Below are 60948 nucleotides of genomic sequence, written 5' to 3' on the forward strand. Positions count from 1 at the left end.
GCTGCAGCAGAACCAGAGTGGTGGTATCGGGCAGCAGCGGCGGAGGTAGTGGGAAGCTGCATTTCTTCATTCAGTTCGGTTCTCCTTCGATCTGAGTTGGGTGAAAACAGCCAGAAACTGCACGAGCCAGCACCGCCACTAGGAAAGCTACCGCCATTTAGTGTGTGTGCACTGTGCACATATAGCGTATGTGCATCTGTATTGCTATGACATTTGCGATGATAGGGATGGCGCTGTTGCGTGTGTATGGCTAGCTATAGCGTGTGTAAGACACTAGCATGTGTAGCATATTATGGCTATTGCGTGTATATCTTCAGCGTGTGTACGGATAGTTATAGCGTGTGTGTGGATAGCTGCTGCGTGTGTAATGATTAGTTATAGCGTATGTATGGATAGTAATAGCACATGGTTGGATAGCTTATGCGTGTGTATAGATAGTTGTATCGAATGTATGGAAAGGAATAGCGTGTGTATGGATAGCTATAGCTACAGCGTGTGTATGAATAGTTTTAACGCGTGTTTAGATAGTAATAGCATGTGTGTGAATAACTATAGCGGGAGTTTATCGAAGATTATTATTGTCATTGAAAATATTAAAACGTCTTAACGAACACAGTTGTGAATTTGATTTTACAGCAGCGATTTTAACTTCTTCAGCCAGTCTTTATTCATCGAGGAAAAATTACTACCTATGAATGATCAACACTTATTTACTAGAAATTTGATTTAGATCAAAACGGGTTCTTTTGAGTATCATAAATTATTGGTAAAAAGAGTTGCAAGTTTTCTCAATGAGCATTCATTAAATTTTCGTTTTTGTTTCTCGGTGCGCGGTTTTGATTTTGTTTCTCGCACACAGAGAAAGAAACAAACTTGTCGCTATCGTGAAAAATAACAAAACAATTAGAAATGCTCTAAATCACAACTGAAGAAGTTAAGATATTTTCCTGTCACTCGCCCAAACCTTGATAACAACTACCGAAAAACGTGTGATTGAGCTCTTGCTATATTGAGTTATTGAACCAAACGTTTTTTTTTTTCAAATACATGAAGTTATATGCTGGGCTGGAACTAACCTAGCATGAGTTTTATCGATTAAATGTCAAAAAATTTTCGGTTGAATCGTTCTGGGCTCCAATTTCAGATAGTTTCGTAAAGTTTGCTTTTTGCTTAGATAGGAAAATTTTACCAATTCGCTCAATTAAATGATTGTCTTGGTAGTGCAGCAAACAAAGGGTTGATTCGAATATGTATGAAATGACAGCGATTAAATAAAAGATATCCATTCTTTTAGTATATATTATTATTTATAACGTTTTAACGTCTCAGCATCCAGAAATGCACTGTTAGATAAAATTGCAGCAAATACTAGAGTTGCAATTCTCTCTATTATTTGTTTTAATGGAATATAAGAATACCGTAGTCCAACGTCATGCGGTCGTGTCTTGAATACCACCCTCCTACTTTTCCACTTTTTCTGTATTCATTTAAACTTGAACTTAATACTACTCGAATTTTTTTTTCAGAGTTTCTGATGCAAAAAACTCACAGAGATTACAGTTTATATTATTATTATTCATTACAACCTATATTATTAATCATCATTACAACCTAAAACGAGCTTCTGAGCAGAAGTTCTATGGTGTATGGTTATTCGAATATCAACACAGCGTCCTCAACCATATGAAAATCTCTACCATATTCAGTCTCCTCAAATGACTGTCCAAAAAGCCTTAAAAATCGAAACAAAATCAAACCACACGAGGGCCAGTTGCATACGTATGAGCTCGAATGCGCTGCTTTACAGTTTGGCTATCTCAAGTCAAAATGTGTCCAGCCACAGGCGAACTTTATGATTATGACCGGTCTCGAAAGCTGCCCTTTCGAAAAACAGTATCTCCTATGACACCACCGCGGTACGAAACGGGCAAAATCTGTGTGTGAAAGTGCATACACAGTAGGTAATGTGAGAGCCACTTTCCGTCAGGGCTGATAGGCTGAGGCAGTATGCTGTTTACGAGGTCATCAATTTTGACCGCTTATGGTACCGAGCTGGTCGTATGCGAATTGGTGTCTGAAAGTGAACGTTTATCTGGATTGAACATACCGGAGAGCAGGTCACAAGACTTCGAGAGCAACGGACTGTGGTTAGTATACTCACCGTTGCCAATCAATGAAATTGTTCAATCTCTTTCATGATTTGATGTAACGTGTGGTATTAAAGACATTGAAACGACTCTATTTTGCTCAAAATACCTCTCATGATGCATATTGTAAAATATAATTAACCACGAAATTTTAAATTTGGTTTTCCAGTACAAAAGTACCCAAAGCTAATTTTTTTCGTGGAAATTTAACAGAAACGTTTCAGAAGCTAATTAAAACACACCAACAGGAAGCTTTGTGTATTCTGGTCTTTAGTGTGCAGTTAAAATAAAATTCTCATACAAGAAATTCACTAACCCGGTTTTCTCACTTTCCTAATTAATTTTAGCACCAGCTTCGCTTAAACTCAAGTTCATCTATTGTGCCAGAACAAAAAAGTTCTCGAACCTGGGTTGCAGGTTTCACTTCGCGTCAAGAACAAGATAATTGAAAGTTGCGGCAATTTCAGCCAGCGGAGAACGAATGGGTTCTGCGCGTGCCAAGTCATTGTGAGTCAAAGTCTGAATGTACCCTAGCCGAAAGCCGTCCATCTAAGCGTTCCAGACGCAGAGTCCTGCCATCGCCGCGCCGGGTAGGGCAGGGAGTATACTAATTAAAACTTTTCTCACTTTCGCAACCTGACCGAAACTGTAACCGTCGTATCGTTTTATGGAGTTGATGCGATGCTTCCATGCTGCGTCAGCTCGAGTAGATGACTTTTGTGTACACTTTCGTCGTCATCGTCGTGGTTATTGTTGACGCCTGCAACACCGCAGACCACTGCCGGAAGCTTGGAGCAAGTGAGGAATAAAGGCTGGAATCAAGGAACGGCACCAGATGGAGGAACACTTTAAGTGGAAACGTTTTACCGAAAGAGAGGTAGCGAAACAGTGTCTCCAAAGGCCAAAACTACCGCAAAAGCACTTGTTTTTTAGTTCCGCGTGTTGATATGAGTTCAAATTTTGCTTTTTTTCATGTTTTGCTATCGTAAAAAAAAACAAGAAATTCATTGAAATAGGGCAAAACCTGCCGAAGAAACCACTGCCAAAAACGTTCGATATCCTAAATAAATTTTGAAACATTATTTAGCGAGTAATTTTGGAGTAAGTTTCTCAACCGATTTATATCATCTCTATTTAAGCTTCATGAAAAATAAAAAAGGTAATTAGTTTCTGCAGCATTCTTCCATTTATTCAACCTTTCTTACAAGTAGTAAAATCAACAGATCACCAGCGCGGTGGTACATCAACGAATGAAATCATTTGTGAAATAAGTATGCACTATCCGATGCATTTTGCAGACGGCTCCGTAGTTTTGCTGCACTGCTTTCCGTGAATGGTGTCTCATAAAACAGCACTGAAAGGTAATTTTTTATATTGCAAATTCTGTTGAGCATCTGAATCGAGTTTATTTCAAACTAGAAACATACACCTATTTTTATTTCAAGCAGTAAATGTGTGGGTGACGATTGAAAAATGTACTAACTGGGGAGATAGTTAATTAGAAATTTTCGAAAAATATAGTCCAGCAGAATCTGTAGGTTCGTGTCCCACCTGCTGGACTATATTTTCGAAAATTTTTAATTAACTATTTCCTCAGTTAGTATATTTTTTCCATCGTCAACCCACCATTAACAGCTTGAAATAAAAATGAAAATATCTTAACTTACGAAAAAAAAAACAAAGCGTTGGTGCTGCATTCCGATTCGGAACTTGACCTTCTGTTTGTTATACACAGACTTCGCAGCCAACTGTTTAGTGTACAGGACAATTGCTGGGCTAGCGCTACGATCCTACTGACACTAACAGTCTCTTCCGAGCCGAGACTCGAACCTACGACGACTGGCTTGTTAGGCCAGCATTGTTCCTCGAGACCATCTGGGAGATCTTGACTCTTGATTATCTTGACTTACATTATAGTCAATGAAAACAAGAAAGAAACAAACACATATATTTGAGCAATTCCACAAAAAAGATAGATGTTTGTATAGGCAAAAGATGCAATTTTGTGCTACTGGTTTAATTTTTTGGAGCACGACTCATTTTTGAGAAGCTATTCGAAAAAGCTATTTTGGAAAGGTATTGATGATTTCAAATACTTTTAGAGCCAAAACGGTTTGTTCGACCGGTATGACGTCTTCGGCCAATATGTAGATAACAGTTATGTCTTACCGAAAATAATATACACTGTAAAAAAATTATTCATTTTTTGGAAGAAAGTAAAAACGAAAATTCAGAATTCAATATCTAAAAAAGCTCATTTAAAAAAAATATATTTTTGTTATAAAACTACGAAGTATTACCTTAGCAAAAATTCCAATATTCAAACTGCTCATCAAGTAGGCTGTTTCAAATTTATTTTTTGCCAATCTATATATTTTATTTCATTAGACTTTATGTTACAAGCAAAGCATAAGTGCTAACATTCGATGCTGCTCTCCCTCCAGCCATGATTGAAACGTACGATAAATTTTCTCAATTCTTTTGTTGAGTTACCGAGTTTTTTGTTTTGTTTTTGAGCATCGTTTTGTCCTCTACTTTTTTTGTGGGACTCAATTTCTAACCGAATTTCATTTCTTTAAAATCATCTGATATGTAAAATTTTTGTATCACAAGCTCTTTTTTTCTGTTTTCTGTTTTCTGTTTCCTGTTTTCTGTTTTATGTTCTCTGTTTTCTGTTTTCTGTTTTCTGTTTTCTGTTTTCTTATTTCTGTTTTCTGTTTTCTGTTTTCTGTTTTCTGTTTTCTGTTTTCTGTTTCCTGTTTTCTGTTTTCTGTTTTCTGTTTTCTGTTTTCTGTTTTCTGTTTTCTGTTTTCTGTTTTCTGTTTTCTGTTTTCTGTTTTCTGTTTTCTGTTCTCTGTTTTCTGTTTTCTGTTTTCTGTTTTCTGTTTTCTGTTTTCTGTTTTCTGTTTTCTGTTTTCTGTTTTCTGTTTTCTGTTTTCTGTTTTCTGTTTTCTGTTTTCTGTTTTCTGTTTTCTGTTTTCTGTTTTCTGTTTTCTGTTTTCTGTTTTCTGTTTTCTGTTTTCTGTTTTCTGTTTTCTGTTTTCTGTTTGTTGTTTTCTGTTTTCTGTTTTCTGTTTTCTGTTTTCTGTTTTCTGTTTTCTGTTTTCTGTTTTCTGTTTTCTGTTTTCTGTTTTCTGTTTTCTGTTTTCTGTTTTCTGTTTTCTGTTTTCTGTTTTCTGTTTTCTGTTTTCTGTTTTCTGTTTTCTGTTTTCTGTTTTCTGTTTTCTGTTTTCTGTTTTCTGTTTTCTGTTTTCTGTTTTCTGTTTTCTGTTTTCTGTTTTCTGTTTTCTGTTTTCTGTTTTCTGTTTTCTGTTTTCTGTTTTCTGTTTTCTGTTTTCTGTTTTCTGTTTTCTGTTTTCTGTTTTCTGTTTTCTGTTTTCTGTTTTCTGTTTTCTGTTTTCTGTTTTCTGTTTTCTGTTTTCTGTTTTCAGTTTTTTGTTTTCTGTTTTCTGTTGTCTGTTTTTTTATTTTCTGTTTTCTGCTTTTTGTTTTCTGTTTTCTGTTTTTGTTCTGTGTTCTCTAGTTTATGCCTTTTACCAATATGGAATTGGTATAAGTACAAAATGCAATCACAGAGCAAAATATTTTTCAATTGCATTCGATTCGTCAGTGGTAGGGTTATTAAAAATACACAATCGGATCACGAATTTCACCACATACCCATTGATATTGTGTAAGTGTACTTTGGTTGCTACCGAAACGACTGGATAATTGAAGCAATTTGTTACATTCATTTTCCGCAACAAAGACCTCTTTGGGCCTTCAATTTAGTTCGAATCTACAAAAAGACATTTTCGCAAATAATAGGTTCAAAGCAGTTTCAGTGCAGTATCGAGACTCCGGTTGGTAGCCTGATGGGAATCAAATACCAAGAAATTGAACAAACTGATGTCTTTGCTTTCGTCGGTTTATTTCGCGACAAACTTCCTTAGCCTTCGGCAGTTACTTGAACTTACTATAGTTGAAGCTACAAGCACAAAAGAAAAAAAAAGCCAATTTAACAACTGCTCACTTGTGAAGTGGACCAACATGTTTGAGAATAAAACTTCGTCATAATCCACTTCGAGAAAGAATACACTGTTTGCTTGTGAGGAATACACTTTTCAATTATAAGATAATCTGTGGCCTCATCAATTTTGATAAAAGGACTCATAACGGTGCTGAAAGTCTATGAAAAATGTACGGTTTCGAAAAAGAACAAAGGCCGTTAGTTATTTTGATCGACTATAAAAAACGGTTTTTCACATAACCGCACCGTTCCGGGGAACAAGTTTTTCCGACAATCGCTGGCACACCAACATCTCATCCGAAACTCCTAAAGGACCACCGCCAGTGTGGAAAATATTGGCCAGCCGGCTCTTAATGGTTCTTTTTCGTATACCTTTCGAATCTCATTTGAATGTTTATCTCCCTGTCCACTTGCATATTTTATGAAACGTTTCACCAAATGGATAAAAGGCCACAAAGATTTGGGTAACTCACCCATTTCGGGAAATATATACTTGATTCCGAAATACGTGCTGCCGAGAATGGCGATCAAGATTCCATACAATATATGGCATAGGAAAAGTGCAATAAAAAGTTTCTTTGTTTGGTCAGTGCTTGAATTCAACTGATTCCGAGCCTGAAACCAGAACAACTGTGCTTATTTTAAATAGCAAAATTAAAAGCATCACCTTAGTTGAAAGACTCTCAGAATGGTTGTAAAAGCTTTTCACTGTTGCAACACTCCTGTTTTCATTAAAGTTCTCGGTAAGCCAACACGAATGTCCCCTGGGTAACAGTTTACGTACGATGGTTTTAGTTGATGCTGGGCTTTCTGTCGTTTCGTATTTTTTGGTTTCTCTATTCATTTCTCATTATATGCGGTGTGCACTGCACAAAAGTCTTTGACTCTAACGAGATAAAAAACGAGTGCTGCAAAGAGAGAACGCAGTGCCACCAGCAGCAGCAGCAGCAGGGAGGAACAAAGTACACTTTCTACATCTATATTGTGAAACCATGTGTGCGAAAGGATAATGCAGGATATATACGTCACGGTCTTGGCAGTAGTATTTAGGTTAAAAATTTAGGAACGCTTTCCGAACGTTCACCTCAGAAGCTGTGAGCTTTTAAAGCTGATGAAGACATCTTTATCGTGCTTGAAGTTAGAGTAAAATAGCTAGAATGAACACTGATTTGCCATTAATAATTAATTCGACTCTCATCCTGATTCATAGAGGTTTGCACAAAAGCTGGTGCGCTCGTTGCTTTACCTAGTAAGCTTCATAATACCCACGAGAATCTCTAATTAAAAAGACACTATCTCCCAGTTGTAATTTACGATTTAACCTGGAAAAATACCACATCCTAGACCACATATAAAATGAACGTGTGGATGATAAACGAAAAGTGTAAGCCTCGCTGATGACAGCGTATAAGCTTCACTGTACCAGTTCATGATTTACATTCGATATCGCACGGGGTGTGGAAATAAATTTCGGGAAATAATTTCCGCCAGTGTCACCTTTTCTCTTGCAATTTCCTTTCGTTTTCGCGTTCGCGAAATTGGAAGAATGCACGATTCGTCCAATGCACCCGCGTGAGAGTGATATAATTGAATCGTCGTTTCCTTTAATTTCATTTGTTTTCTGATTAGTTTTCGCAGGTTCAAAACTTAGTTGGAAATTTTTTTTAGAAAGGTTAGTTGTCTAATAATAATAATAACAATTATAATTAAAAAATCCATCCAACATTCGTGTTGTATTAATCGTTTTCTAAAAACCTGCATCTACAAATAATATCAAAGCAGGGACAAAAATGTCTAGTCACTTTTTGTTTGGAGCAGTTCACGTTGATAAACACACACCCCCGTAGGCACTAAATTTTTCCCAATCGAAAACAACCGGCGGATGTCATTGCGAACGGATGTGTGGCAAGCGTAAAATGATTAATTGCCAAGTAGCTCGAATCCTCTGTCGACTATCCTGTGCAGAGTAGTACTGCAGTTTATCATTTACTAGAACAAAATGGCATGAGGATCCCATAAATCTTTCCTAGTAAGAATAATGTATTGCTTAACAGCAGATTACCCGATCCAAATTTGATCGTTTTCAATTGAATAATACTAAGTTGTGAATGAAGGAAAACACATTGTAGTTTTGTCGCTTATCCTTTTTTGAATAATCCTTGCGTTGGGAGAGAATGTTTTTTTATTGTAATTGGTTCGAATAATTCTGTTTAAAAACCAGTTTCAAGTTAAAATTATGGGTGATATCTCTATGTCTCTCCTTCGGACCCACTAAAACCAATCTCCATCCCTGATCTGCCCGGACGACGGTTTAGTGTCACGTCGGGGAGTGTCACACCCTCACGTGTAATTTAAGACCCTAAGGAATGTTCATTTTATAAAACGGACATTTTGAATAGACGATAAAAACTAAACATTAACTCCAAATTTGATGAATCTTCCTTTATCGTGTAGTTGAGTTTGTTGACATTGTGCCGGTGTTTTGGTTTTGGTGTCGGAACGGTTAAGTTTCGGAAAATGGCACGAATCGATCAAGATACTCGTTTTTTGATTGTTCAAAAGTACTGTTCCGAGGGACTATCCTGTAGAAATATTGCAAAACTTGTGAAAAGGTCTAAGTCTACTGTGTACCAGATCATCAGAAAGTTTGGAGAACACGATTCTCTTGAAGATTTGCCAAGATCCAAAACCAGAAAAGGTGCGGCTATTCCACAAATCGAGCAGAAGTGTGTGAAGCTTTTACTGTCCAATGAATGTGACTCTGTGCGAAAAATTGCTCAAAAACTCAGAGTTAGTATAGGAACGGTTCAAAATATCAAACGAAGAAATAATATCAGAACCTACAAAAAACAGAAGACACCGAAACGGACCGAGGAACAGCATGAACGGGCAAAGGAACGATGTCAGAGGTTTGATAGGATACTGAAAAAGCAATGAAACTGTTGCATTTTAATGGATGACGAGACTTACTGAAAACTGGACGCAACAACACTTCCGGGGCCACAATTTTTCAATTCTATTGTAGGTAGGGAAGTACCAGATGTAAAACGATCGATTAGAATGGACAAGTTTGGTAAGAAAGTGCTTGTATGGCAAGCTTTTTGTTCTTGTGGAAAAAAAAGTTTGCCATATTTCACAATAGGAACCATAAGCGCTGAGAATTACCGGAAGGAGTGCATTCAAAAACGTCTTGTTGCTGTGTATCGTCAACACAAGACCCCACCAATGTTCTGGCCAGACCTTGCATCCGCCCACTACGCTGCTGCCACTCTTGAAATGCTGAAGAAATATACGATTAAATTAGTCGAAGAGGCGAATAATCCACCAAATTGTCCAGAGCTACGTCCGGTTGAACGCTATTGGGTAATTATCAAGCGGTATCTTCGAAAGGATGGTAGAGAAGCACAGTCAATTGATGAGTTCAAGAAAATGTGGTCATCTGCAAGCCGAAAAGTTAAGCCAGAAACTGTAAAGAGGCTTATGAGTGGAGTTCGAGGGAAAGTTCACCAGTTTTATAGTTAGATGAACTGAGTTAGGTTTTACATTTTGTACTTTTTGTTGAAAAATAAACCTTCATTTTGCAAAAAACCGTCTGGAAATTGCTTGAAAAATAATAAAGATATCACCAAAACAAAGTGTCCGTTTGATAAAATGAACAGTCCTTAATATGGTCATTCACCTCTGTCCAGCAACTCCCAACCTCCGCGATGTCCGTCCGGGATACGAGTAACCTTTGCGGAGATCGGGTAACCAACCCCCGGTGGAAACTATGGTCTCGTGCTGACTGGGAAGGGGGTCGTACGCGGCTCTGTTCCCTCTTTAGGGGCGGCGTACAACAGCGTCTGACCCGGAGCGGGTGGCTGAATTATGGAATGCTGTATTCCGCCAGCTACACCTAAGATGGCTACACGGAGGATGTACACGGTCTGGCAAGTAATCAATTCGGCTTCCGGAAGGGCTGGTCCACGCTGGATGCCATCTCTTTCGTCACCAAGACGGAGGAGGTAGCACTCCAGCGCAATAGAAAGGGAATACGCTATTGCGCAATCGCCACGCTCGACGTAAAGAATGCGTTTAATAGCGCCAGTTGGGACTCCATAACGCTCGCGCTCAGGATGTACCGGTGTCGCTGTACTAGATTCTGAAAATTACTTCCAGAATCGAGTACTTGTTTACAACACGGAGGAGGGTCAGAAGTGCGTCCTTATCACCGCAGGAGTTCTGCAACGTTATATCATGGTTCCGGTGTTGTGGAATGTCATGTATGACGGAGTGTTGAAACTCAGGATCCCTGTAGGGGTTGTGATCGTCGGCTTTGCAGACGACATAGTTCCAATCATAGTAGTCCCATGATTTACACAAGCCTTATGCACGCTGGGACAACTATGCTTGGAACGGCAGTGAAGCTCTTGGGGGTTAAGGTGGACGATAAGCTCACGTTCGGGAGTCACGTCGACTATGCCTATAGGAGGGTCTTATCGGTTATTGCAGCACTATCTCGTATGATGTCCAATAACTCAGCTAACTTCTTACCAGCGGGTTTCGTCCATACTTAGATCAGTGTGTGTCAGAAAGCACCTGTGGGACTAGAAAGCACCTACAGGCTTATGTGCCTGAGAGTTGCAAGTGCGTATCGTACGGTGTCATACGATGCAATTTGTGTCTTGTCCGGTATGATGCCTATCAGCATCGCCATCAAGGAGAACAGAGAGTGTTTCGACCAACGGGACACAAAGAGCATACGAGGTACCAGAAGGTCATTCTCGATGCTCCGCTGGCAGCGGAAATTGTCTAACTCTACAAAGGGCAGATGCACGCGCCGACTTATACCGGAGATATCCGACTGGGTCGAGGCACCGTGGTGAAGTGAACTTCCACCTGACACAGATCCTCTCAGGCCATGGTTGCTTCAGGCAATACCTTCACAGGTTCGGACACGCGGGGTCCCCCATATGTCCCAAGTACGTGGAGGAGGATGAGACTGCTGAGCATGTCTTCTTCGTATGCCCCCCTTTCGTAAGAGAGAGGAGCGACATGATGGCTGTGAGCGGGCCTGGCACTACTAGAAATTTCTCTCTCGCTCGTAGAATTTCCATGTATGTGCGACAAGACTAGACACGTCACATACAATTTGCAGGTTGCTCTTTCGCTTCTCTTTCGGTTCGGATTGCGACGCGCAAGGCGATATCTCGTTGCTTCACGAAATGAGCGAGACACCCGTGCTGTACATACTTGATACCAGTGCTGTTAGTCTCACTCATACTGTCGGTGCGTGCTTGCTGCTATTCAGAGGAATGCATGAAGAAGAAAAAGTATCTCGAAAGCGTGTGTGAAAAAGACTTGAAAAGCGTAGCATATGTTTCGTCCTCAAGCAGAAAGAAGAATCGTTTTGCTTCTCGCTCGCTTTGCAACGCTGCTTGATACCAGTTGAAACTGTTTAGGTGTAGTAGTTTGGAGCTGCCAAATACATTGGAGAAACGCTAGAGCAATAATTGCGTTATGCCCAACACGCAATCATTGTACTGGTTCCGAATTACATCAACAATTGCGCTGAAAACGCACAATTTTGTACTGGTTTCGCACCATCCAACTTTTGCGTGCAGGGAGTAGAAATCACAGCGATTTAGGAGGTTCGGTGGTCAAATTCCGGAGAAAGGTAATTCCGTGTAGAACCTATTGCACGCACTTCCTTCAAGTACCACATCTACTACAGTGGCACAGAAAAACAGAATGGGGTGACGGTTTTGCAGTGCTGCAAAACCAGAAAACAAGAGTCATCCGGTGGAGACCCGTAGATGACCGTGTATGTGTGTTAATTCTTCATCTACAGTCTAATCAACACCTAGCACCGACAAACGACAAATCCGATGAAGTCAAAGACGAGTTTTATGACAAGCTTGAGCGAATATATGACGAGTGCCCGAAACACGAAGTAAAAGTCGTCATCGGAGATGCAAACGGTTGGGAGGGAGGAATTCTTCCGTGCGGTCATTGGAAGGCAATGAAAACGGCCTGAGATATATTCGACGTTTTAATATTCGGAACCACACCTGGAGGTATCCAAATGAAGAAGCCAGCTCCCAGATCGATCACGTACTGATTGACGGCCGGCACTTTTCGGATGTTACTGATGTTTTTTTCGGGGACCAAACATTGACTCTGACCGTTATCTCGTCGATTGTAAGATCCGGACGGTTGTCGAACGTGCTGAAATCTCGCACAGAGAGGACGACGCATTCCAACATTCAGCGGTCAAAATCTAACGGCGTGGCAACAGAATACGCCAGAGAGCTGGATCAACGGATCGCAGAACTGTAGAAGGAACGAATGGAAGACATAAATGGGCTGTGGAGCAGTATCGACGGTGCCATCGAAACGACTGCGAGAGGTGGTAGGTACGACGCGTAGAAGACAGCGTAACAGCCGATTTGAAGAGAGAGAGAGCGACAGAAGAGAAGAACCACGCCAGGAGCCGCATGCTCACTGCGGCCACGCGTCAGAACAGAGAGAAATACTGGGAGGCATGAGCTGCCGAAAATACAGCCCACCGTCGGGAGAAGCGCGAGTACGAGAAACAGGTGCCAGCACACATACTATAGAGCAGTCAACAAATTCAGAAGCAGGAATTTCCCTGTGCCGGTCATGTGTAATGACAAGGACGGCAACCTGCTTACTAATAAACTGACGGTTGCAGTCAGGAGGAAGGAGCATTGACGGTGAACGTTGAGGAACCGGATGAGCAGAGCACAAACAGGATGACGATTATGAGTGAGGAACAAGCTGCGCAGCCACCAATACAAGAGGAGATGAAAAAGACGATTAGTGAAGTGAAAAACGGCAAGGCCGCTACGAAGGAAGGTATTCCAGCCGAACTTCTGAAGCGGGAAGCGAGCGGCTGTACTATGCGATCCACCAGATAATACTAAGGATCTGGGCGAATGAACAAATGCCGAACGACTGGTTAGAAGGCCTCAAATGCTCTCTCTATAAGAAGGGTCATCGATTGGGTTGTTGCAACTATCGAGGCATTAAGTTGTTCAATTCCGCATAAAAAGTGCTCTCCCGTATCCTGTTCTGCAGATTGAGACTGTTAACAAAATCCTTCGTTGGCTGGTTTTGGACAGGAGCGTTCCACGACGGATCAAATTTTCATCCTGCGACAGATTCTGGATACATTCCGGGAATAAAACTAGCAGACCCAGCATCTATTTATAAGGTGACATACGATTCAGTGAAAATAAACGAGCTGTGGCAGATAATGCTGGAACACGGTTTCCCACCGAAACTAATTAGGCTGGTTCGTATGACGCTGGAAAGATCAAAATCATGCGTACGGATAGCTGGCGAGACATCAGCCGCGTTCGTAACGTTAGATGGACTGAAATAGGGGGATGATCTCTCTAACTTACTGTTCAGGATCGCCCTGAAAGGTGTACGAAGTAGCAAACGAGCTAAGAAACAGTATGATCATAACGAAATCTCACTCTCCTTGGTTTTGCGGACAACACTGATATCATCGGTACAGACCGTAGGGACGTAGAGGAGGCCTTTTAAGAGAGAAGCAACGAGATTGGGACTTGCCATCAACTCTACCAAAACACAGTACATGGTAGCTGGTAGAGATCTTGGGAGTTCCCGTGGTGTTGGGGCTGAGGGGGAAATAGATAGGGAACGATTTGAAGTGGTTGATGAATTCGTTTATCTTGGTACGCTTGTGACATGTGACAACGATATGAGCCGTGAAGTGAAACAATTAGTTGCAGCTGCAAACAGGGCTTCTACAGACTACGTAACCAGCTAAGGCCCCGTAGTTTGCAAACTCGCACAAAACTAGCGCTGTAGAGGACGCTGATACTCCCGGTTGCCCTTTACGGACATGAACCATGGACGCTGAAGGTAGCTGAGCGTAAATTTCTGCGATCCATACTTGGCGGAAACTAGAAGATGGAGTGTGGCGCAGACGTATGAGTCACGAGTGGTGCCAGGTATTCAAATATGCTGATATAGTAAGGCAGGTTTCAGTGGTCTGAACATGTAGCCAGAATGCCTGACAAGAGAACCGCCAAAACTATCATCAGTAGAGAACCATGGAGAGGCCATCTACCACGTGTTAGGTTTCGCACGCGGTGGATGTGCGCGATGGAAGAAAATGCACGATCTGCTGGTGTACGAGAAGACTAGAGAACGGCTGCCCAAGACAGAAGAAGCTGGACATCTCTAATTCGTTCGGCCTTAAACCGGTAAATGGTCCGTTAGCCAACAAATTGAAGTAAAGTAAAGTAAGTACACTCTCTATACTCTTATAACCCCCTAGCTAACTAACTGGAGACTGGCAATTAGCTACCACTGGCAGTTAGTGGTTGACTCACTCCACACGTTGCAGTTTGAGGACAATATGAGAAGCAGCTGCACTACCGCGCTCCAGATGTCCGGGTCGTCGCACATCCTCCGCACTAGGTTGTCCGGAGATGTGTCTGGCCCGCTCACTGCCATCATGTCACTCCTCTTACATACGCAAGAAGGGTGTACGAAAAAGACATGCTCAACATTCTCTTCCGTATCCACGCACTCAGGAGATATTTGAGACCCCGCAAGTCCGAACCAGTGTATATATTGTCTGGAGCAACCATGATCTGACAGGATCTGTGTCAGGTGAAAGTGCTTCCCGATTCAACCAAATACCTTTGTAATTAGTCGGTGCGTCTATCCACCTTTCGTGGGATTGGACCATTCCTGCTGCCATCGGGACATCGAGAATGACCTTCTGGTTTCCCGTATGTTCCTTGTGTCACGTAGCTCGAAGTTTTCTCTGTCCTCCTTGATGGCGATGCTGATAGGCATCATGCCGAACAAGACACAAATTGCGTCGTATGACACTGTTTGATACGCACTTGCATGAGCCTGTAGGTACTTTATAGTTTGCCTCGGTAACTGTTAGTTCTTAGAGCTCTGGACCATACCGGCCCACCATACCTTTAGATGGACGAAACCACGCTGGCAAGAAGTTTTCGACATATATCGCTGAGCTTTCGGATATCATACGACATAGTGCCGTGTTCCAGAAAAACACCTTGCACGCAGTGTCCAGCAGGCAGAAAGGCCCGTATGCTGATGGTTTCCCTGGCAGTTTCTAAACCTTCGGCAGTAAGACCAATCTCTACCGCTTCCACCTCACCGGGAAGAGGCAGTCATCCAGGCACCTCTGCATGACTACCCGAAACAACCCGGGGCCGTTTTTATTGCCAGGTTAGGGATTCCATCCGGTGTAGCTGCCTTACTTACCTTTAGGGAGTTGGCGACCACGATGACTTCCTCATTCGTAACCCTAACCTCTCCCTCGATCTCGACAAGGCTGTCGTTACTCACGGATTGGATGTTCGGTAGGCTGTCCGACCATCTCTGACCATGTCCGACCAGTCTGAGATACTGGAACGTCAGCCGTGAGACTCGACTGCCGGAGGCCAAGGGCTCGTGGTGTGTAAAAAGTCGCTGGTCGCTGGGGATCGCTCTGCAAGTGCCTGCGCGCCTTTGGTCTTGGCCATTATTATCCTGTAAGCGTTACCTCACGGGTTCGTATTAGCACTCGCGCATAGCCTATCGAAGCAGGCCCCCTTGCTTGTCTCAATCGCACTCATTAGCATCGATCTCGCAGAACCGAATGCTGCGCGGCACTCTGTCCTTCGTTTTGCGCACGCTGCATCCTCCGTCTTGCACGGAGGCACGCATTGCGAAAGTTATCGCGTCAGTCGACCAGTAAACCGGAGGTTTCCGTTCTTTGGTTGGTGATACCTAGGTATGGTAGCGTCGCAGGCCCGTGATAGCACAGTAACTAGTTGGACGGCAGTCGGGCGGAGCCAACTCTTGTTGTTGTCAACACTACAGCAAACCGGCTGATGGTAGCTATTAGTATAGCGTCTATCTTCCAGTTCTTGATTTGTCCTGGGCCGGAGAACGTCACGTCTATGATCGAATCCGCACCATTTCTGCTGCATGTATATTTGTTCCCAATGTGGATCTAGGTTGAGCTTTGCCAAAGCCTCCAACAAGATTTGACCCCTCTGGTTCGAAAAGCGGATTCCTCACTCAACAGCCCAAGCGTTGAAGTCGCCCGCCACCACCAATGACTTTGGGCCCGTCAGCTCCATGGTTAACAAGTCGACCATCTGGGTGAACCTTTCGGTAGACCAACGTGGCGGAGCAAAGCAACTGCAGTAGAACACTTCGTTCACCTTGGCAACCACTTACCCTTCTCATAAGGTTGAAACAACCTCCTGAACCTAGAACTTGCTCGTCCTCCCTATGGCCATCGTACTGGACTTATCTGCAACCCAGTTACCGTTCCGGGAGGGATGCGGTAGGGATCGGATACGATGGCGATGTCCGACAACGACTCAGTGGTTGCTTGTTGGAGTATACCCAGAGGGTATACTGACCAGCCGACCTCTAGCTTGCCTTCCTTTAGTGCTAAGTTCGCATCTGCCGATGCTAGGCGGAAGGACCCTTTCGGAAGCGAATTGCCTCAGTGGCCATCTCCACCCCGCACTTCTCTTTGAGGGCTTGTGCAACATCGCACCCCTTGGGGATTTCATCCAGGTTTTTAAGCTGGAGAGTCACCTCCGAGGTGAGTGTCCGAACCTTCACCTGCAGTTCCGGTCTATAATGGGCTAAGAAATACCTGCACCGCTTCGGTCAAGCAGCTCCCATGTAACCGGAGTACCTTGCGGTGGAAAGAACGGCGGGCACGTGGTCTTCGAATGCCCGATCTAGCTTATTATGCCAAGCAGTCTGGTCCTCTTTACAATGCAATATATACGGCCAAGCTCGAACCAGTTAAAATGAGAGAGTTACTGTCAAACCAACATGATGAAAAATTATATTGCACCAGTGAATCCTCAGAACAACATTGATAAGAAAAATCATCAGATATGCCTGTCTCCAACCTTTCAAGCGTCCCACACTGCGCTTCTTTGCATCTTGTTCCGATTGAATCCGTGGTGAAAACCATTTTTGCAGGGCATTCTCACCACATTCCCCGCTTATTGTCCGGTTTAGCCACTCTCTTGATACTTGGTCAACTGCCGGTAACCGCAAGTAATTTTGTCAATTTTGAGTAAATATCGGATCGGATCTTTGAATGTGTTTTCAGATGTACCGATAAAAAATAGTGGTTTGTTCAACAAAAGTTGAAATCAATAGCAAGTTAAACCGTCCCATAATGAAAAGGAACCGCAAGTCAGTCCTAAAGGAAAAATCATTGAATGGTAGTCGCAAATAAATACTACAAGATATATAGCCCTAGGGTTGTATGAAATGGTGACGTGGGACTAAACACTGATTTATAGTAATTACAGACACAATAAATTATTTGCTCAGTGATTTGCGTATTTTATTTCTCAGCCTCTCCTGCATTTCAGAAATATATTTAATTACACTCGAAAGAACTTTATACACTTGGTGATGTTGTGCCTGTAGTGTTTTTTTTTGTGCAAACAACATTTAACAATTACAACGAAGTAAAAGTTTAAATAGATTCAATTTTGATTTTTGCTTCACAAATTTATTTCATTTGCCAACAATTACATTTACTGTATTAGGTAAGAAAACAGCTAATGTAAGCATATTATTTTATTTGTAAAGGTAAAGTAAAAAATATCTAATAATGTTGAAATGTAAAAAAAGATTCTGAATAGATCTTAGTAAATTGACAAAAAATTCATAAGCATTCCCCGGTTCTTACTCTTCTATAAATTAGTATTCTTGGAACTTACTCGTTCAATATTATGTCGGTCACGATTATTTGGTGAATATCGAAGATAAAAAATAAATAAAAATAACTTATAACCGTTGCAAAAATGTTCAATTCTTGTTGAGTAATTCATGGTTTTTATGGTAATCATATTCATGAGATAAACTTTCAATCACCATCAGTAGCAGAATTACTGTTTTGATTGCACGTGAATAGAAGTCGTGCCCACTGCAATGATGGACTACGAAAAACTAGCGGCTCTCTGCTCCACATATACTCTACGGTACTGTTGCTTTTACCAGCATGTTTTCTTTCAAGACATCAGTTTCTGTTACGCTTTAACAGCAGGCTTAGAAAATGTTCAAGAGAAAGGGTTGTTTCGAACTTTTCGAAAAACCTTTACCTTCGAGACATCAAATTAGTCTAGGTTCATGGAAGCAAACATAAATTAACCTATTGGGACGGGGAGACTCTGTGAATTTTGTTTCTGATATTGAAACAGAGAATATCACGGAATGGTTGGTGTCTATTCATGTCGTCTGTGCTAGGAATGCTCGCGTGTGATTGGTTCATTGTACGCGTAAATTTGTCCTTGACACTTTTTATCGATTTTTACCGCTTTGCAATGAAAAAATAATGATAACTAGCGTATTACAAAATTGTCCAACATTTTATCTATCCAACAACATATTGGTTATTGTTATCCATCATGTTGCTATGCTGTTATTAGCGTTTGAAATCTGACGCAGCATTTGCCAGTTTTATGTCCAATTTTACAGAATGCATACCAGTATAGAAAACAAATACGTAGTCCCACGTCAAAATAATCATGCGTAATACAATAAAATGCATGGGGAGTGGAGAAGAGAAGTTTGATATGACTGTTTATAGAACTTCCGGCATACCCTCAGAGATTCGATTTTATTGGCCATTAAGTGGAATCTGTGCTTCTTCCGCTTCTTACCCAAGTAACAATTTAAGTCGTATTGCATTCTTTGAAAGGTTTTCATGACCAATTTCGCAAAACTGTTGTTAAAACTAGAAATACTATCAGAACCTTCTGATAACCGCTATAAGTTTGTTTTACAGCCAGGTGGCCCACCCTTGCCAAGCTTATTAAAGCAATTATAAGAATGGCAATAAAACTGCTTTAAGCGCAATAAGTTTGGTTGCATTATTGCGCTCTGATACTTGCCACAATAAGTCCAAATAAACTTTTCATTGCTTGACAGCAACCGTAATAAGTTGATTTGTTGTGCCGTTCCTGCACACACACCAGAACATCACGCCACTTTTTTTAATAAGGAAATCTCTCGTCGCGGGAGAAATGTTTCACCTGTGTTGGTTATCATCGTGCAATCAATTTTATTTGATGGTGATATTGTAGAAAGATAAGCAATAAAGAGGGGTTTTTGGTAGGTTTTGTAGCTCTCAAGCATATGCGCATGAAATTTTGTCGTGGATTTTTAAAACAAAGGCGCTCAAAATTTATGCGTCATCAAAATAGTACGGGCTTACAAAAATGATCTCATTGTTAGCAAAAATGAATTGGATTGTTTCAGCTCAGTTTTTTAGAAAAAAATCTAGCCGTGTTCTTCAATACAGAGATAGATCAAAATCAACTTTGGATGTTCAATTTATTTGTTAGTCAGACGACGATTCGCTTTTCGTTTCAAGATCATAAAAAGTTTCAAAAATATCAAAGATATTTTATTCACGCTCAGTTATCACTTATTTGAGATGTATTATTTTGGCAATATTCATGCTAAAATATAGTTTGCATACTAGCCTGCACTAATTACGTTGTAAAAACCACTAAAATCATTGATTTTATGATAAAAACCTTGTGTGTGACTGACTTGCCGTTACATTCTACACCGAAGAGAAAAGAACCGCAAGTCAGTCACATTGCCATGTTGAAACTATAGTGCGTGTTGACGAATTGTTATTCGTTGCCGTGGAAGACTGTCAATTCTTCGCTATTAGGAAGTGTATGTCCATGAGAACCGTTTAAAAAATGTCGACGTTGGAAAATCTCATGATGTACGGAACCGATGAAAGCTTATCCGGTGGGAACTCGGATAAAGAAACTGAAGCCGGGACTGCAGTTGGTTCATCCGACAATAAATTTCAAGATGATCCAAATCCATTTGAGGTTCGAGCATAACCTTTGGAGATTTCTTGAATTCTAATGGAAGTTTTTTCGATACTCAAGATTTTCCGGATAGAGCCACGAAGAAGCGAACCAAGAAAAAAAATTGACCTGAATTCGTATAAGCAGAAAATTGCTCTGCATAAATTCATCACCAATTCAAACTAAAAAATAATCCCAATAATTGATAATTGTTACTAGATAACTTATTTTTATCTAAACGGTCATATCGAATTTCTCTTCTTCACTCCCCATCCATTTTACTGTTGTATTATGCATGTTTTTATAAATCGGGACTGACTTTCGGTTATTTTTCTTCTAGGACTGACTTGCGGTTACTTTGCATAATGAGACAATTCGACTTGGTATTGATTTCCATTTTTGTTGAACAAACCATTGTTTTTTATCGGTACATCTGAAAATATACTCAAAGTTAGGCCAAAATCCGATGCTAACTCAAAATTGACAAAATTACAGATGGGACTGACTTGCGGTTACCGGCAGTATAGCCCTAGGGTTGTATGACATGGTGACGTGGGACTAAACACTGATTTATAGTAATTACAGACACAATAAATTATTTGTTCAGTGATTTGCGTATTTTATTTCTCAGCCTCCCCTGCATTTCAGAAATATATTTAATTACACTCGAAAGAACTTTATACACTTGGTGATGTTGTGCCTGGAGTGTTTTTTTGTGCAAACAACATTTAACAATTACAACGAAGTAAAAGTTTAAATAGATTCAATTTTGATTTTTGCTTCACAAATTTGTTTCATTTGCCAACAGTTACATTTACTGTATTAGGTAAGAAAACAGCTAATGTAAGCATATCATTTTATTTGTAAAGGTAAAGTAAAAAATATCTAACAATGTTGAGATGTAGAAAAAGATTCTGAATAGATCTTAGTAAATGGACAAAAAATTCATAAGCATTCCCCGGCTCTTACTCTTCTATAAATTAGTATTCTAGGAACTTCTAGCAAAAATGAATTGGATTGTTTCAGCTCAGTTTTTCAGAAAAAAATCTAGCCGTGTTCTTCAATACAGAGATAGATCAAAATCAACTTTGGATGTTCAATTTATTTTTTAGTCAGACGACGATTCGCTTTTCGTTTCAAGATCATAAAAAGTTTCAAAAATATCAATATGGCGTGGTTGGTAATTACAGGTCGGACTCGATTATCCGGAACATCAAAAAAATTTTCATTCCGGATAATCGAGCTTTGCGGATAATCGAATCACACAAAAAATACTGAAGTTTTGCGATTAACGAACATAGAATATATATTTCTTTTCTTTATTTTACTTGTATGATGCAGTGGCGTAACCAGAAGTTATTTCTGAGGCGAAAGGGGATGAAATCTAAAGAAGCAAAAAAAAAAAAATTGAACATTTGATTATTTTCACTTAATTCGAACATGTCCCAAAAATGCCGGAAGTGACTTAAATGATAACAAATATGCCTGAAGGGATGGTAAAGGCAAAGTTTCGGAATGAAAATTGAAAACGGACACCAAAAAAATAAAATTCCAGATAATCGAGTCTAAAATTCCGGATAGTCGAATTCCGGATAATTGAGTTTCCGGATAATCGAGTCTCCGGATAATCGAGTCCGACCTGTAGTTGGTATCAATCGTACCCGCAATAAGTATTGGGAAAGTTATCGATATTTATCGCTAATATCGATAGCTGCTTCATATCGATAATATCGTTTAATCTTAGCGCTAACGATAATTATCGATAAGTCGCAGGCGGCAATTCAGGTGGCACAAAGTATGCGAATTATTTCTTGTACTTTCAAAATATCATACAGTAGTGCTCCGAAATAGCCAATTATTGTTCCCAATTCTCTACTAGCCGAAAGACTTTAGTAAAATTTAAAAGTGAACAAACATTATCCTTGCTTTTGCGACCTCGCAACCCTGCAAAAATTATCGATACAAGCCAGGAAACTATCGATGTTATCGTTAACGATTTTGCTCGATATTTCCCATCACTAGCCGCAATAAGCCTAGTTCAATAATATATATGTTGTAAGGTGCGGCAAAGGTTGGATGCCTGTATTATTAGAGAAAAATATGGTAAATCCCTGGGGCCTAGACAACTTCATTGTTATGAAAAATCTGACATCACACCGACGATAATGAGGAAACAACGAGCTTTGATATAAATAGAGAGGTGCACAAAAAATGCAACGATACATACTTAGTTTAATTGAATATTGAATATATTTCGAAATATATCAATAGTGTCTTGCCCCTACCTTATTTTTAAGGACGCATAATTTAACGACACAGGAAATTATTTTCAACCAAAACAAGACAAACTGGCGATAAAATTTAAAAAAAACTACCGAACAGCACTAAGTTTGCCGTGTTAGTTTATTAGATTTTTAGAGTTCTACGTCATCAATGTTCACAAATGCGCTGCAAGATGCTTTAAAGCTTTTTACACACATCTTACGAAGACTGCGACAGAATTCTGTATCACACTAAACCAACTAAGCCGCTTTCGTCTCACCTGTATGTATATCATTGCCTGCATATATTTGTTTACAAGTTTGACAGGTTAAAACTGAGCACTTATTACAATTTTATGAGATATTTTTCATAGCCAACTGGTAGTTTTTAGTAGAGATGCACCGAAAAGCACTATTCGACCTTCGGCCAAATACCGAATAACCTTTTATCCATTATTCGGTGAGACGAATATTCGGCCGAATATTCGGCTGAATACAACGTTGATCATATGATAACAAAATAACCAAATGGGCATTGTTTGAAGTTTAAATTGTTTCTTTCGCTGTCCAATTGTTCATGTACGAAAACGATTGAAAACTGTCCGAACTATTGCACAAGAAATAATCAATTTTGCGCCTATGGAATAAGGCACGCTAATCCGTAGCGCACCTACTTTTGTTCTTATTTGAGTTGTCGTTCAAAAATAATGTTTATGAGGATTATGGTTAACACAATTTAGAAGTTTGTGTTACAACTATATTTTGAGTGTTTTTGATAAAAATAAATAAATAAAATGCGAGAAATGAACGAGAACTGAGGATGTGACTTTGGCTCCGAAAAAATATACCTCATCCAGATAAGACATGAAATATTGTGTGGAGATTGCGGTTCGTGTTCCGTTTTAATGAGATATATTCCTTTCTAAGCCCAAGTTACATCTTCAGTTTTCGTTTACCCCCGTTCATAAAACTTTGCACTATACTTTTATATTATTTTCTGATAATCATTGGCCACTATTCGGCTTATTCGGTATATTCGGCTGGATAATAAACTTACTATTCGGCGAGCCGAATATTCGGCAAAATCCAATTTTTGCTGATATTCGGCCCGAATATTCGGCGACCGAATATTCGGTGCATCTTTAGTTTTTAGATTTTGAATGATCGCAATAAAACTGGTTTCTATGTTATATGACAGCAAGCTGGAGTGGTTTTATGGGGCAATAGATGGTTATAATAAAACCAATAATAAAGCAAAATCGCATTGACTCTTGCCGGTTTTATTGTAAGTTTTATTAGAGTTCTATTGACAGCTATCAGTGTTCATTACGACTTGCTATTTTCGGCAACGGGTTTAACCGCCATAAAACCGTTGGTAATATTTATTGCTGTGATAAAACCGTTAGAAAACCAAATAGCTATAGAATTGTTGCTTGGGTAGGTACCTCTAAAATTAATTGATCTTTGACATCTTTGGTTTGCTTCTTCGTGGATCTAGCCGGAAAATCTTCAGTATCGAAAAACTTCCATCAGAATCCAGGGAATCGTCCCAAGATACCTGCGAAAGTGATGCTCGAGCCTAGAACGGATTTTGAGCATCTTGACATTTGTTGTGGGATAAACCAACTGCAGTTCCGGCATCAGTTTCTTCATCCGAATGCTCACCGGATGAGCTTCCATCGGTTCCGTACATCATGAGACTTTCCAACGCTGGTTTTTTGTAAACTGTTCTCATGGACTGGAACTGGAAAGGGCTGACAGCTTTCTACGACAACGAAAAACAACACGTCAACACGCACTATTGCATCACCGTGGCAATGTGACTGACTTGCAGTTTTTTCTTCGGTGTAGAGTGTAACGGCAAATCAGTCCCACTCAATCATGAAATCAAAGATTTTAGTGGTTTTAACAACGTAATTTGTGCAGGCTAGTATGCAAACTATTTTATAGTATGAATATTGTCGAAATAATTCACCTTAAATACCTAGGTGAAAACTGAGCGTGAATAAAATACCTTTCGAAGCTGTTTTCTCAGTTTCGTAATTTTACAAATGAGACAGACTTGTGGTTACCGGCAGCCAAGCTCTCTTAAGTCCTCCTCGACTCCTGCCGGTTTGATAGGCGTCCTACTCAAGGTATACGTAGTACGGGAGTTAAATCTACCAGATCGTAGGGTCTTGTGAAATCTATAGTAAGCACAACTGCCGGCAACGTCATCCAAGGTGCAAAAAATTCAGTGGCGACTTCGGCCAGTTAAAATTCTTTCAGATTACACCACGGTGGGTCTCGGTAAAGGGTTTCGTTCGCAGCAAAAAGTCTTTGGCGTCCGTTCATCATAGCGAGGCAGTGGTTCGGGGCGATTATATCCGAGCAATGCCGTCCATCAATCAAACGTCAGTTTTTGACTCAATCTTGTGAAGTAGAAGAGTCTCAGTGCCTCTTAGAGTAGTGAGGTGCAAAAGTACGCACTTAATTGTTTTTGCAACAGAACTATTGCAAACAATTATCATAAAATTCGGTTTTGTTTCCCAGTGGTACATAAACCTTTCGCCTTCAAAACGTATTACCAGAGTTTTTCGAATTTTGTTTGTAGAATGTAGAATGTAGAATTTTGTTTGTTTTGTTTGAGAATTTACGCAGTTTACGGGGCAAAAGTTCGCACTGTATGAACAGTGTATTTATTACACTAGGTATGCTTAATAAAGTTGATTGTTTTTCGCTGGTTTTGCACTGATTCTGCCTTAGAGTGGTGTCCCGAAATAATTTTCTTACTACCGGAAACTCGGTTAGCTGTGGATATGCTTGGGTGACATATCCTAAAAATGGACCTTCCAGACGAGATTCCACTGGGGATTCTAGAGGCCAGAGAAAAAAGTTAATAAAGTTTATTTTCGGAACCGGGGTGATACACAGAGACCCGAAAACGACTCTATATGCCATATTAGATTCCAAAAAAGCGACTTCCGGTTTCCGAAAAACAACCAGAAATGGTTGAATACCACCCAATACTGATATTTTCGGAATCGAATTGATGTTCTGAGATCAAAAAGTTTCCGGAAGACAACCTAAAATGGCCGAATACCAATATGAGTATTTTAGGGATCGAGATGATACGCAGACACCAGAAATAAACTCCAAACGCGATTTTTAAATTCAAGATGGTGATTTCCGGTTTCTGGAAAACATCCAAAATTAACCAAATACCATCGCATATGAGTATGGTGCCAAAAGACCTGAATACGACACCAGACGAACCGGAAGTCACCATCTAGAATTTGAAAATGGCGTCTGAAATTGAACTCCGGTCTCAGGGCGTCATTTGATTTAAGGATATACACATATTAGGGGGTACTCGACCATTCTGGGTTGTTTCCGAGAAACCGGAATTCGACATCTTGGGATCCAAAATGGCGTCTGGGGTCATTTAATGGTCTCAGATCATCATCCCGATTTCGAAAATACTCATATTACCTAGTATTTGATCACATTTTGTTGTTTTCCAGAAACCGGAAAACGCCTTTTGGAAACAAAATTGGTGTCAGGGGTCGTTATCCAGTGTCTGGACATCATCTCGATTACGGAAATACACATATTGGAGGGTATTCGACCATCTTAGGCCATTTTCCGATCTGTGGACATCATCCCCGTTGCGAAAATAAATATTGGATGGTATTTGGCCTTATATTTTTCATCTTTTCTTTGGCTTCTAAAAGCCCCTATTCCGCAAGGACCATTTTGAAAGCATATCAACAAAAATATTAAAATGGTTGTAAGATTCCGTTTAAAAAATCATGAAACCATAATATTCCTTAGTTTCGGAGCACATCCGCATATCACTAGTTATTTTTAAGTGATTTCTGTACAAAAACATAATTATTCAACACATTTTTTCATTACGGTTAATGGCACTTAGTGCGTACTTTTGTCCCACAATGAGTTTTCCAACTGGTTTGAGTTTCATGACAAACATCAAAATATTTCCGGCAAAACAAATTCACCCTGCAAACCACAATTATACAAGAGTTTTTTGGACTCTGTTGTTTTCGAGTTTCTATAGTTTCCGAATAGGTCAATCATAGTTCCCAAAACTAAGAAAATTAGATCAAAACAGCTCAAATCACAACTTTCCTTATAGCTTCGCTCCATTTAAATGGAATCTTATGTGTTTACATGTGTGATTAACTGACGTTATAATACTGCATATTCATACAATGTTGCCAGTTTATTTTACTCGTCTGCTTCGAAAAGGCCAATGCGTACTTTTGCCCCTCTCTACTCTATCGTTCATGAGCTGGTGTGTGCTAAACTTTATGGTAATCGGTTTAAATTGCTACTCTTGGCCTGAGCCTTAAAACTTTTCCGATGACGATTCGGACATTAGGGCGTGGGCAGCTGTCGTATTCACGTTCCACTTACGCGCAAGAAGCGTCCCAACCATCCTGCAGCGCTACAATATCGAGCAGGTGAACCCGCACAACAAAATTTAAAAGACTCGGGTACTACTCATGAAGTTGAGAAATTTCTAGTTTCCGTAGGAATACAAGTTCCTGTGCTTCGCGAATAATTAGCGGACCTAAAATTCTTTCTTTACCTAAATTAAGCGGCAAAAAAATATTGTAGGCTAGAACACATGTGACAGAAACCAAATATTCCGGCGCCATTTGTTTTTTTTTTCATTACTTCCAGTTACTCAAATCGTTTCTAAAAATCCGAATTTACTCTTTTGACAAACATATTCCAACCTCAAGATGCCTTTTGCTATTTTACTGGTCACTTTCAAGCGCAACGCAAATGTAAACCTTTCTTCACAAGAAGGATAAAATGATGTGACATCCAGAAAGGTATGACAGCCGTACTTCTATTTTATCAAGTTGCTGTATAAATGGGCTACCTTTTCTATAATTAGATGGGTCATCCCTAAATCTTTTGACTTCGTATATAGGTCACAAGATTTCTTTCGCCCGCTTCGGACCGTAGCAGCTGGAAAAGTAATAAACGATGATGAACATCGACAGACGAAATAATTCAACCTGAAAGGAAGTTTTTTTTTTGCTCGATGCCTCCCGCTATGCCAGCGACTAACTTGGAAGCAGCAAAATTTTAATCCGCTTTCGCCAGTTTCCTTTCCCTACTAAATAGCTCGCACTGATTTTTCCTTTCAAGTAGATTTATTTTCGTGATGCTTTTAAAAGCATCTGTGTGATGTTGGTGCGAATAGAAATGTTACACTACTTAGCTGTGTGAAACTGCGCCGGCAATATATTCATCAAGGGAAAAGCTTTCTTCCCTCTTGCATCCCGGTATATTCCAACCGGCAACTTCGGTAGTAGATCTTCCGTTGTCATGCTTCACTATTCGCCGGATGCCAGGATGCCATAGGAAACAGCAGCAGAAACGCTGTTCGTAGACACGAGCTGACCCTCTCCAGCGCGGACACAGAAAACAAGGATAGCCCGGTTCGTTGTCGCGCGATGTCCCATCGCAAAAAGGGAACGGTGCTGGTGATGAAACGAAATAATTTTAAGCACATTATGTTGTACAAACGAGATGCTAAACACGCGACGCAATTTACGTTTCCGTGTGTACACTGCACTGTTGGATGCAAGCGCATATTGAGGGAAGTTCGTCGGCTGGAAGAGCTGCAAAATATTCGCTTCCTGTCTTAGTCGAAGCGAAAAACGGTGATAAAAATGCAATAGTACAACAATGTCCAAGATTTATGGACGCAATTTTAGATGCAATAAAAAACGACGACGACGCAACTCGTTTGAATATCCCTTGCATCGTAGGACTAGTGCTCAGAATGTATTGTTTCTTTTTTTTTGCATGGACAGCTTTGGTGCTGTATCTTAAACGCCAAAGGCGCGAACTTGAAGATAAAAAAAATTAATTGTTTGTGATTATAAACTATGAACAAGTATTATTTTTAAGAGAAATTAATGGAGAGGTATTGAATAGCGTGCCCCTTTTAGGAGCCGACACCCATGCTGTGTGCTATTTCAAGGCAACGGGGTGCAACAACGGTGGTCCGAAGGGATTCAAGGGATTCAAGTGATAAAAATGTTCCAAATTTCTTGCAACAGCGAATGTAATTGTTATATCTTTGATATAAGCGAAGCTTGAGTTTATGTAAGCTTAAACTACTTTTTTTTTGTTAGGGAATTAGAATTACGTTGTCCATTGATGTGAACTTTTGTAATAGACAACTACTTAAAGCACACATTGTGAATGGTGGATGCATCTCTGTGTTGAGTGGTTTGCTACTGCACATAAGTGGATCTAAGCATAATGATATAGTATTCAATGTTCTCAAGCGATGCTAAACTGTCTGTGAAAAAAGGTCAAAAAATTATCTTCACGTACACCCGCGACCAGAAATCCTGTAAGTCAACACAACACAGTGAATAACTGTGAGTAAAAGAAAGATACTGACATCATTTTCCCAACGTGGTACTTTTTCTGCCCTCGCGCACCCGATCTCCGTTTCTTTCATCACATTTCGCGCTGCTTGTACATTGACACTGACAACTAGAGGGAGGGTGGAAATAATACGCAAAGCAAATTACCCAATTCTCCGAAGACGAATCTTGATATCATGAGCCCGCATTGTCGCTGCAAGAAACAACATGAGTAGGGATTTAAGACTGCGCAAAAGGACACAAAACTGCTGAGCAAACAGCAAGCAGAACTGCTTAGTCTGCTGATTGTCGTGTTTTATGTACCCGGTGGCAGAGAGACATCCTGAAGGATGTCTCGATTTCTTCTGCACACAGTGCCCCTGGAGCTCAAGAGGGAGTTTGCAAAGTAGAACGTGCCGAAAAAAACAGCGAAAAGTTTGTATCAACTCAATTAAGATAATTTTCACAAATTAGAGTGACACGGAGGGGTGTATATGTGTTAAGTAGTAATAATGACTAATGATAGTCTATGCTGAATCAGCAGCTGATACGTCTGCTGGAAGAGAATATTTGTGAATTCACTAAAACGATAACGAAGTGGCTCCATAACCTACATAGGCAATGGAGGCGCGTGGTCACTTACTAATAGACGAGCGCATAGAATTTATGTTGTATTATTTTAGTTCTTTCGTGAAAACCGAAAATTCATATTCATTCACGCTAGAAAAAATCCTCACAGTCCGTTTCAGACGTTAGGAATTTGTTGAATATTTTAAACGCTTCTGTCTGTCGACAAAGGAAACACGCATGGATTGAAAATTTATCAAACCACGATAAATTGTGCAGCAATTTGCTTCTACCAGCACCAGCTAGTTTTTCCCGCCCCCGTGCTGACCTGAGAAGCGACCCAACGGCAAGCTGAAATTGCACCGAGTGCGAATGTTTCCATGAAAACGAATATGAAGTGCGGTAAAAAGTTTTATTTGCTGAAAATCTAGCTGAATAGAGCGCAGCCTTCTCACAGTCGGAAACACAATGTTGGATTGAAAGAATGAAATTAGCTCTAGTGGAACGCACTGAGGATGCGGGTACATGTTGGCAGCCAGCAGCTAGCTAGCAAGCATAATAGAAAGTGGGAAGGCGCATTGAGTAAGCGTTTGAATGTTTTTTTTTTGTGGTTTTGTTTGGTGAAAATTTTGTGCATGCTTTTTTGAGACGAATAGATAGTTTATGATCCGAAAGGTATACGCTTCGGGTTATACAAATTTCTATTATTTCACTAGACTACAATTGATAAGATCGAACTTTAGAATGCAATATGATGTTGAAAAAGAGAGAAGGTCTATCGTGAAATATTTACTTCCTATTGGTCTACCGAATTGCTTCTAATTAGACATACACTCATCGTTTAACAAGTGCACTCTTCGTTCAACTTGAAAGTTAATTCGGGCGTCAATTTGTTCATCATCTCAAAACGGAATCCAACCTTCGTCATACCTATATCTAAGCCATGCACTCTACTGCAAATCAAAACCACGAATGGCTCTGGGCACTAATTCCGGCGCTCTTCCGGGACGATTTAGTGGCGCCATTTGTGGCAGTGCGAAATTGTTAAAACCAAGTTCTATTCAATCTAAACAATTTCTCGTTATCTTCATAATCGACAGCCCGATGCCACGAACATTGCACACCGCCTGAAGTGGTCCCCGAGTACCGTCAGCTAAGTTCTCTATAAACTCTCGAAACTCTCCGTGGTTTAGTGTTGTTAGATTATGGATGTATAAACGTCGAACCATTCGGAGGGTGCAATTTGGGAAGATCATAGTGCATTTCAGAAGAGTGATTAAGATTTAACAAACTGCCATAAATTTTCCAACCAATGTGGACGTGATGGTGCTTGTGGGTAAATTGCTCTCTGCTTCTGACAGTATGAAACTTTGCTAATAATTTAAATTGCTTGATTCCAGCAGCTGTTGTAAGTAAGCTGTTTGTTACAACTTATGTGTCTACGGATTACATACCATATTTGCACGAAATAATTTACTTGAAAATTAAAAAAACGCTTACCTATTTCTCTAAAATAGACCAGCTAAGAAAATATACTAAACTACCCAGCAAATTACATCCGATATTTTGTAAATTGGACCATTTTTCACAACGCTTTCGTATTCCTTTCACTATTGGAATCTTATTTATCTTTCTTTTAATATTCATTCTGCTTTTTTTATCCAAAATAAAAAAAAACATAAGCAAAAAGTTCACACTAAAAAAACTGCAACTTCAATGTTGAATTTCCACAGTCTGCCGCGCGACAGCAGTGGTCTGGGATAACACTGGTCAACAAAATGAAAAAAAAGTGCATTCCAAAAGCTCAAAACGCATCAACTTACGTGAGTGTGTTGTATAGAAATTGTTTGTCGGGTTCGTCACTTTAACGCTATGTTTACGATGAAACTCATTTAAGTCTCTGAAAAAAAAACGGTAATCGTTACGAACATCAACATTCACAGAAATGGTTGTATAGCTATACTGCCGTTCTACGCATAGTTGTCCCATGTTACTTTTGGTCGATTTTCGTTTTTTATCATCAATGAGTCTATTTTCACGTATACAACTTTTAAAAATAACATTATTTGTTCCGAAAATCTTGAAAAACTATACCAAGTCTGTTTGTCCCATCGATGATTTTTTACACATATTTGTCCCACTTGATTTTTTCTATTCTAATTCATTCCACTAACCACTAATTCCCACATTAATAACTGGGGAAAGGCTACAGGGCACTGAAGACTTCTCCTAACAACGTTTGGTACATTACAGGTTTCAGAAATTCGGTACCGAAAATCACTTTGCTTGATTATTTAAATGCGGTATATAACTAAGCCATGTTTGCTGGTTTGTAATCTGAATGCTCTTCCTTTTCGAGCATAAAAAAAGATAAACGCATGAGATTCATACTAATTGGAAGCTGTAAGAATTGTCTTTTGTGTGTAGCCAAAATGGTGAAAGCCCAACAACCTTCAAATATGATAGGAATGGGCAATCTTAAAAAACAATTCCCTTTTATAATGATAAGTCATCTGATACTTATTCAATTAACTAAACTTTCATCTCGACTATCATCGCTTGCGTATAAAGACAACAAGATTAGCGTGATCATTTTCGTGAAAGGTTAAACAGCCTTGTCTCCCCAGTATGAACTTTGTATTGGGAAACATCGAATGCACGTGGTGGGACTGATATGCGTAGAAATCACATACTGGAAGGCAAATTTCTCGGCATTATTGTCCCAGTGGGTATTTTTATGGAAAAGAGTGTTAAATCGAAAAAATCGTTTTTCTCGTTTGCATGATTTGGAACATGGGACAAATATGCGTAGAACGGCAGTGTAAGGACGTGGCCGGCGCCGTTCACCATCTTTGAGGACTCGAATGGGCTTTGAAGGTTTATTAAAAACCTTCGAAAGCTTCCAGAAAGATTTGGAATACGGTTTAAGTTGTTCAACTTCTCCCATGAAGTTCTCATTTCGCAAGAGAGTGAATCTATGTTTAATTTCCTTTTGCAATTCTTGGAAAATAATTTTTAAAGCAGGATCACGAGATCTTTGATATTGACGTCTACGTATGTTCTTCAAACGTATAAGAAGTTGAAGCTCATTGTCAATGATTCGTGTATTGAATTTCACTCAAGTCTTAGGAACTGATAAGTTTTGGGCATTGAGTATTAAACTGCACAAATCATCCAATGCTACGTCAATGTCAGCACTGTTTTGTAAAACAATATCACAATGCAAGCTTTCTTCGATCGTGGTACGATATCGATCCCAATTGGCCTTGTGATAATTAAACACAGACCTAGTGAAATTTAAAACACTTTCAAGGGATATGGAAAAAGTTATAGGAAGATGATCAGAATCGAAATTAGCATGAGTTAACAAATCACTGCATGAATGACTTTGATTTGTTAATACCAAATCAATTGTTGATGGATTCCTAACAGAAGAGAAACAAGTAGGACCATTTGGAAATAAAACTGAATAAAATTAATGGGTGAAAAAACACTTCCAGTGTCTTATCTTAGTTTTTCTTTGTTTACGCTGTCGATTTGTTCGCACGCGTTACTTCTACGATCTGTTTTGTTCACTAGTTGTCAATAATAGCCATGGAAGAACTTAAAAAGAGACTCGATGCTGCGTCGTTTGAGAAGTTGCAAGGTAAACAGTATGTTATATCAAGTATTGAATTTTACAATGTGAGAGTTTTTTATATTAGGTCTAGAATGTCCACTATCTGGCTGCAATACCTTGGTTGCAGAGAATTGCGATTTTGACAATTGATGATAGCAGATAAAATACTCCTGTATTTATTCGTAAATAAGAGTCAAACCGCAAAAGAAGCATCAAGAATTTTCCAAAGATGCTAAGTTTGAATTAGATTTCACAGAGAGTGAAATAAATAATTAACAATAAACATTGCTGTTATGTGTTCATTTTGCTCATGTCGAATGACTGATGGATGCACCTATCAACAACTATATATAACAAAAAAGTGTTCTCACTAATTTTGAAAGTATTGCGAGTTATCTGTTCCATAAATTCACAAATCATCGTTCATTAATCAGGTAGTTGGTGCGTTTTTGTATAGAAAACCCCAGAGTCTGTGCTACACGGTTAATCATGAATAGTCAATATCAAATAATACACTGTTATCTGGTTTAACATTCTCCCCCCAGAGCCGGATGGCTCTACAATTATTCGCTCTTCGAGACTTCATCATCAATCGGCAACACGGCTATCTTCGTCGTCGCTCGTTTATAGGTTCCGCTGCTGGTTCGCACGGTCACTACGCGAACTATTCCGTCCTTGCCAGGATGCGTTTAAACAATGCGCCCTAGCTTCCATGTCTGAGGTGACATATTGTCCTCTTTCAATACCACTAACAATCCATCGCGTAGCAAAGTGGGTTCCTTGAACCACTTACCACGCTTCTGGAGCTCCGTCACGTATTCTGCGGACCAGCGACGCCAAAACGCTTGCTTTCTCCGCTGAATCAATTGGTAACGAGACAATGTCGACTCCTTCAAGTCACCATACAACGGCTCTGCAATCGCTGTTAACTCGCGCCCGATCATAAAATGTCCTGGGCATAAAGCCTGGTAGTCCTTAGAGTCATCACTCTGCTGAACGATTGGGCGCGAATTGAGAATTGCTTCTATTTGATACAGCAAAGTACACAACTCTTCATACGTAAAATGCGATTCATTTAACACCTTACTTAGATTCTTCACAGACTTGACTCCCGCTTCCCAGAGTCCTCCTTGATGCGGGGCCCGTGGTGGAATAAATTTCCAAGTAATACCACGCGACTGACAGAACGCCGAAATCTTGCTCTCTAGCATTTGCGACATTAACAAGGTCTTTAATTCTGTAAGCTGTCGCTCAGCCCCGACAAAGTTTGTGCCGTTATCTGACCTTATGTCCGCTACGTTGCCTCTGCGACTCACGAAACGATGTAGCGCTCCCAAAAATCCAACCGTCGATAAAGAGCCCACCAACTCTAGATGAATCGCCTTAGTGCATAGACAAACGAAGACGCACACGAAGACCTTCTTCTGTGCTTTAAATCGTCCCTCTTTTACGAAAAACGGCCCCGCGTAGTCTACCCCGACTCGCGAGAACGGCTCCGCAGCCGTAACACGTACACTCGGTAAGTCACCTATCTAATTTATTTCGTCAATCAATGTAGACTACAATTCTAATGTATACGTTAATCTTAAGCTATCGAGTTCTAGCACGTAATGCGCTTTTTAATGCGTTCCGGGACATGGTAACGTCTATAATCTCGCAGTGTTTGTTGTATGCGTTCATGATGCTGTTAATTGGTCCATGTTTGGCGTACAGTGACCGGTAATTATTGTTAGTAAAAATATTGCGCGTTCTTAAAGAACGAGAAGGAGCATAAAAGTTAAGAGTTTCCAGCAGATTTGGTGAATTAACACGTTGTGAGATCATATCGTTTACAAAGGTAATCATGGTTGTTTCTCGTCGTTTCTTCAGAGTTTCGATATTAATAAGCATGCAGCGAGATTCGTAAGAAGGGAGAGGATATGATGCCCAACTGAGTTTTCTTAATGCAAAAACCAGAAATTGTTTTTGAACTGATTCAATACGATTGATATGAACTTCTTGATATGGGGACCAAACTATACTGCAGTACTCTAATATTGATCGAACATAGCTCACAAAAAAAATTTTATTGTGTATGGGTCCTTGAAATGATAACTGAAACGTTTGATAAAACCAAGCATACTGTTGGCTTTGTTGATTATTGTGTTATAATGATTCACGAAAGTGAGTTTCGAATCGAGGATCACTCCTAAGTCTCTCATTTTGGTACATCTCTCTACAAGTTGTTGGCCTATGTAATAGTTCATAGTTTGCATTGAAAGTTTTCTTGTATATGATATGACATTACATTTCTTAATATTTATATCAAGTAAGCTTTTCAGACACCAAGTATAGAAGGTATTGATCTGCAACTGAAACAATTCGAGGTCAGGCTGGTTTTTAATCTCCATATACAATTTCATATCGTCGGCATAGATTAAAATTTTGATCTGGTTAAGTAAAAGGGTTACATCATTAACGAACAAAATGAATAGTAAGGGTCCTAAATGTGATCCTTGCGGAGCTCCAGATGTTACCTTCACTGGATCAGAGAGATGGCCTTTGAAACGGACAAATTGTGTTCTGTTCGTCAAATAAGATTCAATCCATTTCACGAGTTGGTTATCTAGTCCAATGCGTTTTAGTTTGAAAATCAGTAATGTTATATCGACTCTATCGAAAGCTTTACTATAATCGGTATATAATGTTTCAACGTAGTTACCTCTATCCATTGCAGCGAGTGTGAAATCATACTGTACGACGTCTCTCGGTTTAACGCGAAAACACTTAACACATTTTCTTTAAACTCGATTTATCGTGCGTTTCGCGTTCACTGGCCAAAATTGTTGTCGAACCTTTGCAAGCAATCCATTTAACCCAACGTGCAATTGCTGTCGGTGAATTGTTTCAATCACCGAATCAGTAAACACATTTCTTTCCGGCAGGATTATGGGATGCTTTTGGTCCATGGGCAAGTCAGACTACCTAGTACGGCCCCCAACTCGGAGTAGCTTCTCCCGTTTGTCGTACATTGGGTTAAGATTTCGGAGTTTCCCCTTCACAAGCTTACCCTTTTCAATATCTTTGATCTCTTCTTCATACACTACATGCTGAACAATCTTGACCATTGCCAATAGCGAATCACGATGGTCGCGACCAGCTAGACTGCCACTTCTACGCACGACACATAAGCGGTTTGCTCTGCAATTATGAATGAACCTGACAACGTACCCGAAAACTCTTTACAATCCCCGAAAGTTACTGCAGTTCTGGATCAAATTATACAACCGACACTCTTGAGCCACTAAAGCTACGGTCTTTTCGGTATTATTCACATCATCACTTTCTTCTTTTTCTTCGAGGTGCTGTATCTCGAATTCTTCCTCCAAGGAACTCAGAAATACTGGCCCGTTCCACCACAGTTCACTCTTCATAAGCTCTACTGGTTGGACGCCTCTAGATACGAGATCTGCAGGGTTGTCCTTCGTGCCTATATACAACCATTTAGCATCTGGAGTAAATTTCTGAATCTCAACTATTCGATTACGCACAAATACCGGGAAATCAGAGTTCTGTTTTTTCAACCAACATAACACTATTTTTGAGTCGGACCTCAAAACTATATGTTTGAATTCTAGTTCTAAGGCTTCGCGCTCTGTTTTCAACTGCTCTGCCAGCAAAGCTGCTGCACACAGCTCCAACCTTGGAATCGTCATTTCACATGGCGATGCTCCTTCATACTCCGGTCGTTTCAACTCCTTCAACGGCGCAACTCTAGATTTACCGCAGATCAGCTTCACGTCAACCATTCCGTTGGCGTTCACTTTTCTTAGATATATACAACATCCGTAAGCCCGTTGGGAGGCATCCGAAAAACCGTGCAACTCGAATGTAACAGGATCATCAATTACGACGCATCTCGGAATCCTCATGTTGTTGATTCCACATAATTCAGCCCTCAGCTTACACCAGACCTCATGTTCCGTGTTGGGGATTGCGTCTCACAATCAAGTTCCTTTCGCCATAATTGTTGCATCACTAGCTTTGCAAGTACCACGATCGGACTTAAGATGCCAAGAGGGTCGAATAATTTCGCTATATCACTCAACACTTGACGCTTCGTAGCTGGACCTGAAATACGTGCTGTCTTCGCAACCCGGAATACAAAATCGTCATTCTTTGGATCCCATAAGAGTCCTAGTGTTTTAATTACTCCGTTTACGGTAATGTCTTCGAAAGAGATTTTCTTCTCCCGGTTTTCTGCTGGTACTCCTTCCAAGATATTCAGATCGTTTGCACACCATTTGTGCAGTTTGGATCCACCTTTTTCCAGTAATCTTTGAAGATCCTTGCGAAAACTTTTCGCTTGCTTTAAAGTATTTGCACCCACGAGTGCATCATCAACGTAGAAGCACTTCAATACAGCATCACTTGCTTCTGGAAAGCTGCTCCGCTCATCATGGGCCAGCTGAATCAGAGACCTAGTCGCTAAATATGCAGAAGGTCCTATACCATACGTAACTCGTAGTAATTCCAAATCCATCAGTGGCTGCGATCGTTCATCCCTCCACACACATCGTTGATATTTAGTGTGTGCGTCATTTATCTTTACTTGCTCGTACATACGCTGCGCATCAGTTGAAAAGACATATTTGTATAAACGGAACCGTAACAGAATATCAAACAATGGACTTTGTACGGTGGGTGCCTCCATTAACACGTCGTTCAAAGACAAATTTGTCGTAGTTTTAGCCGACGCGTCAAACACTACGCGCAGTTTTGTCGTCGAACTGTCGGGTTTCAATACACAGTGATGTGGCAAGTAGTAGGCTCCGTCAGTGGCCTTCTCGTCTTCTTTCAAAATCCTTACGTGTCCGAGGCTAATGAACTCGTGAATAAAGTCTTTATATTTTTGCTATGTATCAGGGTATTTCTCCAACCTAGCTTCCAAAGCCTTGAAACGCTTCTCGGCTTGGGTTCGTGAATATCCGAGCTCACCTGCGTCCTTGCGAAACGGCAACACTTCGAACATTACAAATGGGCCCGTAAACCAGCCACCCTAGACGGCTCTCTTGTAGTATCGGTAATTCAGTAGACATTCGAATCTTGCCTACTTGCAGCAGATCGAAAAACACCCCTGCTCCCAACAGAATATCAATTCGACTGGGCCAATTTTTAGAATTGAGCTTGAGGGAAGGCAGTGCACCAGTAACGCGAGGTACGACGAGATAATCGATGGTAAACTCATAATCTGTCGTTTTTGATTTCACTGTAGCATTAATTTTGAACTTTGCATTCATCTTTGTGCCATTTACTCCGACAATCGGCACGTTCGCACAACTCTTGGGAAGACTCAAAATATCACAAATACTCTCGGAAACAAAATTCGCCATTGCTCCGGAATCGAGTAAGGCGCGGCAATTGTGCCTCACGCCACCAGCACCAATCATTTCAACAATCGCAGTTGCCCATAACACCTGTTTCGAAGCCATGGTTGGAGTACCGTAAACTGGGGTGACTTTGATCACCGGGGTGACTTTGATCAATGTACCTCCTTTTTGAAAATGTGGTAAAAAAGCGCTCGTAGTGCTTGGGATTTGTCGTAATCTTCACTGATTGTGTAGATATATGTCTGCATTGCTACTATTCATACATTTCCTGCTATTTAAAGAGTGTTTTTCATGCTAAAATATTAATTGAAAATAAAGTGTATTTTTGGCGATTTTTGTTGCATACAAACAACCGGTTCAAGCAGATTCAAAACAACAAGTTGCAATACGTAAAGTTTTTTATTTTGTTCCCAGATTAGTTTTCAGAATGAACAAATATTAAAAGAATATATTTTATTGTTATTTTTGCAAGTTTTTCCTCGTAGGCAATGTTGAGTCCCAATATTCTCCACAGCGTATTACATATTTCTTCTTAACAAAAACCCAAAACGTGAAGTAACATGCAAATTTGGACAATTTCATAAGTCATATTCCTCGTGGACTAGTTTTTGATGATTTTAGACCACCAGAGGGAAGCTCTCATGGGATAATTATTCATATCTAATTAATAAAAATCAATTTCTGTTCGTGTGTGATCATTTACCTCGGGAACGGCTCGATGGATTTTCATGATTTTTTTTTTGTTTTGTTCGTCGTTGGCTGCGTCAGGTTTACAAGCACAAGGATCGTTCGTATAAATCAAATTCACAGTTCTGTACAAACACCACTATGCTTTGTAGCGAATGTTCATGATACACATCATGATGCAAGTTATTCATGCTCTTCGAAGCTGGTTATACGTTTTAAACGTGATAGATTGGAAATCCAAATGTGAACAGGACATTATTTCTTGCAAAATTTCAAAACTATTAAACCGATTACCGTATATTATTCAAACTCCGACCGCGCAAAGAATATCTCTCAGTTCATGACAAACATCGTGCCTCATGATACCTCCATTGCTCTTCATTGCATCAATGAAAAGTACATTTAATAAGCGATGATACCCACTGATATATCTCACTTTTTATACTTTTGAATACTTTTTACGGTATTTTTGATCAAATTCAATTCGTTTTCGTCACCAGCAGTTACAAACATTGCAAAATCATGAAAACATACCCAAATATTTCCAATTGAATCCGTAGAAAAGTTTAAAGTTTTCAATGAAGCTAAACGTTTCAAGTTCATGATTTTTAACGAGTTAATTGGTAACTTTATAGGCTAACTAAATCTTAAAAATCTTCCCAAAAACATAAAAATTGCACAACCAATCGCCCAAGCCAAACCGCACGAAACATGTTGTGTATTTTATGTAACATGCTATTAATTTTACTCTTAGATGTAATTCCCAACGTTTTAGGAACTTTTGAATCGGTCATCGTAAGAAATGCGAACGAGGACCGCGAAATATCATGCGATTCCTTTTTACAACAGGTTGCATCCTGAAAATTTAAATTGAAAATTCATAAACAATAATAACCACTAATGTATCTCACTTATATTTGAGTACTTTGTACGGTATTTTCGATTTAAATTTAGGGGAACGGGATTTTGCGATAAAGAAAATGTTTGATTGTGTTATGATAATTCCTTACAACCTTTACAATAAATATTTTTAACTAAAACTGAATATTTTCAAAAGCTTATTTTAAACCAGATGTTGGAAACCAAAATGATTTATATAAACTTCGACGATCTTTCAAAAATCCGGCGTGTTGGCACTTCCAAGTTTATTACTCAAATATTTCAAGTTGATTTAGGCAATAAATTTTTATAATAATTTTATTGCAAGAATTTTTCACAAAAATAAACCTTCGTTTTATTGTTCAACCGTTTTAGCAATAATGTGAGCTGAATCAAGTCCTTTTATTTTTAATATCTCTGTTAAATATGTTTATGTTCAATAGATTATATAAGTATGCGTTGCCTTATTATTATAGATGTGATTTGGGCGTTTGTGAATTAAAATCAGAACATGAAACATAGGAAAACTGTGAGCATTTTGACTCCGAAGTTAGTTTGGGTTCAGTAAACTATCGAAAAGATGTGTGCATACGTTTTTACGATACAAGAGGATTTTGTAAAGGAGATCCATTCATTTACATCCAATATAATTTGTGGCAGTACAACGTTTGCCGGGTCAGCTAGTATATTATAAAAATTTTGTATGAATCTTGGACATTCGCCAACATAAACTGTTCACGTAGAATGTGAATGGCCCCCAAATTACTTTCCATATTTATGAACTCGTTTAAGTCGTTTTAGGCTGTTCTATTTAGTGAAAGTAGTCAAGTGTTACTCCAAATTCATCAAAACAATGAAGTGATCAAAGTCACCCCGGAATGATGTTTGGTGTAAAATTTTCAGAGCATATTTAAAAACAACAAAATTGTTGCTAAACTTCTGAAGTAGTGACTGAATCTTTCTCAATGCATGCCAGTGCTTATTTTAAAAATATCAAACAATATTGTTTTCAGTATATTCTGAAAATATTTAATATACAATCAACAAAGTGATCAAAGTCACCCCAGTTTACGGTACTTGGAACTTCACATTTCGCTACCGTGCGGGGCTCTTTATTTCATTTCGAACTGCCAACAATTGCTTGGTCAGTTGTAGTTTTATTAGCTGCTTCTTCCGTACTGTTTTCTTTGCTTTCCTTGTCCTTCGAATGCATCAGAGGGTGGTGTTTGCCTTTGCATTCGCACCACTTGCTACTATCACTCTTGCAATTAGTCGTACGATGCTCACGTTTCAAGCATAGAAAGCACAAGCTGCCTAGCTGCTTACCCGAGTAAAATTTAACAACAAAACGATAACATGATGTGATGCCTTGTTATCAAGTAAGCCAAATCGTATAACATGATATCCTATATTTATATAACAGAGAAAAACAAAATGAATCAAAAAAGGCCAAGATTCCTAGGCTCCGTTTGGTTTACAGATAACTCACATCGCTCTAGCATGTAACAACGTTCCCGAAGAAACGCTATTGTCTCAGTAAACACAGGTAACTGCCCATGTTCTACAGTTGCTTCCCAAGCTCTTCGAGTATCGAAGAAATAATCAAGTTCACAAGAATAGCCTCAGATAGTTTGTCCTCCATCTTTAAATTGTGGAATGCGAGAGACTCTAAACGTTTTTCTACGACATCAAGTAAGGCTTTCAACTCTGCATGACTCTCCCTTACCATTGGATTCAACGCCAACAACTGTGTGATATGGCCTTGCACCACCATGCGAAGGTTTTCAAACTTTTTGCTTAATATTCTCCATGCTCCTTCATAATTGTTGTCGTTTAGTGTCTGTTGATCTATTGCGCCTTGCGCTTTCCCTACCAACGCTTTATCAAGATAATGCAGTTTGGTAGCGGGCGAAACTGCAGTACATTTATCAACAATATCCTTGAAGCTATCCTTGAATTTGTGCCAATTCTAATAGCGGCCATCAAAAGTTGGTAGCGGCATTTGTTGTAAAAGAAGCGATGGCACAATTGGTGGTATTCGCTGTACGCCTTGTTGGTGAACAGACTGTAACTCAACTAGCTCATGCTGTCTTTCGACATTTTTCTCCCGAGCATCCTCATGCGCCTGAATCATTTCGGCAAGAGAAATCCTAACGAACTCGTAAATTTCTTCGAAATCGATGAAACTCTTCTTAAAGTCAACTCGCTTCGTAGGGGCAGCAAGAGAAATTCGATTTTGCAATGCGTTGTATTCTTTATACGCAGCGGTCGCAGTTTCAATTTCAACATATAGTTTCAGGCCATGATAGGAAAACTTACCATAGTCTTGGTTAGCAGCTTCAATTGCTCGTCGGATGCGTTCAACCTTACCCTTGGTTGCAACCAAACACTGCTCCAACGCAGCAACGGACTCCGCCATTTCGAGCTGTTGCTGGCGTGCTTGCTGTTCTTCCTTTTGTGCTCGCACGCTAGTCGTTAGTGGTGGTGCAGGATCACGAGTAACCTTGTCAGCCATTCCACTTTTAGGAGTCACCACTACTCTGGGAGAGTGAATCACAGAAGAAGCGCGAGTGACAGCCACCGGCGTCGAAAACACTATCATTCGTTTCGGGTTACCGGATCTTAACAACATATCACTATCACTACTTCTCCTGCTCTTTTTACTTGTTATCAGCAGACCGTACACTTATAAACTACGCTCGACTCATCTCACTGAGCGCGTCGCTTCGATATAGCCTTTCAAAATGGCGGTCGCGTAACACAGTATTGCGAAATTTGCTTCTGGCTCCCCCGTCACACTATGTTGTCACCTACACGAGGTTTATCAGCATCAATTTTTCACACGAAAACTTAGAACGTGCTTCCATTACTTTGCCAACACTTTTTCTTCAATTGCCGTGCGTCAAAATTTCAATTTTTTAATCAACTTTCTTCTATACCACTTGCCGGAATAAACCAGAAGCTAAAAGCACATGTGCCGTCCAAATCAATCTGCCCCTATGGCGGATTGTTCACTATTTGGTTTTAGCTGCTAAACCTCGGTTTCACTTCACCGACACGCGATAAAAACTCTTTTCGTTTAAAACACCAACTTATCCCGCGCGAAATTCACTATCCGGATCGATCGGACCAAATGTTTCGTGGGAAATTCGGTGGTCGTAAAAGTAAAAAATCAGTGGACTGTAATTTTCACATCCGTACTCTACTACGATCTTTATTCAAGAGAAGCTCACGTTTTTCCCGCTTATTCTCTTTTTGTCAAAACCGGAAACATCTTTCAAGAAAATCAAGAAAATCGAACTGTCAAAATACATCGAAATAGGTCTGTGCTACACGGTTAATCATGAATAGTCAATATCAAATAATACACTGTTATCTGGTTTAACAACTAGCTTATAGCACAAAGTCTAAGCATTAACAAAAAAAATATTTGATGATATGCTCCAGTTTGCCTGTAACTTAGTATAGAACGATTGCAGCAACATGCTGTCTTCGAAAGAAACCTGAATTTTTATGTTGGTCATAATCAAATTTGAGGGGGTATTTGCTGTCAACTCAAACTGTCAAATGCTTCGTATTTCAACAAATAGACGTCATAGAAATTTAATATCTTCCGCAAAGTTTGATATTTTGAAAAGTTCTACAACTTTGCTAAGGAAACTATTCATGTACCTAGGCTGTATCAAAAGTTATATTTTGAATTCTAATGACAGACTTCGAAAAACTCACTTTGAAACTTTATAAACAATTTTTAAGTATTGATTGAAGCTTTTCAGTGGTTCAATTGAAGACCGCCTAAAGGCGGCACTGGGCACTAGAGGATTAAGTTCGTTGAATTGCCTTTTCCGACCACTGTGTGATGGTAGCTGAAGAAGTTGATTTCATATTTCGCTGCCGCTTGACGAAGGGACAGTTTTTGTACGTAACACTCTTGCAGTTTGCATCAGGTGGAGTGGATCCTGTTTCTTGTACATTTTTGAACCACTTGTTAACGCTCTGAACTTGAGTCTCCATTTTGTAATTTTTTGAACTAACTGACAGTAGTGCTTCTAACCCATAAATGATTTTGAAGGTTTTGTTTACTATTAAACTATCCGATAAAAATTTCTTACATCATTTTTGAATGTTGTCAAGGACTTCTAATAACATTTTTCAAGCTCAGAAGTTTGGTTTCTATTCCCCTCGTTTTACGGTAAAATTGTTTGCTGTAAAAGAATAGTGCGCACTATTTCATACTTCATTTGGTCCGCATCAAATTCAATTAAATTTAAATATTTTTAATTTGAACAAAAATAAATTTAAGTCCTTTCAAGACCTTTAATTCATTCCAAGCTATGAAGAACATAGTTTTAACTTTTACAGAGCATTCCGTTAATTATAATAAATAATGGTGCAAAAGTCTCCCCTCACAAATACACCTCCAATCACGTCCCGTGTTATCTTAATTCAAACACTGGACGTCATCAAAAGCGGAAGCGATTCATACTTTCAAAAGCAAACGACTCAAACCACCGGAATACCACACCGGCCACCTTCACCGGCCCAGCTGCAAATTGACCTCCATATTCCACGCTTTTTCATTGCCATGCTGGACATAATGCGCCTGACAATCGTTTGGGAACAAGAGACTTTACCGTATCCCCAATTTATCACGCCAATCAACGCCGTCAATCGTTCATCCATTGTGAAACAAGCATGGGGGGTCAGAGAAGTCGAGCTACTCAAATGAAAAATTGTTTTTCCTCACCCTGTGCTACCACCAGCCACGGTAAGCGGGGTTTTCGGCATCGATCGCTTATTTTTTCATTGATATACTGCAACCGGTGCCATAAGTGTCCACTAAAGTTTGATAGGTATACTGTTTGTTTCACCGTTGAAAGGTAAGCTGTGCCGGTGAATAAATAATCCTGGTTCAAAATAGAGCCATGCATCAGCAAAACTATGCTGATTTATCGGAAAAGAAGTCTGTACTAAACGCGCAAAAAACCGCATCGCAATCAAGCGGCGAAACTAGAGAAAAACTTCTTCAATTTGAAGAAAATATTATACCGAAAACTCATTTCGAAAAATTAGCATCTCACCGTAGAAACGGCTAAACGGATTGAGCGCTGAGACAAAAAAGATATGTAAAATGCAAAGTATTTCCAGATTTATCCAATCAAATGGGGAAGACGATGAGAAAGCCAAAAGGAAAACTTTACCTACTTTGAAGCAACACATTTGAAAGCCGAAAAGTTGCGGTCTTTTGTTTTCCAGTTTCCGATGTTTGTATTTCCGTAACTTTCCTGCAGCTGAAGAGCCATACTTCTAGATGGCGAGCTTCAACTCTGCTCGCCAGCCTCGACAGAGGAGAAAATTGATTCCACCCGAAGCAAGCGATTGTGAAGGATTGAGCGAAAATCGATGACTGCTGGGGTGAAAGTCGCCGGTAAGAATGTAAATGTCATTAGCATTTTTGTCAATGGGAAAAGTTGGGTGCACCGCTTGGTTGGGAAAGTTTACGGTGGATATTGGTCTGGAACCGGGAGGGGAAAGGTACTTCACTGGTTCCTTATGGAAATGGTCAGCCCACATCTGGGTCGAATGTTTGTATTTTGGTTGAAGTTTTCGTTTTATGATTCAAGCTTTTCTAATTAAGTTTTATGCCGTTGCATGCTGTTGAGTTGTTAAGGAGGAAGAAGTTGTTTAATCTTGATACCCTTGATCTCGGCAAAGGTTCTTGTAGCTGTTTCGATTGTCGCTACAGTGATTCAAGTTTTTTGGTTGGACAATTCTGTAACATATTGTTTTCTAAATACTTAGTCCAGATAGTTTCGAGATTTTTCAATTGTAAATGTGAATAAGTAAAATAAATATTATGTAAATAAAATATCAATAGTATGCAAATGAGAAAAGGCATATGAAATATATTTTTGGAAATTTAGTTAACTTACAGCAGCCATCCTGAATTGTTTCGTTTTGTATCAGTTTCAGTATCGGTCGGCACGGATAAAACTAGTTTCATTTTGGACAAATTCACTGTACCCTTGCAAAAATGGCTCCCTTGGGTCCCATCGAAAGCTGCCGGGCCACTGGCAATAGCACATATCATCATCCGATATACGTATGATCTGCTTACCCATCTGCGGATAGGTCTAAATAACAAACTACAGTGCAATGGTACGGATAGAGCTACACCTACGCGACTCCCGTTACCGGCTGCAGAAACTTTGTTCCGGTGCAGACTGGTGATGTCCGGGAAGGATGGTGAAAATCGTCCCAGCAGACTTGATGGTTTTGCTACACGATTGCTGCGCTGCTGTCGGTGTTGTTTTGCTTGTGAAAGTCACCAGCCAAATTGATGCAGGTGTGAAATTTCTGGCCTGCAAGCGCACTACAGATGAAACAAGTTTTGTATGCCATAAATTGGGTCTTCTGATACTGTTGTTTTGTGTTGCAGAGAACGGTGGATCTTGCGTTCATACACTTTATATTTTTTACATATTTTATGACACCAGAACGATGGGGCTCTTCCGACACAAATGAAGTACAAGAATTTTACATAAACATTACCAAAGTTTCACGTTACCTATGTAAAAATTCCACCATATTTTCTGTGTTGTGCATAGCTAAATTTCATTTTTTAAAGTGACTGCATTTTTCTCAATCTCATATATTTTTTCCCAACTTTATGAATTAAATCGTTCGCATCAAATAATGACTTCTTCAGCTCGATGTTTTGCTCGGATAGTTTATCCTAGGAAGTGAAAAAAAAACGCAATTTCAGCAATAAGATAAAAGCTATAAAATGTGTCACGTGTCAAAAATCGAAACGAGTTACCCTACTTTCAGAAAGATTTTGTGCTCCATAACCAGTACCGGTACTCACCACGAGATATGACAGCTCGTTTATTTTCATCCGATAGGATGCAATTTCCTGCAGAAACTGATCCTTCTCCTGACAGTACAAATCCCGCTCCTTCCGGCACTGCGACTCCAGCAGCAGCACCTCACTCTTGGCACCGTTCAGCTCTTCCAGTAGTGCGTATTTTTCGGCAACCGTTTGCGTAACGGCATCCTGAACGCGCACCCACCGATGGTGGGGAAAAAAGGTCCCGAGAGGAATAAACGGAATCCGATTGCAATCTCTACATTCATACATCAAATCATGACACGTACCTGCATGTTGTTGTTGATGGCAAGCGAATCGGACAAAGAATTTCGCAGGGACCACACCTCCGCCTTTAACTGAACCATTTCGGAGGCGGAAATTAGGCTTGCCGGGGTGTTGGCGAGTGAAGACTCGGCGCTGGATTGGATAGATTTATCAACGATTGGACGGTATTGTTTATTTTTGTTGAAAAACTGGCAGAAACATGGCATTTTACAGATAATTGCATGATAAAGATTAACCGACTGGAGGGTTGCTGCGATGTTATTGGCATTATGTTTCGTTATGCTGTGCTTATTTTTCTCGAAAGTATAAAACAACTCGAATGATTCTAGCTGTGTCAAAGATGGACGCTATGATTGCCAGATCAGGCCGTGTGGATATGGAGTGTAAAGTTGTCATCAGTCTCTGATATTTCTCGGTGACAGCCATCACATCCTCCTGATTTTTCTCTGCGGTGACGTAGCCAGGATTCATCGGAATCAGCTTCATCTGCTTTATCTCGAATTTCGTCAGCATTTGCTCGCCGTAGTTCTGTTGGCTCAACAGGAAACTGCCGTCTTCTTGCCGCTCAACATTTCACTCAGACATGATATTTTAAACTCGCTCGTACTCCTTCTTGCCACTGGTGATGATCTGCATATCATATACGTAGAGAAGGATGACCGACAATTCACTATCGGCCTTCTTCACAAATAGACAGACAGCTTCCGTACGCTTGGCGTCCGGTTATAGACCCGCCCTGCACGTTTCAAGCCATATCGGTTTGTCTTAAAACACGCGTCTTCAGGATTTCCGGTTCCGTACCCAGACGGTTGTCGCGACGAGAGTCGTGGTGACTCGCACTGGGTTAAAAAGTTCTCGCAAGGTTGCTCGGTTCTGGCCTTTGTTTTGCAAGTTTCTCAGGCGTCTCATCACCCGCAAGTCTCCTTCCATCTGGTCGACTCGTCGTGCACGCTGGGTTCCTCTATTTCTTGTGCAGCTAGGGTTACTGAACTGAAGCGATTTCACAGGGTTGTCGCCTGGCAACCTTACGACCGGACCGGTGCAGCTCGTAGTACATGCATCTTCGCTTGTCTATCTGTACTTCACCGTGGATAGCCCGCAGCAACCTCCGTTCGAAAACTGCAAGGGCGTTTAAGTTCTCTACGAGAAGGCTTTTATTTCAATTCCGTAGAAAACAACCGGTTTTATCAGAGTTTGGTATGATTCCAAAGTCAAAATTGGGCACGATTCTCAGCCTAGATGCTTTTCTGGTTCTCTTTGCTGGTGTTGTGGTCGGCAGTAACCAGTGACCCAAAAACACTAACTAGTCGACCACTTTAGGCTCATCGTCGTCTGGACATGAGTTGGGAGGCTGATTTTGTTCTCCTTAGAGCCTCTCGCTCGCTTGTATTTCGTTTTCGACGCATTTATCCACAGTCGAGCGCAGTGTTCCTCCGCCGTCACAAAAGGCCGATGCTCGCCCTCAAGAGCGATGTTGAACAGCAAACAAGAAAATGCATCTCCTTGTTTTAACCCTCTGCGGGATTCAAAAGGACTCGAAGAGTATTCTCGAAACACGCAAGTAGCACATTACTTGCACCATGGTAGCTATGATTAATCACGGCAGTTTATCCGAAATTCCGTTGTCGTGCATGATCTGTCATAGCAATTCTTGATTAACTAGGGTATAACTGCCTTTAGTGGACCACTTAGTAGTGTAGCTGCATATTTTGCAAGAATAAGTGTAAATATCTCAACTGAATTAAGTATTTCATTATGTATAAACATGAAGTAACATGTTTTCTATCTTTTCTGCATGAAAAACAACAAGATAATACCTATAATTTCTTAAAATAAAAGAAATAAACCATCGCTGCAGTTTCCTTTAATGGGTCACCGTTTCCTAATTTGGACCACAACAATTTCCTAATTTGGGCCAGGTGTACTTGAATAATTTTCTAATCCACTGAATAACAAGTAGTTGTGAACAATTGCACCATGCCGCAAATTGCTTCGAATTATGAAGGATCATCCATAGACCATGTGGCCGTTTTTTACTCGCTTTGTAGTCAATCCTTCAAAGTTATTCTGTCTATTTCGTACGAACCTTGAAAGACGAGGATTTTCTGGGATGAATCTTGCAACTATAGACTGCCGCTGCCGCACTTTCGAAATGGGGAATCCTTTACAATGCAGCTGGTTTTCCTTTTCGTGGTTTTCCTGACGACTTCCTGCTTGCACGGAATATTACGGTGGATCGTGGAAGCTTCTCTAATCGAAACACCACTTTTTATTGCTTGGAGACACTCAGTAACAGCTGCTTTAGTATATTTTTCACCAATATAAGGCAATCCACCGGTGACGTTTTTTTGCTTGTACGTTTGTTATTGTTGCTGTTTTTCAAGCTGCAAAATCAAAACACGACCACATTCTGTGCCGAACACGCATCAGTATAGGACGTGTTTGGTGATCGCTCCGATAGAATATAAAACAAAAGACGCGCGAGCAAGTGTTGGCATTGTTTGCCTGGTCGAGTGAAGGTTCAAGGTCGCCCGCCTTTGTGCAACTGTTTCGCATCGTGGCTGTTTGCTGGTGCGTAAGCCGATTTGGCTGCTAAGTGATTTGTGCTACAGCAGTGGACGAGAATCTCAACACAAAGGAGGAAAAAGAAGAAGCCAACAGTTGACAGCGAGTTGTGTCGCTGTGCTGAGTGATCACACACCCGGCTCGCTGCTGGTGGCTGTTTGGAGCTGCTGTATTGGTGCTGCTGGCTGTAACGGCTGCAGCTTCGACCGTTCGGACAACCAACCCTGCTGAAAGGAGAAGTAAAGAGGTACGTGTTCTGCTGGCGCTAGTGCGCTAGATTTAGCGCGATGGATGTAGATCCCTCGCCTCCCGTGCCACCATCCCCGAACCCCTCCGACCCTGTCCCTCCTGCCAACCCTTCCTCTGTTAATTCTCCAGTCCCCCCTCGCCCCAGGCTTTACCCGGACGGATCTCAGGGCAGCTTTACTGTTTTTATTCGGCCAAAAACAGGACCGAAATCGAAACCGTTAAACATCCTGCAGATTTCGAAAGACCTGACGGAGGGGTACAAGGCCGTGACCGAAAACTCCAAGGTCAGACCCAACAAGCTCCGTGTCGTGGTCAGCGACCTGGAACAGGCCAACGCTATTGCTCGCTCCGAGCTTTTCACACGCGAGTATCGCGTTTATATACCCGCACGAGACGTGGAGATCGACGGTGTCATAACCGATTCGAGTCTGTCGGTCGAGTGTATCTTGGCAAGCGGTTTTGGCTGCTTCAAAAATGCTATGTGTCACGACGTAAAAGTAAAGATCATAGATTGCAAGCAATTGCGGTCTGTGTCTCTTGTCAACGCACAAAAGTGTACACTCCGTCAGACTCGTTTCGTGTTACGTTTGCCGGATCTGCTCTCCCTAGCCACGTCTCGATCGATCGGGTTCGTCTGCCTGTGCGATTGTATGTACCCCGTGTTATGAATTGCACCAATTGCAAGCAGCTAGGCCACACATCGGCCTACTGCTGCAATAAGGCACGATGTAGCAAGTGTGGAGAAACTCATGCGGACGATTCTTGCAGTGTAAATGCTGCAAAATGTATTCACTGCGGGGAAAATCAGCATGAGCTCTCCACATGCCCGGTGTACATGCAGCGCAGAGATAAAATCAAGCGGTCACTTAAGGAGCGTTCAAAGCGATCTTACGCTGAGATGCTGAAGAAGACCGTGACCACTTATACCATAACATCGAACCCCTTTGATCTGTTGTCCTCTGATGAAACCGATTCTGACGATTCACCAGCGGGAACTACTTATGCCAATCCTGGGGCGTCTAGAAAGAGGAAAAATATTTCCTCTCCTAAACTTCCCCGAAAAGGTCCTAAGATTTCCCAAAGTGAAATGAAAGTTACAAACAAACCAAAAGTGCTGCGGAAAAACCGAAGCAAACTCCTCCTGGGCTTGCAAATTTAAAGTCCCAGAAGGAGTTCCCAGCACTGCCAGGAACATCTAAAACCCTAGTTGTTTCTTTTGCACTCCCAGTTGATGAAACAAACTCTGGATTAGTGAAATTTTCTGACATTGTGGACTGGATTTTTGAAACTTTCAATGTAACCGATCCAAATAAAATTTTTCATACAGCATTTCTCCCAACAGTTAGAACATTTTTGAAGCAGTTGACTGCCCAATGGCCCCTTCTTGCAGCGATTGTATCCTTCGATGCCTAATTCATCTGCGAATACGAAGGATTCTATCTCTGTCTTACAGTGGAATTGTAGAAGTATTTTACCAAAAATGGATTCATTTAAAGTTTTAATAAATAGAAACAAATGCGATGCATGTTCCCTTTGTGAAACTTGGCTTACTTCAAATATTGATCTCAACTTCCATGATTTTAATATTATTCACCTTGATCGAGACACCCCATATGGAGGAGTACTTCTAGGGATTAAAAAGTGCTATTTTTTCTATCGTATTAACCTCCCCTCGATTCCAGGCATCGAAGTTGTCGCATGTCAAATGACAATACAAGGTAAAGAGCTTTGTATTGCCTCAATATATATTCCTCCCAGAGCACAGGTTGGGCAATGGTTGCTCTTTGATTTAATAGAACTTCTTCCCTCGCCACGTTTGATTTTGGGAGACTTCAACTCTCATGGTGTGGCTTGGGGTTCCCCCTACTATGATAACCGCTCCTCTCTAATCTATAACCTTTGCGATGACTTCGACATGACTATTTTGAACAACGGTGAAATGACACGTATCCCGAAACCTCCAGCGCGCCCAAGCGCTCTGGATCTATCCTTATGTTCGACGTCGCTAAGGTTGGATTGCACATGGAAGGTAATCCTCGATCCTCATGGTAGCGACCATCTGCCTATTCTTATTTCAATTACAAACGGGTCAACTCGCATGCGACCAATTGACATTCCGTATGACCTCACACGGAATGTCGATTGGAAGTTATACGAGGAAATGATTTCAAAAGCGGTCGAGTCGATTCAGCATCACCCACCACTTGAAGAATACAACCTCCTCGCGGGCTTAATCCTCGACGCCGCGTTGCAAGCCAAAACGAAGAAATATCCCGGCGTAACGATCAAAGAGCGGCCTCCAACTCCGTGGTGGGACAAAGAGTGCTCCGATGTCTACACGCAAAGATCCGACGCGTTTTTGGCCTTCCAGAAGGGAGGTATACCCGACGACTATATACGGTATTCGGAGCTTAATACCAAGCTTAAAAGCCTGGCTAAAGCAAAGAAACGCGGATATTGGCGTCGGTTCGTGAACGAGACGTCGAGGGAGACATCGATGAGCACTCTTTGGAATACAGCCCGAAAAATGCGGAATCGCGTAACGGTCAACGAAAGCGAGGAGTCTTCAAGTCGGTGGATATTTGATTTTGCCAGGAAAGTATGTCCGGACTCTGTTCCTGAGCAAAACATTGTTCGCGATGCGTCTCCGGGCCACGACGCGATAGAATCACCTTTTACGATGGCAGAATTTTCAGTTGCCCTCCTGTCCTGTAACAATAACGCGCCTGGGTTAGATAGAATCAAATTCAACTTGTTGAAGAATCTACCCGGCAATGCCAAGAGGCGCTTGATGAACTTGTTCAATAAGTTCCTGGAGCAAAACATTGTACCGCAGGATTGGAGGCAAGTGAAGGTGATCGCCATCCAAAAACCAGGGAAACCAGCTTCTGATCACAACTCTTATAGACCGATTGCAATGCTATCCTGTATCCGGAAATTGATGGAAAAAATGATACTCCGTCGTTTAGACCATTGGGTCGAATCAAATGGCCTACTATCGGATACTCAATTTGGCTTCCGCCGTGCCAAAGGGACGAATGATTGTCTTGCGTTGCTTTCAACAGATATTCAGCTGGCGTATGCTCGCAAAGAACAAATGGCGTCTGCGTTCTTGGACATTAAGGGGGCTTTTGATTCCGTTTCTATTGACATTCTTTCGGGTAAACTTCACCGACAAGGATTTTCTCCAATTTTGAACAATTTTTTGCACAATTTGCTGTCCGAAAAGCACATGAATTTTACGCACGGCGATTTGGCAACTTTTCGCATTAGCTACATGGGTCTTCCCCAGGGCTCATGTTTAAGTCCCCTTCTTTACAACTTTTATGTAAATGACATCGACGAATGTCTGGCAAATTCATGCACGATAAGACAACTTGCAGACGACAGTGTAATCTCTGTTACAGGAGCCAAAGCTGCCGATTTGCAAGGACCATTGCAAGATACCTTGGACAATTTGTCTGCTTGGGCTTTACAGCTAGGTATCGAATTCTCTCCGGAGAAGACTGAGATAGTAGTTTTTTCTAGGAAGCATGAACCTGCTCAGCTTCAAACACAATTAATGGGTAAAACGATTTCTCAGATTTTGGTACACAAATATCTTGGTGTCTGATTCGACTCTAAAGGCACCTGGGGTTGTCACGTTAGGTATCTGATGAAAAAATGTCAACAAAGAGTGAATTTTCTTCGTACAATAACCGGACAATGGTGGGGAGCCCACCCAGGAGACCTTATAAGGCTTTACCAAACAACGATATTGTCTGTCATTGAGTACGGGTGTTTCTGCTTCCGCTCCGCAGCAAACACACATTTGATCAAACTGGAGCGAATACAATATCGTTGTTTGCGTATCGCCTTGGGTTGCATGCAGTCGACCCATACGATGAGTTTGGAGGTCTTAGCTGGAGTACTACCATTGAAAAACCGCTTCTGGAGCCTGTCTTCTCGCATTCTTATCAAATGTGAGGTCTTGAACCGTTCTGTGATTGAAAATTTTGAAAGGTTAATCGAACTTAATTCTCAAACCCGTTTTATGACATTGTATTTCCATCACATGTCTCAAAATATTAACCCTTCTTCGAATATTCCAAATCGTGTCGACTTTTCAAATACTTCTGATTCTACTGTGTTTTTCGATACATCCATGATAGAAGAAACTCGTGGAATCCCGGATCATTTACGCGTGCAGCAGATCCCCAAAATTTTTTCCAATAAATATCGAAACATCAACTGCGACAATATGTTCTACACTGACGGATCACTTCTTGATGGGTCCACTGGCTTCGGTATTTTCAATAACAATTCAACCGTCTCCCATAAGCTTGATAATCCTGCTTCTGTTTACGTCGCAGAATTGGCTGCAATTCAGTACACCCTAGGGATTATCGAAAAAATGCCCACGGACCATTATTTCATCTTTACGGACAGTCTCAGTTCCATTGAGGCTCTCCGATCGATGAAAGATGTTAAGCACTCTCCGTATTTCCTGGGGAAAATACGGGAACATCTGAGTGCTTTATCCGAAAAATCTACTCAGATTACCTTAGCGTGGGTCCCTTCTCACTGCTCGATACCGGGCAATGAGAAAGCGGACTCTTTGGCTTAGGTGGGCGCAACAAACGGTGATATTTATGAAAGACCAATTGCCTTTAATGAATTTTTCTCATTTGTACGTCAGAATACGATCATCAGTTGGCAAAATGCTTGGACCAGAGGGGAACTGGGAAGGTGGTTACATTCCATAATCCCCAAGGTGTCGACGAACCCGTGGTTCAAGGGGTTGGATGTAGGTCGGGATTTCATTTGCGTGATGTCCCGGCTTATGTCCAATCACTATAGATTTGACGCGCATCTCCGTCGTGTTGGGCTCGGGGAAAGTGGTATCTGTGCCTGTGGTGAAGGTTATCACGACATAGAGCACGTTGTTTGGTCATGCCCTGTACACCGTGACGCCAGGTCTAAATTAATAGCTTCCCTCCGGGCCGAAAGTAGGCAGCCGGCTGTTCCTGTTCGTGATGTCTTGGCGATCCGTGACCTATCCTACATGTCCCTTATAAACGTTTTCCTGAAATCCATCCACGCCCCAGTTTAATCCTATTCCCTTCCGCCTACATCCAACCAAACGACAAGAACACGTTAAGACCCCGGATCCGGAAACAGCAACTAGACCCGCACGATACTCTCAGGTCCCGAGGGAGACAACCCAATATGCCAGTCCGTAATATCTTGGCCCAGCAGCGGAACAAGTGCTTACCTATGGCAATGAAAACCATCATACAGTAAACCAGTGCTTTTAATGCAAAATATTATAGCCTTAAGTTACATTTAGTTTCAGCTCGCAGTCGGCAGCGAGGATAAAAAATTTGCTTTTAGTTATTAAGATACTTCAGAAAGTAAGCTACCAGATATAATTGGCGCCGTTAAACATTAAATTGAATTTGTGCCGTGTCAAATAAATTATAGATGAACAAAAAAAAAAAAAAACACGACCAAAACCGAAATCTTTCAATGTCGGCAATAATATCAAAAGTGGTTTTATATTGTTGTATTTAGGATTGGCACTCGCGATACTAGCGCTACCGATCGGATAACATTTGTTTTTCACGCTTCTGGATCCGGATTGCATCCAAGTTGAGACCGATCGAATGGATCGAACATACATAAAGCTGTCATAAGTTGAAAACAGACTGAAATCAGCTGATCGCAACTGTCTCGTGGATTGCCTTATTTGGCGTTTTTCGCATTTTAGCTGCAACTTGTTACAATAACACGATCATAACACATCTATGGTAACTATGATTCGCTGTATTACTTCGATGTAAATAAAAGTTTAGGTGCTCAACGAGACAGCGTGCTGTTCGCTCTCGTTCGAAATGAAGCATGTCGAAATAAGGAAAACAGTACTTTTTTAACCATAAATTGGACGATTGGACTTTTTTTAATTTTAGGTGTTTTTCTAGTGAAATTGATTGCTTACACACTCAATCAGATAATAAAAGTTCGGTAATTTTTATTACAATTTCGATCGGTAGGTTTGAGAAAATGCAGAGTAGTTTGTAAAACTGACATTACTTTACATATTTTCTGTATTCAGCAAATAATTTTACTGAATACTGCTATACTTTCTGCTGAACTGCTCGGTAAATTGAACTTTTACCGAATATTTGTAAAAAACTACTGGGCTAACTATAGAGCTGTCAATTTTTTTCTATTCGTTGCTCTCGTTCTGGTTGTGAAGTCACATTCTCGGTTCAGTTTGAAGTACCTGCGGAAAAAATGGAGGACGTTTTCCAGCAACTTCAGCAAAAAGATGATCGCATAGTACAAATTTTTCGTAAGTATATAATAATAAAAATTTGTACATATTTGTATATATTTTAGACATCAAACCATCACATAATTTGTTTCTATTGCCGAGCACCTGTTGCGGGCTACGTAAATAGTTTACACCGACATGTTAATGATCACATCCGGAAGAATCATTTCGATTCCGAAAAAACTATTTTTGACTGCACATTTCCACAATGTAACTGTCGATATGGAAATTTTTATTCTCTTAAGAGACATATTCTTGAGAAGCATCCCACCGAAAGTCATTCAATGTCGGCAATCGAACATCAGCATGAACTTCTAGAACTCTTTAATTTACCCGACAACACTCAAAAACAGCAAAGGAATACAGTACCGAAGCTGGTATCTTTGGAAGATATTTAAAAAGTAATAAACATTAGCGTTTGTCGTATGACAGCAGATGTCGGATTACCGCACACGAAGATCAAAGATTTCGTAAATCTTTGCGAAACTATCGTGCATCACATAACGTCTTACTTAAAAGGAAAAATCCTGGAAGTTTACAATAATCGTAGCGTAAATATCAACCCAAAAGATTCAATATTTCTACAAAATTTATTTTCTCTGGATCAACTGTTCGATCAAGTAAAGACATTTTCCAGTCAAACCAAATTTTTGAATAATTTGGCCGTGTCTATGCCTGTTGCGCGAGAATTGCTACTCAATCGTCGTGGGGACGTGCGACATGTAAATTCGGTTCCGAGAAGTGTTCTTGTGAATGAAACTGCGTCATACATTAGTGTTGTAGATACACTCAAATTGATTTTTAAAAAACCCTGAAGCCAGAGAGCTATTAGCAGAATCTTACCTCGATTTGTCTGATACGCCATGCGTTACTGAGTATAGCCACATACATAAGACATACGTAACACTGGCGTTTTTTTCTGGTACACTTTGCCCCATAGTACTCCGTACCTCGCCCTGTCAAACTGCTCGATAAATAATGAACAAAATGAATTTTCTTTTTCTCGGCCTTATCGAGCCCCAAAGAAAATCCCATAAGGAACTGTCAAAAAGTTATTCACAAAATCAATGCAGCATTTTTCGAGTAGGAACGAGACAAATGCAGGGCTCACAGGTACACTGCCTTTAAAAACAACTCAAACAGAGGTTTTTTTTACAGAGGTTGGTACTTTCGAGTAGTTCATTTTGTACCAACTTTTTTGGAAGATTTCTTCCTAAGTGTTACGTATGTCTTATGTATGTGGTATAGCTCTTTCAAAACAGGTGAAACGTACAAGCAACATGAGTTCTTCCGCCAATTTCCAGAATCAATCAGACTGACCATATACCAGGATGACGTCGAGCTTGGTAATGCATTCAGTTCCCGTGCAGGTATAAACAAAGTTTGTAACTTCAGCTTTAAAATACAAAGTATTCCGGCGAAATGGAATTCTTCCCCACGCACGGTTTTTCCTTTACTATACTGTAATTCAATTGATGTTAAGAAGCATGGATATCGAAAAATACTCGAACCTCTTATAAGTGATCTCAAGCGTCTTGAAAATGGAATTACTGTAAGTTATGGAGCGCAAAAATTCACTTTGCAGGCGGTTGTAACCATATTTTTCGGAGATACCCTGGCCGTGCATGACGTATTTGAATTACTAGGACCAAGCGCAAACTTTTTTTGCCGATCATGCCAAGTTTCGAGAGAAGTCTTTCACCAAAAACCTCTCGTTAAACATCCATCCCGTACCAGAGATTGGTATGAAAGTAATCTATCAGCCGTACAGCAAGGATTAAAAGCTCCGAAAGATTGTGGATTGAAGGTATCTGGTTGCATACTGAATGAACTGCAATTCTTTCATATTAGCGATAATCATTGTCTCGACCCTATGCATGATTTAGCCGAGGGCGTAGTTCCATTGACTGTTCAGCTTGTACTGGCATATTATTACAGCAATAAAGAAACAAAGCTTAGCGCTAGATATATTAATGATCGCATAAATAACTTCATATACGGTTATGCTGATCGTCATAATAAGCCATCATCCAATTTTACAGATGAAATGTTGTTACGCCCTTCAAAGCATAAGATAAAAAAACTGCTTCTCAAACATTTTTGCTATTGCGTGCTTAACATTCGGATAACATTCACCTCCTCCGCCCCGTTAATAATTTATGGAAATTAGACGTAGCTGAAAGTTTAGAAATTTATAAACAACACTCATGCACGCTTCTCAATAAAGACGCAGGTAATCACCCCTCATGGCTATTCAATCTGCTTCCCAAAAAACCCCAGACATGGTACGGTAAACAATCGACCGCATAATTCCCTACCTAACTCCAATCGTGGGTGCTAAATTTTCATTTTTACCTACTACAAATAAAAAAACAGGATTTACGCTTTGCTCTTTACCAGTCCACATAAGCACTGAGGAAGACTGTACGTCACAGTCGAAATATATATTTGCGGACTGAATTTCAATATTTTTTTCCAAAAAAATTAGTAGAGTATAACGGAAACCGATAACTATTTCTTTGATTGATTCTATTTCCTGTATACGGTATAATACGCGAGATCGTAGTACTATCGGGCAAAACTTTTTTTCTGTTGCGAATGTGTGACACCACGGACTATAATGAATTCTATGAAGCCTATGAACTGCAAATCACAAAGCAAGAAAAATTTATCGGCACTGAAGATTGTTTCACTGATGCAATCTTCTCATTTTGGATCCCTGCAGTCTACAGTCAGAGATACATTTCGAGGCGATGTTATAACCGAGATTATTGATCTGTTGTACGTAAATCATATTTATCCATTTTTTTTAACTGTTGAATAAGCATTCTCATACCAGGCAATGAAGAAATTGAAGATCTGGAAACATTCCTAGAGTTAAATGAACGTGACTATAGTAGATTACAGTTAACAACAAAAATGATCAAAACCATCGAAAAATTACAAGCACAGTTTCGTGAAAAGCCAGAAGACTGCAAGGAACATGAAGAATGGGTTGAGGAGGTGTCGAATAACGATTCGGAAAATTGTCAGGAAAATGCAGTCTCCTGGGATGCTGATAATCCTTATCATGGCATTTCACTCGAGGAAGTTAGCATCTAGTTAATTTTTTGTGAAAAACAGTCACTGTATTTTCTAACCTCTTACAGAATATTAGTATCGATCGTACTTCCAATGGCATTGTACTTATGGAAATACTGCAAGAAAATGGAAGAATAAGCGATAGTATCACTAGAAAAATTTGTAATGTTTTGTGTGAATGCTTGAAATCGCTGTACGAATATCAATCACATGAATTTTAACTTCATGGAGACCCTCAATTTATATTTATTGTTTACTTGCAGATTTCTTACGATTTCAAAATGATGAAACCAGCAGCAGGAGAATTTTTCGAAAAGTGGATTACACTAGAACAAAAAATCCTAACCACTTACAAGGAGATGTTTAAAGAAATTAAGCATGGTAGCACGATTTAAAGTATTTGTCTTAGTTCAGTGAGTAATTATATTACATATCGTTGTAGATTTCATACGTGCACTTGCCATTATAAAGGAAAAAAATCCATCACGGGGATCCAAAAGGCGCCAAGCAGACAATGGGGGAAATAATCCGCTCAATGGAATTGTTCACTTTATTAGAGTAAGTAAGGCATCAATCAAGTGATTCAACTTTATAGTTTTTGTGTTATATGTTATAGGCTGACGATGAAATACCAACAGACGAAAACATTCCATTGTTGATTGTTCGTGGCTCCTTTTCTGCGGACTCCAACGAATGTACTCTCCACCTTTTAGGTCACAACATACCCGTGGGCAACGATTTGCGATCCGCCTTCAAAATTTATCTCGAATCGCTCACTGTTTTCAACATAACACCTGCTGCATTCGATAAGCAGTTCTTCCTGTTTTTCAATGGTGCTGTCTTCGGCTTTGAAACTTTGAGCACAACTGGCATGACGTTTATGCACAGTCTACAGCAGTAAAAACGATTTTCGCTTGGACAAATTCGAAGCGGCGAACATCGATTTTTGATTTTTTTTCTTTTTAATACTTAAAATTTTTAATTATCTTGGTATAAGAATATATTTCATCAAAACAACGTTGAATCATATTTCTGGTTTACTTAAATATTTAAAAATAAACAAATAACAAACATCCTTTCCCTACTGTCTTAAACAACTTGCAGATTTGATCGGTAGTTCTGACAACTAATCGCATTTGCCGGTTCCACAGATTGAGTCGGTAATAATGACAGAAAGCTTCAACAATTTGATTACTGATCGTTCGGTAATGGTTTATATTACCGAACGTTTTACTGAGCGCTCAGCTGTTGAAAAGTCGGTGAAAAAATAAACGAATTCAGTGATTTAATTTAAGTGTGTATCTTTTAAAGACACTATTATACTACCCGTTCATCAATAATCTGGTAATTTTCGCTCAGAAAGTGTGATGTCAGTTAAGTTTTTGGTAAAGCCGTTTCTTATGAAAACGTTAATGAACCATGGCAAATCAGGTAGCTGTTATTAAAAGATATTTTTTACAGCTTTAATTAAGAAAATTATAGTAAACGTCTGTTGCAACATTTCTGGTGAAGAACATTATTGACATTGTTAAAGAACCTATCAAAACAAGAATATTTATCATGCGTTGTTTGGTAAAAGGTGTTCAGGTGGCCCACTAAAGGAAGCGGTCTATATTAAGCAGATCTACCCTATATTATAGGCCGCCCTGAACCGTCCTGAACGGCACTTCAGCCTCTCACCCATTTTGTATTTGAGGCAGACTACTTCCTCCATCCACTCATCTGGTAGTTTTTCCTCCTCCCATAGCCATAGCCTAAATCTTAA

The 60948-nt window shown here is 40.2% G+C and overlaps 4 protein-coding genes across 4 annotated transcripts; 1 reads left to right on the plus strand and 3 right to left on the minus strand.

Moving 5' to 3' along the window:
- Positions 1-27691: 27691 nt before the first annotated feature.
- LOC129724306 (uncharacterized) lies at positions 27692-47177 on the minus strand. The gene is made up of 5 exons (XM_055679062.1): positions 46975-47177; positions 46685-46873; positions 45998-46552; positions 45750-45938; positions 27692-27795 (listed from the first exon to the last, which is right to left on the minus strand). The coding sequence occupies exons 1-3, from the start codon at positions 47050-47052 to the stop codon at positions 46439-46441; spliced, it is 381 nt and encodes a 126-aa protein (XP_055535037.1). The 5' UTR covers positions 47053-47177; the 3' UTR covers positions 27692-27795; positions 45750-45938; positions 45998-46438.
- LOC129719770 (uncharacterized) lies at positions 33571-34101 on the minus strand. The gene has a single exon (XM_055671179.1). It carries the CDS (start codon positions 34099-34101, stop codon positions 33571-33573), a length of 531 nt encoding a protein of 176 aa, XP_055527154.1.
- Positions 35842-36792, minus strand: LOC129719771 (uncharacterized). The gene is made up of 2 exons (XM_055671181.1): positions 36107-36792; positions 35842-36034 (listed from the first exon to the last, which is right to left on the minus strand). Exons 1-2 carry the CDS (start codon positions 36790-36792, stop codon positions 35842-35844), a joined length of 879 nt encoding a protein of 292 aa, XP_055527156.1.
- An 8885-nt stretch (positions 47178-56062) lies between the features above and the next one.
- Positions 56063-60084, plus strand: LOC129719772 (uncharacterized). Its single transcript, XM_055671182.1, has 5 exons — positions 56063-56120; positions 58942-59192; positions 59447-59564; positions 59626-59741; positions 59800-60084. Exons 1-5 carry the CDS (start codon positions 56063-56065, stop codon positions 60082-60084), a joined length of 828 nt encoding a protein of 275 aa, XP_055527157.1.
- The last annotated feature ends 864 nt before the right edge of the window (positions 60085-60948 follow it).

The sequence above is a fragment of the Wyeomyia smithii genome, chromosome 2 (genome assembly GCF_029784165.1).
Source record: "Wyeomyia smithii strain HCP4-BCI-WySm-NY-G18 chromosome 2, ASM2978416v1, whole genome shotgun sequence".
NCBI lineage: Eukaryota > Metazoa > Arthropoda > Insecta > Diptera > Culicidae > Wyeomyia > Wyeomyia smithii.

Coding starts and splice junctions, on each gene's coding strand:
- LOC129719772 (XM_055671182.1), top strand. CDS start 56,063: ATGGAGGACGTTTTCCAGCAACTTCAGCAAAAAGATGATCGCATAGTA. Junction 56,121..58,941: donor TCGCATAGTACAAATTTTTC/GTAAGTATATAA, acceptor TTCTCATACCAG/GCAATGAAGAAATTGAAGAT. Junction 59,193..59,446: donor ATGGCATTTCACTCGAGGAA/GTTAGCATCTAG, acceptor GTTTACTTGCAG/ATTTCTTACGATTTCAAAAT.
- LOC129719770 (XM_055671179.1), bottom strand. CDS start 34,101: ATGTCGCAAATGCTAGAGAGCAAGATTTCGGCGTTCTGTCAGTCGCGT.
- LOC129719771 (XM_055671181.1), bottom strand. CDS start 36,792: ATGAGGATTCCGAGATGCGTCGTAATTGATGATCCTGTTACATTCGAG. Junction 36,035..36,106: donor TGCAGTAACTTTCGGGGATT/GTAAAGAGTTTT, acceptor TGTCGTGCGTAG/AAGTGGCAGTCTAGCTGGTC.
- LOC129724306 (XM_055679062.1), bottom strand. CDS start 47,052: ATGGTTCAGTTAAAGGCGGAGGTGTGGTCCCTGCGAAATTCTTTGTCC. Junction 46,874..46,974: donor CCATCAACAACAACATGCAG/GTACGTGTCATG, acceptor GTGCGCGTTCAG/GATGCCGTTACGCAAACGGT. Junction 46,553..46,684: donor ACGAGCTGTCATATCTCGTG/GTGAGTACCGGT, acceptor TTCACTTCCTAG/GATAAACTATCCGAGCAAAA.